This window comes from Coffea eugenioides, chromosome 6 (genome assembly GCF_003713205.1).
Source record: "Coffea eugenioides isolate CCC68of chromosome 6, Ceug_1.0, whole genome shotgun sequence".
NCBI classification, from domain to species: domain Eukaryota; kingdom Viridiplantae; phylum Streptophyta; class Magnoliopsida; order Gentianales; family Rubiaceae; genus Coffea; species Coffea eugenioides.
Window position 1 is genome coordinate 19507704 of NC_040040.1, and position 70864 is coordinate 19578567.

The 70864-nt window shown below is 34.4% G+C and overlaps 6 protein-coding genes across 14 annotated transcripts in view; 4 read left to right on the top strand and 2 right to left on the bottom strand.

Moving 5' to 3' along the window:
- Positions 1–1613: 1613 nt before the first annotated feature.
- LOC113775651 (serine/threonine-protein kinase Nek6-like) lies at positions 1614–8323 on the bottom strand. Of its 6 annotated transcripts, XM_027320610.1 has the most exons (16): positions 8239–8302; positions 8080–8158; positions 7724–7891; positions 7498–7629; positions 6363–6429; positions 5340–5405; positions 5165–5211; positions 4527–4572; positions 4360–4440; positions 4230–4272; positions 4096–4145; positions 3645–3726; positions 3513–3562; positions 3342–3415; positions 3180–3231; positions 1614–3100 (listed from the first exon to the last, which is right to left on the bottom strand). In XM_027320610.1, exons 4-16 carry the CDS (start codon positions 7614–7616, stop codon positions 1937–1939), a joined length of 1941 nt encoding a protein of 646 aa, XP_027176411.1. In that variant the 5' UTR covers positions 7617–7629; positions 7724–7891; positions 8080–8158; positions 8239–8302; the 3' UTR covers positions 1614–1936. The 6 variants fall into 6 exon arrangements, with proteins under 6 accessions (XP_027176411.1, XP_027176415.1, XP_027176413.1 ...); XM_027320614.1 differs by lacking the exon at positions 8080–8158 and having other exon boundaries at positions 7724–7811; positions 8239–8323; XM_027320612.1 differs by lacking the exon at positions 8239–8302 and having other exon boundaries at positions 7724–7811; positions 8080–8223.
- Positions 8324–12457: 4134 nt separating this feature from the next.
- LOC113775444 (chaperone protein dnaJ 6-like) lies at positions 12458–16204 on the bottom strand. 2 transcript variants are annotated; one of them, XM_027320326.1, is made up of 8 exons: positions 15901–16204; positions 14426–14524; positions 14183–14284; positions 13587–13646; positions 13400–13506; positions 13236–13318; positions 12935–13025; positions 12458–12849 (listed from the first exon to the last, which is right to left on the bottom strand). In XM_027320326.1, exons 1-8 carry the CDS (start codon positions 16012–16014, stop codon positions 12651–12653), a joined length of 855 nt encoding a protein of 284 aa, XP_027176127.1. In that variant the 5' UTR covers positions 16015–16204; the 3' UTR covers positions 12458–12650. The 2 variants fall into 2 exon arrangements, with proteins under 2 accessions (XP_027176127.1, XP_027176128.1); XM_027320327.1 differs by having other exon boundaries at positions 12458–12837; positions 15901–16202.
- Positions 16205–24398: 8194 nt separating this feature from the next.
- On the top strand, positions 24399–29155 carry LOC113774798 (zinc finger A20 and AN1 domain-containing stress-associated protein 8-like). The gene is made up of 4 exons (XM_027319421.1): positions 24399–24545; positions 24678–24754; positions 27973–28527; positions 28600–29155. Exon 3 carries the CDS (start codon positions 27985–27987, stop codon positions 28501–28503), a length of 519 nt encoding a protein of 172 aa, XP_027175222.1. The 5' UTR covers positions 24399–24545; positions 24678–24754; positions 27973–27984; the 3' UTR covers positions 28504–28527; positions 28600–29155.
- A 3302-nt stretch (positions 29156–32457) lies between these two features.
- Positions 32458–35543, top strand: LOC113775404 (zinc finger A20 and AN1 domain-containing stress-associated protein 8-like). Of its 3 annotated transcripts, XM_027320263.1 has the most exons (4): positions 32458–32627; positions 32767–32838; positions 34478–35032; positions 35105–35543. In XM_027320263.1, the coding sequence occupies exon 3, from the start codon at positions 34490–34492 to the stop codon at positions 35006–35008; it is 519 nt and encodes a 172-aa protein (XP_027176064.1). In that variant the 5' UTR covers positions 32458–32627; positions 32767–32838; positions 34478–34489; the 3' UTR covers positions 35009–35032; positions 35105–35543. The 3 variants fall into 3 exon arrangements, with proteins under 3 accessions (XP_027176064.1, XP_027176062.1, XP_027176063.1); XM_027320261.1 differs by having other exon boundaries at positions 32459–32627; positions 34478–35543; XM_027320262.1 differs by lacking the exons at positions 32458–32627; positions 32767–32838 and adding an exon at positions 33667–34234 and having other exon boundaries at positions 34478–35543.
- A 7425-nt stretch (positions 35544–42968) lies between these two features.
- LOC113776118 (probably inactive leucine-rich repeat receptor-like protein kinase At5g06940) lies at positions 42969–46683 on the top strand. Its single transcript, XM_027321198.1, has 2 exons — positions 42969–45341; positions 45988–46683. The coding sequence occupies exons 1-2, from the start codon at positions 43058–43060 to the stop codon at positions 46356–46358; spliced, it is 2655 nt and encodes an 884-aa protein (XP_027176999.1). The 5' UTR covers positions 42969–43057; the 3' UTR covers positions 46359–46683.
- A 21573-nt stretch (positions 46684–68256) lies between these two features.
- The window catches only part of LOC113773781 (AP2-like ethylene-responsive transcription factor PLT1), a 2988-nt gene continuing 380 nt past the window's right edge, over positions 68257–70864 (top strand). The window contains exons 1-6 of the mRNA XM_027318393.1: positions 68257–68429; positions 68535–68599; positions 68892–68980; positions 69344–69417; positions 70187–70239; positions 70856–70864. The exon at positions 70856–70864 is cut by the window's right edge and continues 380 nt beyond it. Of these exons, the coding sequence (XP_027174194.1) occupies positions 68257–68429; positions 68535–68599; positions 68892–68980; positions 69344–69417; positions 70187–70239; positions 70856–70864 (463 nt within the window). The remainder of the gene's footprint in view (positions 68430–68534; positions 68600–68891; positions 68981–69343; positions 69418–70186; positions 70240–70855) is intronic.

Below are 70864 nucleotides of genomic sequence, written 5' to 3' on the forward strand. Positions count from 1 at the left end.
ATATACACCAAATCATGCACAAAAAACACCTAGTGTGTATCTAGCCCTAGTCCGTTTACTCCAAGGGCCTAACAAAATGTTTACAGCGTGTCTCCCACCTCCTTGGGCCTTTTCTAGAGTCCTAATTGTTGTAAAGCTTACTAGCAATGTGATGTGATGGAAGACAAGATCTGAATCTTTGAACTCCGACCCCACGAAAACATGTAGTGACCAATTACTCCAATAGTAGTTGGTATGTAAAGCTTCTTCCACACTGTATAACTAAGTAAAATGGCTTTGCTGTGCAGGTTGCTTCTCCCCCACTTGGGCCAAGATCTTGTATCTATTTGCAGGCTCTTTGCAAGTTCCTTTTGGGCTTCTGCTGATTTTCTTTCCTGGTGGCATACCATTGATCTTATTGGGCTTCCTTAATGTATACAATTTTTATTTCTTTTTTTTTGTTTCACTTTTTATGCATTTTTTGGCCTTTTTTCAGTCAATCAACAATACCTAATATTATCAGAGGAAGGGAAATCCAATTGGGTTATGTAAAGAGTTAGAAGGAAGAAATGTTTATCCAGATCAAAGGAAAGCTAGGGAGAATCCAACTGGGTAGTCTAAGGGGTTAGAGCAAAGAAATGTTTATTTTTAGTCAATCAACAACAGCTATACTAGGAGGGAAGAGGGAATCCAACTGGGTTGTCTAAGGAATTAGAACGAAGAAATGTTTATCTAGAGCAAAGGAATGCTTTGGTACACTCTTTACATTTTGTTTTAACTTCATGGTGAAGTGGTTTGAACCCCTGACCTACAATCGAAATAGAGATTTTAGACTGTTTTTTATAGCCAACTTATCTAGGACAAGTTGGTTCATAAAGTTCAAAAGATTGTTGGAGTCAAATTAAGAATCGATCACCAAAATAGCTCAATCTTGAATATTTGTCAAATAATGTGTTATTGATTTTTCAAATAACACTCATGACCGACAACTCTTGACCTACAATCCAAATAGAGATTTTTAATTGTAAGGTGCGAGACTTGAGTCTTTGACCAACAATCCAAATATAGATTTTAGATCTCTTTTGATAGTCAACTTACCTAGGACAAATTGGTTAATAAAGTTGAAAAGATTGTTGGAGTCAAATTAAGAATTGATTACCAAAATAACTCAATCTTGAATGTTTGTCTGATTTTTCAAGTAACATCTTCTCAAAGAAAAAACAAGCGAACAGATAAATGGAACTTCATACAAGTGCTTGTCGCTTTCAACAATACCAGAAATGCCAAGACTATAGACTTGATGATTTTATGTTGAAAATGGACTAATCGAGCCGTGTTAGAACCGGAAATTAAAGTCCACAATTAATCAATAAGTGGTGAAGAAAATTTTGTCCATCAAAACCCCCTAATCACTTTTAGTCATAAATTTCGGGTCAAACTTCACATCTTATCTTATCTTATCTTTTGCCGTTCCCTTCTGTCGCAAGGACTTCCAAGATGCAACTGGAAACCGGTTCAATCACTACAATAGAAGTAGAGGTGCCGTGTGAATAACAAATCAATGAACCAGAGTTGCAACATTTTTAGCAATGATAAACAATACCATGAGAATTTAATTTGTCTAGAAGCCCAAAAAAACAACACAAACTGCATACCAATGAACTTTTTAAGTACAATAGTAGTTTTGAAAGTGAAGCTCATTGACAAAAATGCTGAAGGTCCTCAATCCAAAAAGTCATCCACAAGAAACAGAAAAAAAAAAAACCGCTAAACAAGTTGGTCTTCAAATGCAATCCTCAAGAACTTCATGGAAGTTGGAACAAGACTCTTCAAGAAACACAACAGTCTATGTTAGCAACTCAGCAAATGCACCACTCTTTTTACAGCAACTTACTAGAAGCTTAAAAAATCTAAAATCTCCAACTGTCATTAAAACAGAAAAAAAAAAAAAAAAGGATCAGGATCCTTTAGCTAATTTTTGTGCATTCATGAGGCTTTTTGTCAACCATATCGCTGTTTCGCGGGATGAGACTGCATCTTCACCAAATGGTTTCAGAACACCAGTAAGCTCATCGAGTTTGTCTTGCTTAAGCAGCCGGGCGCATAGCTCCAGCAGGGATTCTAAGGCATCAGCTCTTTGTCGGCTCGGATTCTCCCATTCATTCTTGCTCTCATCGCTACCATTTGCAGCTAGTGTCTTCAGCAATAAAATGTCATCTAATACCTTACTCTTTACATCATTGCTTTCTTTCTTGGGCTGCATTAAACGCTCAATTGTATCTGCTTTAATTTCTGTCTCAGGCTTAGCAGGATTTGTGTCATTACTCTCACTTGTTACATTGTCAAATGGAACTCCTGCACATGCACCGGCATTTTCGATTTTGTCTGTCTGAGAGCTTCTCTCTGCATCTCCTACACATCCTGGTGCAGTCTCTTCTGTGAAAATATCCTCTTTGTCGAGAGATGCAGCTTTATCACTATGGGTTGCACTGGATACTGACAATCTACCGCCCCTTTCGAAAATAGGGTCCTCTAACCGATTTACAGGTTCCTCGTTGACATGTTGACTGTCCAGTGTCTCCCAATCTTCAATTCTTACACAATCCGTCTCGCCCTCATCAAACTGTAAAATATGCTCAGAAGCAGCCTTTTCTTGCTCTTCTGGCTGAGAATTTGATAGTAACCAAGAAGAGTTTGCGGTGTTGATGCTTTCTTTATGTGATGAAGAGTCGGAATTCTCCTGATAATCGCCATTGCAAACAATGGTTTCGCAAGTTGTGTCCCCACTTTTTGAATCATCCATATCATTGGAGATCTTTGCAGAATAGCTAGTTGGATCAACTCGCTTAGTCTCAAGTTTTTCCTTAACTGGCTTTTTAGTATCCAGCACATTTCTGGGCTGCAGATCAGTATGCTCATCAAATGGCAGGACTCGGCCCCTCTCTTTTACTTTAACCACTCGGTCCCCGCTACTTTTACCACCACTAGATTTTCTGGGCGAGGATTTTGTAGCTTTCTCTTTGGTGTTAGTCGGAGACTTCACAGGAACAAAGACAGGTGGTGGGTTGTGACACCGCAGGAGGTAAGGTTGCAAATGGGGATGTCTTAATAATTCTGCAGCCTAGAATTCATGATATAGGGATATTGGAATGAATCACTACAATAATTTGATCATTTTGAGACAATGTGACTCAACTTACAGTGGGTCTATGTTCGGGACTCTTCCTGAGCATGGTTTTGATAATCTGTTTCCTGTAAAGTTACAGTCAATACGTGACCCGTGAGTTTACCGAACAGAATACTTGAGTGATAGAGTCAAAAATGAATAACTACTTGGTTGTTTTGGGGGAAGAAATACTTACAGCGTGGAGGAGTAAACTATAGGTAGCGGAGAAATGGCAGATCTGTTGATCTTGTTAATAAGTCCAGTCATGTCCTGTTAGATTCAGTTCTAGTGAGTACATCACTAGTGGCTTATTACTTTGCTCTCCATGACATGTCATTTTAATCTAAGAACATAAATTTAAACTTACAGGAGCTCTAAATGCAGCTTGATGAGCAGCAATCTCAAACATACAGCAACCTGAAATGGAAAAATGATGTCAATTATAGTGATACGCGATTGAATATATGAAAGTATGTATTCTTTCATCGTTGTTCCTCACCAAGTGACCATATATCAGATTTGTAGCCATAAGGTATATCAGTGAGGAGCTCAGGGCACATGTAGTTTGGAGTACCAACGACCTGTTTTCAAGCACCAGCTCAGTAAAAGGTTGAGGCAAACATTTGAATTGGCTATCTCATTTTAGAACAAGGATTCCACATAACCAAAAGTAATTACAGTAAACAAACAACACCCTAGCTAATTTGTTGCAATATGAAGAAAGTGATTAGATTGCAAACAGAGTCTGGAACATCTCTACCACTTCTTGGGTAGCAAGGCTGTGTGTGTGTGTGTGTGTGTGTGTGTGTTTCTGTGTTGGATGGGCCTGTCTGCGTGCATAAGGGAAACCTAATGGCAAGCTGAGTGTCGCTTGTTCAAGGTGGTATAGAGTAAGCTGGTACAGAAGAATAAAAAGAACTCATGTCCAGGTGGACAAAGTATATTCGTACCGAGGAAGCCAGGCCTTCTTCATCAAGCAGTTTTGCCAATCCAAAGTCACCTGCATAAGTCATTTATGACCAAATCTGATCAGATACAAATAGAAACTATTGGTTATAAAGCACCCTAGTTTTGGGCCCCTTACCAAGACGGATATTATTCTCCTTTGTCAGGAATATGTTTGATAACTGGAGTCAATTAACCTCAGGTCAGAATGGTTTAAACTTTCAAACTACTGATTATTCCTTCAATCTGATAATTGCTTTACACTGTACCTTAAGATCCCTATGCAGGACGCGATTGGAATGCAAATAGTCCAAAGCCAGTAAAAGCTGAGTCAGCCATTTGCAGAGTTTCTATGAATCAATAACAAGAAATACTGGGTAAGTGAACAAAAGTTGGGGTGAAGGAACTTCAATTACATGCAATTTTATCTGGTTACCTCCTCTGGAAAAAGTGCTCCTCGAGCTCTCCGGATAATCTCAGCCCTGCTCATCCAAAACCATAATCACCTCAAGAGTAATTCATTCCCAGAGACAGTAGATATGAATATAAATTCTTCAGCCCACTACCCAATTTGTAATCTCCTAGACCTAATACTTGGAACAGTTGAACACCTATGCAATCTTTCTAGAATAAGCTATTGGAAAAACATCTGGAACCATACAAAAAAGAACTCACATTAGAAAGACTTTTACTAGTTACAAAATTTGCAAGTTAAACATCCCCCATCTCCCCTTACGATTCCTCCAGAATTATTAAACAATTAGACCAAGGAGGCGTTGGCCTAGTGGCTAAGGTTGAGGCCCTAGGAATTAGAGGTCTTGGGTTCACACCTTCCCTCCCCCCTCTCCGCTTCTTAAACCCCACCCCTCGCCTGGTAAAAAACAAAAAGGAAAAAGGATTGAACAATTCGTTTAGCAAAACTGTTTTACAAGAAGATGATCATGAAATCAAAATTTCTAGAGCATAATTCGTGTAATGTTGGGATATGAGGTAGGAATCGGCAATGGCAGAGAGAGAGAGGAAGGATAGGGAGCATTACTCAACATGTCAGTCCTATTTAAGAATGATACTTACATGTCTCCACCTTCACAATAGTTGGTGACGATGCATATGAAGCAACCCTGTGCAATATTTTACAAGTTAAGGCTTCTCCAATACCCAACTTCAGCAAGAATTGTTCAATTGAAAAGGAATATTGATGGTGGACTTCAGTCCCATAAAAGTCTAATATGAGGAAACCAACTAATACCTTGTCTACCCAAGCATCTTTGTACTCCACAATGTAGGGATGATTCAGTTTAGCAATCAAATTCATCTGCAAAGGACACATTATAATTTTCACCATGCCAAGAAATATTCTATCAATAGATCTTCAGTGATTATTCACCTAATACAGATTTCTGTCAAATTTGAAGCTTATCTTGGCTATTGAAGCTCAAGTTTTCATTGGCTTGATGCAAATTTAACCAGAATAAAGCTCAAATAAGTTCAGTTTTAACTTTAGTGTTATTTTTTATTGCAGTTTCAAATCTAAACACAGAAATATGAGGCTCAATGTCTTTATGAGTTAGTTCAAGTATATATTTAAAAATTATCCTTTTAAATATATATCTTTACAAACACAGTAGGCATGTACTTCAACAGCTTCAACAGCAATATAATTGATTCCTCAGTGTCATATATATGTATTTCAAAGCAATGAGTTTTGAGCCCAAAATAAGTTTTGAGAAACATGTCTTGAGCTAATCAAAGGAAACCGGGGGGGAGGAAAGGGAGAGAGAGAGAGAGCTTCCAATTCAAATTCAAGCTTATCATAGTTGAACTTGAGCTCAAGAATTAAATCAAACAGGTTCCAAATTTGAACATGAACCTGACTTAAGTTAAATGTAAAAGGACAAACCTATAAATGCCATCGTTCAGCTCAGTTCCCAACGACATTAGACGTATACCCTCTCAGTCTTCTTCCAAGGAAATTTACTATTGAATCTGATTCTATATATTCCAATATCCAAACAAGGCAAGACTACAACTAACTGATAAATCTATTGAGCATTAAATGAGTTAGAAAAAGAAAAAAGAAAGGAAAAAAGAGTTGGATGATGACTGGTGAAACAGTTCAACTGTTTCAGGAGTATCAATGTTTAGAAAAACTTCAAAATAATGAAATGGGAGAATAATCAAGTTATAGCTTCTGACTACCTATGAACCACTGCATTGCACTACATGTATAACAAATCAGATAAGCCTACTTCCAAATATCTTGTGGAATTACCTCCTGATGTGCTGTATTCTTGAACTTCTCCGTCTGCTTTTCCAAACGAATTTTTTTCAGAACATACCTAACAGAGATGAATAAAGGAATACTTTAAGAGTTGTCCTAACACAATAACTCTTGATGTTCAACATTTTCCAGATTAACCTAGGATTCTGATTTAAGTTTATACTGCTGCAACAAATAAAAACAAACCAAAGGTCATATTACACAATTTGTCAGGGAAAAAAAAAAAGTCTGCTCCAAACTGCAAATGAAAGTAACCATGCTAAAGTTTTAGTTCCAAGGTCATGGTCATAAACTGTTTTTATTAAGTTGAATAGAAAGAATCAGATTCTCTGCAAAAAGTGAAATGGCACTTCATATTCTTGTGCACTATTTCATGAAAATAAATAACAATAACAACACCAAAAGAATTTCTTGTGCTATATTTTCAAGCCAACAGAAAACAGGCATCATATACTAGTTTCACTTCTCAATTTTCAACATTACTTCCAGATGCATATTAATTATTACTAAAATTATCAACAAAAAGGGCTCCTTTTGCTTTCTCAATTACAAAATTTCAAGAAAATATTAGTAAAGAAATAGCTAGAACCACTGTGAACTAAATGTCAAGTAATTTTCTGCCAGTATTCTTCCCAAGAGCCATTATTTTATTTAGGTGTTAATTCTGTGAATCCTTGCTTGTTCTTTATATCAATTTCTTGATTTCTGTTTCCTACTTGAGTTACTTGTAATGGGCTTTTTCTAGCATCTTCTTCTTGGTATTAACTGATTTTTCTATGTCTTGTTGAAATACTTCTGCTTAAATTCACATGGCTAGAGGAAAAAAGAAAGAGGAAGAAGCAGCCAAAGAAGAAAGAAGAAACAAGAAGGAAAGAAGGAAGAAGAATGGGAAGAAAAAGCCAATAATGCTTATTATTTTTTTTATTTTTGAAGAATTAACTGAAAACCAAAAAGATAAAGACTTATGAATTTTTATCCGATTTTCATTAAATATACCAATATGTGCAGAATAACCCAATAAACAGACCCCATAAATTAAAAAGAATATATAGACACACAAATTCACAAGAACACGCACACTTAGGCACAACCCACATGGCAAAACTGGGGTTTAAGAGATTCTTACTTCTTTTTCTCAATTTTATGCAAAACAAGAAATGCTGCTCCAAAAGCTCCTCTGCCAATCTGCTCCATTACTTCATATTCTTCCAACCGGGATTGGCCATCTCCATTTTCTGCCTCCATTAGGCCTCTTCCTCTGTTTAAAGAGGAAAAACAAAAAACAAAAAGGGTCAGTCCAAATCCAGCCAAAGATACAAACCTGAGCTGATTGAAGCAGTTTCTGCACTTACCCTGCTTTAACCGAGGAAAAAAAATTATGGGCTCACAGCTAAATCCTTAGAAGCAACGAACAAAGGAAGAATCTTGGGTTTTGCACAGCTGCAATCAAGCAAAAGATGCCCTTCAAAGTTCGGTTCTTGATAGACAATTTCAGCAATGACTAGGCATAGAAATAAAGTCTGCAGAAAGGCAGCATTCCACAATTATGACAAACTGTTCAAGTTTGTGAGAGAGAGAGGAGGATGCCAAGACACACTCAATGAAAGCAATAATAATAGGGGTATGGCCATAGTTATATATTTGCACTAATTAATGAAAAAGGTGATTACCACTACTAATAAGATTTGAACTGAAAAGGTTTATGCACCTATAAACTCGATCAGTATGCGTCCTTCGTGAATGCTATTCACCTTCAGTGTGGGTTAGGGAGAGGGGAAGACGGAGAGCTAGAGAGGCAGAGTCAAGTAAAGCAACATGAGACAAGTAAATTAATGCTAATAGCGAAGTGGGAAAGTAAGAAATTTACCAATACGGGAAAAATGAGTCTTTTTGCTGTTGAGGGGGGAAGGGTTGGAGTGAAAGGTGTGGAAGAGGAAAGAGGAGAATAGGGGCCACAGCCAAAGAAAAAACTTTGCTTGTATTTCCAGATTCAAAGGAGTAGTATTTAATCATTTCACACCAAAGAAGTGCAGAACATTTTCATTGACCGCTGGTATAGTGTCACCATCTCTACCAGAAATCTTCAAAATTTTCCTCTAGCTCATTTATTTTACGCTATGGTTTCTCCCCACTACCATGAATACCTTTTTTGACTCTATAAATTGTGGTAAGTTTTTTCTTTCTTAGGTGTCCCACCAGGATAAAGAATTCAAAACCACATTCTTAGACATGGTAAAGAATTTATGGGTAAAGCATTTATTATTTCACCTCGAAGAGAAGCATTTATTGTACTATTCATTACCACAAAGGGTATCCAATCTCTAAGAAGGTGAATCGTTTGAAACTCAAAATCGACAGGTATAGATTCAACTTTCAAGAATGAAACGGTAAATAGCATTTCCACACAAGGAGTCAAGTACACTACACAGAGACAGAGGTTAGGAAAGAAGTTAGTATTGTACTCATCACTACATTTGTTAAGTTATGAATGAAATGGAAAAAGAGAGAAGAGGTGTAGAAACAACAAATAGACAGTTAAAAAGGGCTCTCTTTTTCTCTAACTTTTGTGGTGTTGAAGACCAACGAAGCTCAAATATAACATATAGTACTTTCATCAAACTCTGTGTTCTCTAGAAGAAGTCTCTTAGTATATGACCATTCAATTTGTAACTTTGGATGGCATAGATCCCTAAAGTTCAAAGCGACAAATTGATAAAAGTCAGTCAATTCTTTTTTGGTTTATCCCAAGGATAATATGCCTATTCCTTTTTTTTCCCAAAGCCATATTGGCATTTTTGTTGTTTGTTATTAACATTCCACTTAACTATTTATGTATAAAATTTACAATGTGATTGGAGTGCTAGTAACAAAATAATAAGATTGAGTACAAAAAAAATAAGTAGCTACGTGAAATTGAATTCCAAAGTATGCATGTTACTCTCCATAGATCTACCTACCTATCTTCAATGGAAGAACTTTTTTTTTTTTCTTTTTAATAAAGGAACTTCTCTCTCAATTTTGTTTTATGTTTAAACTCTTTAGGACTCAATCAAGACCAAGATTCCTTTGGTTGTTAGGGAACTGGTCATTTATTTTTTCTCTGGGGACAAATTTTGCATGGTAGGGAAAAGCCAGGAATGACCTCAATGCTTATTGGCTTCTTGCAAAAGTGATTGGCATGTCGTTTTCCCTTAGTGTGTGCAGTGTGCACAGCAACAAGATGGTACAAAAAATGCACAGTCATGAATGGTTTTTGTAGGCAGAGAGATGGATAGATAGATAGATAGGTAGGAACTAGGAAGAGAAGATGATAAACAATTGTACTACAGCTTTCGTCGGTGGAATGGATAATTGGCAACAAAAAATTTGCAAAGTCTACCTCTAAAGCCGAAAGTGCACTGCAGGATAATACCAACCAAGGACTGGATATTGAAGATTAAGATGCTTCCTAATTCCTACCCATTTATTAGTCCAACAGCTAGAAAGATTCTGAGGAGCCCGATTGCTTGCTAATCAAATCTTTGACGTTTTCTTTTTCAGAAAATGACTAGTTCCACGAACTAAAATTATTAACTCATTTTTCATGATTTCTTCCTAACTGGTTCGGGCCCTTGAAAATTAAAAAGAGAAGAATATATATATATATATATATATATATATACATACATGCAGAGATATACACACACACACAACTTCAGTGCATGCAGTGGAGGTTTCTTTTTACTTCCAATTTTCTACCATGATTTATTGTACACTACATCAACTGGTTGCCAACATTCGTGTAGCATATTATTTACCATCTTTTTTTTTTTGGGGGGGGGGGGGGTGGGGTGTTCTTGTAATGGAAGAAGAAGTAAACTCTGTGTGCATATCATGGTTAATGCTACATTATTTAACTTTAGGTATTTCAAATTCTTTCGAATGTGGCATTTGATATTTAGTTTCCACAGGACAGTGTTAAAAATATTTGTAATGGGACTAGATGAGGAGACAAAGATTTCAAAAAAAATCTAGGTGCAGACAGGAGTTACATCAAAAAGATTTTGTAAAACTTTTTATGCTAAAATTTTATATATTATTAAATTAAGTCGGGATCGGTCCGCCATTCTTTTTTTTTGTCTGTGTGTGTGTAATTTTTTCCCTTCCCTTTACAGGGGGAAGATGTATACTTGGCACCTCTCTAGTAATGTGGAGAAGGACTTGAACAGTATAATTAAACAGACATGTCTAATGGGTGTCAATTGGACACGCGTTTTATTAACGTATATTTCAGATGTTAAATTTTTGGAAAGATAAGATCAATTAAAAAATACGTATAAATGCAAGGGGGCTAGCAATTATTAGTGTGTGTATATACATGATAAATTGGGTAAAATTTAGAACGAATATCTATTAAACACCCGTAAGGAAAACCCTAATTGTATTAGTGGTGCAATAATGACGTCTTGTCCAAGTACCAAATTGGACGGCCTAATGTGTACCTCCTTCCATCTTAGAGTGGTTTTTCAGGAAAGCTAAATCGTCCACCAACCCTCGATTCCTCATATTTTAAGGCATCTATCATTGACCTAAACTGCAAATTACATTGAATGAATATAAAGATGCATAGGCCTTTTAAAGCTAGTGATCCTCTGTTTGGCTTTCTGTTGTATAGATTCCATTTTCTTTTTCTTTTTTTTTACTTTGTGGTTAGTTGAGCAACCCCGGCCCCCTACCATGAAAAAGAGCACTTTAAGAATAGGAGGAGGCTAGGTGCATTAAAACTTTTTCTTTCTTTATTCATTTGGAAGCAAATCATTTCTTGCTAATGCGAGAAACTTCAATTCTTTTTATTTCTTTTTGCCTATAATTTACCTTACCTCAGCATCCATCAGTTGGACTACCTCAATTCACGAGGCATTCATCTTGGATTCCGAACAGTCATTCTTTATAAGATGCTACCACCTGAAGATGTTGACATTGTCCCTTGAACTCGCAAAAAGAAAGAAAGAAAGAAAGAAAGAACGTGATCATTTGACGGGTTGATGATCTCCAAGACAGCAATCCTTCAAAAGGATACAGACACAAGCAAAAGCTCCAAATTTCCCTGTCATTTCTATTTGTACGTGAGGACGTTGGTTCCATATTCCAAACCAAACTTTCACAGGAAAATAAAGAGTTAATCCCATGAATGATTGGTACTTTCCTCTTCAGTACAGCTTGAATACTGCTAAAAAGATCCTCAGTTGACCCCAGCGATATTTGCTTGTCAGAGATGAGGGTCGTGGCACCTATTTACTTCGCTCAGATTCCCGTTTAAACAGTCTACATTTGTTAACCAATTTTTTTCCAAGTTTTTGTTGGATGTGACTCTCAAACTTCATGAGTTGGACATCACAATGAGCATTAACAATTGGACAGACTAAAACTTAGAACTCTTGATCAAATAGACGAAACAACTCATTTCTGGACCCTTTACTGGCATGCTATTTTGTGGAAGATATTATAGTCAAGCAAGGATAAAGCTGTCGTCCCCCCACCCCACAAAAAAAAAAAAAAAAAAAATTTGTCCTCGTGTAACATTGGAATTTGGGCCCCCTCTTGAAATGAAGGAGTTTGGCTTTTTGTTTTCTTGAGAGTACCTCCCTACCAAATGGACCTACATTGTGTAAATAGAGTTGGTGGATGAAAGAGAAAAGTTGTTGAAAGAAAACCTATTTCTTTCTTGAGTTTTGTTCTTCTTGTGCATGCATCCATCCTTTAGAACTAAACCACCTTTCATGTGCAACTAACCCTAACCACACCTTGCCCAGATTTTGCCTTGCATGAGAAATTATATCCAGTGTTGACACTGATTCGACAACAGTCGATTGTTTCTGCATTAACCTTTTGAAAGTTGACATTGGTTCTAAGACTGCCTTAGCACTCACATTTCGTACAGCCCAGGTTCGACAATGCCCTACAAGTTGACACTGACTTTAAGGCTGCCTCAGTTCTCGCTATTCAACTAGCCACAGTAACAGTCCTGCAGAAATTGCCCTTGCAATGGAGAAAGATTTGGACATGATCATTCTTTTCCAAATAGCAAGCCCAGATGCACATTACCATGTAGAGCTAAAAAAGGCTCTTACTCCCAATTAAAAAGCAAAAGGCTAATATAATACAAGGGAAATGCTGAAGACCAGAAAACTGAAAAGAAAAGTACAAGCCAAGCCGCTGTTTAATTTTAAATGACTACATCAGGCAGGTTAAATTTACAGCAGAAGAGTTCTGTTGCATACATATTGCTCAAAATCACAGTTACTTCCGCTTGGATGCCTTCCTGCTTTCAAGTTTTCGTCGAGCAGCTTCAAATTCTTCTTCACTAGGCTCTGGTTCCCCACCATGTTTGCTAACCAGAGTTGAGAGCATAGAGTTGATCTTGCCAATCCTCTCATTTTGCCGCTGAGAGATGATAGCATGCAAATCTTCCGAGTTTTTCTTTTCTCTGGAAAGGACTCTGATGTTAATAACATGGCTTGCTTGAGTTTTAATTTAAAATTAGATTACTGAAGCACCAACATCAGATATAAAAAACTACTCACTTTTTCCTCCTCTTTAATGGACTAGTAGGCGGTTTTGTTTCAGAAACTTGCTTAGCCCATTTCTCATACAATTTAGTTGACTTCAGAGCTCCTAAATATTGTTGTTCAAAAAAGAAGAAGCCAGGTAAAGGGAAGGACAGTTAGATACGTGCCTCCAAAAAACACATCACAACAAATAAGCATAGAGTTATTGAATCTTGCACGTATCAAAGTCAGCCCTAAACAGTGATTCGATATTGACTCAGCAATGTTGTAACAAGTTATTTACTCCTGATGAATACAAATTAAGCCATAAACAAACCTCCAGCTATTGCCTCATCAAGATAATCCTTGAACCGATGTGAATCCAACTTTTGATCAGAGCAAAGCATGTAACAGAAAACCCTAAACAAACAAGAAAATTTCGATGATAATCTGCCCCATTAAAGTTCCAAGGGTGGGAGAAGAAAATAGATCCTATCATACCTATTCATGTTACCCTTGTGCATCTTGTGCAGATCAATCAAATCCTTTTTCTCCGTCTCAGAGCCTCTATAGCTTGCTTCAAACTCTTCAATATCAGCCTCAGTGACCTATGAACAGAGGAGATCATATTAAGAAAGGATATATCAGAAAGGGGGTGGAGAAGTTGACAATCTGAGAAAATAATAACCTTTTTATACAAGGTTTGGAAAAATTCCTTCAAATTCTGGCAGACATCTCCTGCAAGGTCCTGTAAGTGAGTAATAAAATGTGTCAAGACTACTCGAGGAGGACCGGATATACATAGAATAAGGAGCCCAGGGAAGCCCATTCTTTCCAATTTTAAATAGGAACCAAATAAAAACAGTTGTTGAAGAATAAACACAAGTTTGGAACAAAGCATAATCAAGATTTCACCAAACAAGTTACCTGAACTCCACTGAACCAAATAGAAAAGAAAATACAGAAAGCACATCTAAGAATATCCACATGCATAATCACAACAGTCACAAATGTAGAAAATAAAGATTACCAACAAAACTCACCAACTCTAAGCATGATCTCAAGTAAAAAGCTAAGCCTAACAGAAAACACTCCCAAGACTTCAAAGGGCAAAATTGTAACAATATTCTGAATGCATCTCCCAGGGTGAATTCTGAGCACAGCCTCCCGAAATAAAGGGACTTACAGTACTTTTAAAGCCAACAAGCATCTTTTCAGTATATCCCGATCTTACTGACTCTGTCTAAAACAGCAAAAACTGAAAATTTTTGTATGGCCACTTACAGCATCATCAACACAGCCAGTCTGGTCATATAGTGCCCGTTTCTCCTCATCACCAAGAATTGACATAACCTTTTGTAGTTGCTGAAATTTCTCCTTAGCATCCTACAGAAAAGATAAGCAAAAGTTTGACTCTTTTTAAGATCAAGCAAAACTAACACTGAGGTTCAAACATAACCTGAATGTAAATTCAATACAAAAACAACCAAAACGCTTACAGAAGAAAACAGTAGGATGGAAAGTTACCTCATCACCAGGATTCTTGTCAGGATGCAGATGTAGAGCCAATTTGTAATAAGCTTTTTTAATTTCTTGCTGGGATGCAGTTCTTTCTACCCCAAGAATCTACAACAGAAAGAACTTATCAGGGAACCTCTATTGCTTGAATTTGGATGGATTGTAAAGCAAATCCAACACTCAGCAAACATTAAACAACACACTTGAAATATACCAGAAGTAAGAGCATTTAAAAAAAAAAAATCACAGAAGCATGCTTGTTGAAAAGTGAGAATACTATAGGAGATGAACAAGAAAATGGTACAAAAAGGAACTCACAGAAACTGCTTATCTACCACGGACTACATGGGTCATTTTGATGACAATTCTCATTTTCAGAAAGTAAATAGAAGGCTTTCTTGGTTAACCATGAAGGAAATAACTAAAGGAGAACATCACAGCAATTGCCTGATCATCTTAAGGGAGTGAATGAGATGCCCAAGGTGATTATTACTTGTCACCAGCATTGCTTGGAATAGAACAGGAGCTGTGAATAAGGCTTAAGGTTGCCTTTAATTAGTCTATCTCAAAAGAGTTACAGGCCAGCTACAAGAGCTCCGTTGGTATATTCTTTTGTAAGCTTATTCAGCTTATTTAGTGAGCTGAAGATGTAGGCTAAACTAAACCATCACAGGGATAGCAACAAACAAATAAACTTTGATTGTACCATTAGGAAAGCAACATCAATGAAAAATACATAATTCCTCTATAAGCAGGAAATACATAATCCTTTTACTTGAGACCTTATTAACCATAGGACAGCTCTTCTAAAACCCAGAGTAGCAGGCTGACTTATTCAAACCAAATCTCTTGTACATATGATGCTTGAGAATAATGGCACAACATCTCAAACCTAAAAGATGAACGTACAATAGTGTAACCATTCCCTCAGGTGTAATTTCCTATTAGACCAGGAAAAAAAAAAGAATTATAAAAACCCTCAATTACTTCTCTGCTAAAACGGCAGTATCTTGATTCCACAATTTCTCATTAATTATTACCCATCAGCTCATTTTTTGCTCGGTCAAGTTTTGTAGCTTATGCCAAATCAACAGTCGCAAGAATCACACTTTCCAATCTAAACTACCAAATTGGTACAATCCAAGTCGAGTATATTGCAAACATATCTTCTTCTCACACAATAAAAGAAGAATTCAAAAATTAGAGGCACTTCAGATTACACAGGCACTGAAGTGGTACTAGACTAACTTCCCTGCAACCCAACTTCTCAGAATTATGAAAAGGAAACATAGAAGACCTACTATTCTCAATTAAACAATAACAAACAAACAAATAAAAAAGCAAGAAAGAAAATGCGACTCTTCGCCCTATTTTCGAACATTTCCAACCATATGCAAAAATAATAATAATAAATAAATGAATAAAAAGAAGCCCAGCAATTATTAGAGAAAAAAAGAATCAGATGACGGAGAAAAGAATGGTACCTCGTAAAGGGTCTTTTCTGTGGGAGAAGAAGCTTCCAATTTGCTCTGGTTTTCCGGAATTTCTTCTTCTAGGTTTTCTTCGGAAACCCTAGCCGTCTTCTTTCTCTTCCCCATTTCAGAATTCCTTGAAGCAGTTTTGCCAAAAGGCGGTTGAAGCAGAATGCTTTGCCTTGACGTAATTGATTTAAGCTGAGCTCGGCGGAGAAAATGGGCAATCACTGGTTTGCGTGGGGGATTTCAATTCTGTTTATCTCTATAGAGATTTATGATTTTCCCGCCTTAGCTCTTTCTTGATTTTCACTTCTTCCCGCGTTAAAATATACCGTATGAGGTATGACCTTAATTGGATTCTTTTTTTTTTCTTTCTTGTTTAGTTTTTTTGGGATTTAAAAAGAACGCGCGACCAAATAGGTTTGTTAGGAAAAAAAAAATAGGTTTGTTTAGCAGGTTCCTTCACCCTCTGTGTGCTAGGGCTTCGAATTCTCTGTTCCCAAAATAGTTTCTGTCCATCTGTTTTTTATTTGTACAGCTGTCATGTGTCTCTAACTTTTTGTTAATCCAAACTTAAATAAATCGATAATAATCGATTTACAAGTTTACTCAAAATCAATTAAAACAGATAATTCAAAACTTTTTTTTATTTTCTTTTTAACAAAAAAGAGTCTTGTTGATTTGGGGTAAAAAATAAAGAAGAGTTTTAGTTGATTTCTATGTTTATGATCAACAAGACTCTTTTTTTGTTAAAACGAAAATTAAAAAAAAGTTTTGAGTTATCTGTTTTAATTGATTTTGAGTAAATTTGTAAACCGATTATTATCGGTTTATTTGAATTTGGGTTAACAAAAGACTAGAGACGCGTGACAGCCGTACAAATAAGGAAGGGAGACTACTTTGGGAACAAAGGATTCGAAGCCCTATGCTAGGCTAGTAATAACGTTGAAAGACAAAATAAACTAGTTGATATCAAAATCAAGCTTAACTTGTTAATAATTCGTTCGATTTTGGTTCGTTAACTAGTCAATGTCAATATAAGGTTGAAAGGCGTTTAATGTTTGATAACTTTTAAGCAAATAAATAAGTCAAATTTAAATAAAATTTTAAACTCGTTAAAATAATCAAATGAATTTAAACACTAGAATGTTCAGTTTAATTCGCTCATTTACACTCTAGTAGGCTCTAATTTACCACTGAAATAGCTCAAATAACGAATACACCCCCGGTTTCAAATGTTTACACCCCTTAGTAGGCTCTAAATTACCACTAAAATAGCTGAAATGATAAATACGCACTGATTCCAGATGTTTATTTCCATGAATATCATCCTACAGCCATTTATAGTATTTATTTTCCTCCTCCTTCCATTCTGTCGTTTTTCATTTTTATTTTTTCTAGTTCCCTCCCTTAACCCTCCAAAATCCCAAACCCCCAACTGCCTGCCAAGAAACCTCATCTCCAACACCCTTATCTCATTAACATTCCCTACCCATGTTTCCCCTCTCTCAACTTAGTTTAACCCTTCAAATTGTATGGCCATGTGTACAAGCATTAATATTATTGTTGCCAAATCATGGAATTAGCACTGGGAAGCACGCTTTTCCAAAATTCAGTGAACAGTCAATGAATTAATCGTAGTATTTGATGCCAAAAAACCTTAGATTCATTTATTAAAGTGGATAACAAATGTCAGGTTGCCAAATTTTGCATCATATGCCGTCAACAAGTGTATCAAATGATGGGCTTTCAACACACATGAAGGTGTTGGGATAGTCTTTAATTTGGTTCCTTGCTTGAATGGGCAAAGCGAATTGTCTATTTGAATATGTGCTGGATTCATTGGTCCATGTTCTTGCCTGGAGGATTATTCTAATTAAAATTTCAAGTCACCTGATGAAGGTGCTAGGATAGTCTTTTGAAAATTGACCTGGTTGCTGAATTTGTGCCAAAATTATTTTTTTATTTTATGTGAATCACATCCAACATCTAGTAACTTGCATATAGAAGTGTTCCTACTACCTCACATCGAGCTAATATGTCAGCTGTTATGAAATCCTAGGGCTACCTGTCTTCGTCAGTGAAACCTTCATCCATATGTGAAATATCCTATGTTTTCTATGTACGTCTCAACTCGAGTGAAGATTTTGAAAGTTTGTTTCAAACATTATTGTTTCTTTCCTTCTTTTGACAGTGTATCTTAATTTTATGATATTTTGTCAGTGTAACATTATGAAAGTTGTTTGGTCATCTGCTTCTCGATCGAAGTCAACAACCCTAAGGTAGTTAGGTAATCTCCACTGAGACATTTACAGGTGTAAACCTGTCCCCTATTTGATTAAGGCTTCACCCCATTGATTCGTTTTCAAAATTGCTTGTCGAATATGCTTACATGTAGGGGTGGCAATCCGATTGATGACGAAGTTGGCGGATTGGGTTGAGACTCAGGTACGATAGGAAATTTATTGATCATAACCTGATCCGCCAACCTGTGATGGGTCAGTATATCTGACCTGAACTTGAAATTTTTGGGTCGGCAGATCACCAAAATGACCTGGTATGACCCGAAACATAACTCCAATTTACGAATTTATCACTATAGTTTCTAACAGAACCAATTCCGCACAAAACTAAGTACATAATCAAGTAATAAAAATTTCGATAAAATAATCTCAAGCCAAATCTGAAATAAATTAAAATACGGTAAAAGTATTTTATCCCAAACCAGATCCGGAATATATTAAGACACTATAAAAGTAGAAAATAATGTAATACATCATTTGTCCAAATATAACAATTCCAACTTTATACAAGTTAAACAAATTCATTTAGGATTAAGTGGTTAATGCCTTTGGGAGAAAAGAATAACTTAGTTTAATTAGATAAAATATTTTTTATATTTATTAAATTATTTTTAATTCATAAACGGGTGATCGGGTCAACCTGTGGGTGACCTAAATTCGACTCTTTTTTTCGAGTTCATCGAGTTTGATCCGATTCTAATCCAAACCCGTGGAGTCTTAATCCAACCCATTAATTTTGTATTAGTTTCGTATTGTGTTTTTAGATCGTGTCAGAAATTACCACCCCTACTTACATGGTCCACTTGTGATAACTTTTTTTTTTTTTTTTTTGCAGTTTTTGTATTTCCAATTCACATCATCTGTAATATTAGATAAATGGTGTTGGGATGCTACAATCTAAATTTCTAATTAACATTAGTTTGAAGATCTTTCTTATCTGAGCTACTTGGAATTGCGCAACTGCTGGTGGTTTGTGATTGGGAACTTGCTGAAGTAAGGAAAAACGATGCTTTGGATCAAGCCAAAGGGGCGTGGAAAGCAACTGCCTTCTGAACTACTTGCTGAAGAAAGAGGAATGCATTCAAACATTGAGGCACATGTCAATTCAAGAGACTTTTACAAGGGAATTCCTACGGCGAACTAGAAGCTTTACAGTCTCAGATTGAGGCACAGATGCTGTCTGGTATGGCTAAGGTGGTCGAATATTGGGAAGCCCTTCTTAAACGTCAAATATTGGGGTGATGCCTCTGTGCTGCTTTAGAGTTTGTGATCAAAACCGAGAGTTGCCCTGATTAATTCATATTCTCAATTTCAGGCTTTCTGAAGGAAATACCTGCCAAAATTTTACGCAAGCATTAACAGTGCTTTGAAAAACCGCTGGGAGTTGGAGATAGTGAAAGAGTATTGAATCCAAAGCCTGACGAGGAAGATGCTGGTCATGACAAAAAAGGTGATGAAATCTTATCATGCCTGGGACTTTTCCTTCTGGATTTTGCACCTTGATCTTTGGTTGACATCTTGTGCAGATACTGAATTATCTCTTCAGAACCTACAATGCATGAAGAGACTCCAGAGGGTAGATAAAGGGGCTATATAATTTTAACCACAGTTAAATTCATGGTAATGAAAACGAAGAACCGTATTCATCAAATAAAACTTTTGTTCACCAACTCTTGCTGACGCTAAAGCCAAATTACTTTGGATTAACCTTTTTTTTTTTTTTGCACTGACAGTGATAGTGAAGTGATTTTTTTATACTAATAGTTGTAAATGTATACTATATGTACATGATTTGATTTCATATTTTATGGCTTATCTAAATCTGCTAGTGTAAAAAAAAAAAAAGTTATAAAGTGATAATGTATAACAAACTTACTCAACTACTTTACTTGGAAAAGGAAAATCTATTTCTTAACAGATTTTGAAGAATATATTTTCGTCGTGCTATTGTTTGCAAGAACAAAAAGGAAGAAGAAAATGAATTACGTACAACAAAATTTTGTTGGAAAAAAAACCGAAATGCTCCACTAGATTTTTGTTGCTTTATAAGTCTTCCAATAAGTCCAATAGTTTACTCCAGTCAAACAAAGAATTCGAATAAAGTTCTTGCATTCATAAATTTTCATCTTCGAAATAGATCATGTCAAAGGAAATGGATAAAAAAAAAAAGAAAAAGATTGGAGATTTCATTTTGCGACAAAAAGGGGAAAGACTATCCATACCCAAAATGAAGTTTGACAAACAACAAAAGAATTGGTGGCTCAAACGCGGAATAGAACAGGGAAAGAAAGCTAGGCATCTTTTACAATCTTCACATTTTCACACTGAGCATAATGGTGAGGAGTTAAGGCTGGCTACTGCTGATATAGAATGCTATCCAAACACATAAATCCTAATTTCTAAAGTCGTCAGCTGAACTTCCACAAATCACTTTCTTTGCATGTATTAAATTCGATTAAGAATTGTAGCAAGTCTTATTTGTTTTGCAAGCTTCGTGTTTTTGAGGCTGATTTGACGTTACTGATGGGGGAATGCATCTTTGGAGCAGCCGCGGTTTTTGTCGTTCATTCCATTTTTTCCTTTTTTTGTTGTATTTTTCTTTTTGATGACATGGACTTTTGCATGGAGAATTTACTCTATAGATTTATTTATTTGGGATGCATTATAATGTGCACATTTGAACGTGGGATACTAAGCGCCCTTTTGGCAAATGAGTTTTTTGGATATTTGTCTAAAATTTTACTATAGAAGTTGTAGAAAAAAATTTTGAAGTGTGTAAATTTTTGAATATTTTAAAGTGTATAATTTAAAATTTTTGAGAAGTTTTTTTAGTTTAGTGTAGTTAAAGTTGCTAAAAAATTTGAAGCAAACAAATTTGCTCAAAAACTTGCTTGCCAAACAAGTTTGTGCTTCAACTTCAATCGATAACAATACTGGAGGTGATCCTTGGATGCCTATTTGGAACAACGAATGCCTCATTATAACTTTCTTTTCTTGAAAATTTGTAATACCATTTTCGATTTATATGTTTTTCTCCAAAGAGAAAATATTGATATGTTTGAAAGTGTAGAGCGAAATGTTCTTAATTCTATGAAAGTAAAACCGAAACCTAAGGCTACAAACGAGCCGAGTTGAATCGAGTTTTAGATTTATCGAACTGAGCTCGACTTAATAACAGGTGGGTTCGAGTTCGAGCTCGAACTCGACGAGCCAAGAAAATCGAGCTTGAGCTCAACTCGACCAAGGAAAAGCCAGGCTCGAGCTCGACTCGACAAGGCTCGTGAGCATTGTAGATCGATTTCTGACTCGCAAGCAGCTCGAATTATCAGCCCGTAACGTAGCTCGAATTTCTGACTCGTGAGCAGCTCGTTAGCTCGAGTCTCTGGAAATTAATCTAATAAAAATAGCAAATAATTATTTTTCTTAATAAATAATAAAATATTAGGAATATATATGTAATTTTACTATTAAAATAAAAAAAATATATATATATAAATATATATTCGAGCTCGCGAGCCGAGCTCAATATTTTGTACTCGAACTCGAGCTCAAGTTCGATTTCGCCAGCACGAGCTTGACTCGAGTTCAATATTGATCGAACTCGAGTCGAGTTTTGACTCGAGCCGCTCGCGAACTCGGTTCGTTTGCAGCTCTACCGAAGCCAAAACCAAATCGTGGTTTTGAACGACTGCTAATGGACAGTGAAGACTTCATCATATACAATTATAAATTAACAACCTCAATTTTCTAGTGTTCGAAATTACTCTTTCTTCATCATATACAATCATATGTTAGCATGCCTCCATTGAAGCTTCATCTATATGTTCTTTTCTTGTCCTTCTTTTCCATTCTAGTAGTTTGAGTTAGTTGTTTGGTTGGGCTACTTCAGCCTCTTCTAGCCGCTACTGAATCTGGAATTTAATCTATTGGAGAAAAACAAATGATAAGATTAGGTTAAATGTTGAACGTGATGTATGTACCTATCTTGCATTTAGACATAAATTTCAAATTTGGTCCCTATAGTTAGCCCTAATCTTAGAAATACCACAATTGTTTTTTATATATACTCAATCTATTAAAATAGAAATAAACCCTTAAGAGTTATTTTTTCGGGTATTGCAGTAATAATAGATAATCAGTGTGTAAGTTAATAAATTACTTTCACTTATCTTTACTTTTAGAGAAAATGGCCAAAAAGTTACTAAATTATTTAAAATTCCCCATTTTGGTCGCTAAGCTTTTTCTTGAGTCAAATTATTCATTCAACTAATAAAGATATATGCTTTTAGTCACTCAATTAATGAAAAGGTTCATTTTTAGTCTATCAACTAATGAAAATTTATACTTTTCAATCACAAAATGCATGTTTTTAAATTAGTCACCTAAATAGTTTAGTATTTGATTAATCAATGATATTTGATAATCAAGTGAGTTTTGATCATTTCAAAATCAAATCATTGTTCGGTTACACTATAGTTTTGTACAAAAAAAGTTGAGATGCAAGCTTCGAATGGCATATGTGTTGAACAAATATATTTTTTTTCATATTTATCGAAGTGAATTTGTTAAATTGTTAATCCGATCCAACCTTGTAATTTAACTTCATCGTGGATTTAATCAAAGAAAAGAACTTTCGTGATTGAAACCGATCAAATCAGTACGTGGAAAACTTCTTGTTGATGCTAATCCTAGTAGATAATTGTTTTATGTTGGCAATGAATTGTTTTCCTTTACATAAAATGTTTGCGAACATTTTGACATGGAATGCAGAGGACCACAAATAAAAGATATTGTAGACTTGCAGTCGTCTAAGATAGTAAAAATGTATACATATGATTTAGACGCCATTTGGATTGAAGCAGACGAATGCAAAGAAAAGAAAAAGCACTCCCGTGGAAAAGAAATAAAAGAGAAAGTAGAGAAAGATTTTCATCCATTTTATTTGAATTGCATGTGGAACGGGAAAAAAAATCACTGTGTATATTGTCTAGAATGCTGAAGGAAAGGAAAAGATTATTGTGCGTTACAAAAATTTTTAGCCATAACTTAACAAAATTTACTGTCTAAGATATTTTAACTTCCTATAGTTTTAAAACATATATTCTGATATCTCACAGTTTGGACTAATTTAAAAAAGCGACAAAAATCAATTAACGAGTTTGAAATACACACGCTTTTTTTGTGAGTATTTGTACTGAAAACAAACACATTTTCAATTGATATACCTATTATACCCTTAGAATTATAATACAAAAAAGCCCCCTCGTGGTTAAGTAAACCTACAGATAAAGTCTCTTATAGTTTCAAATCATACAATCGAGTACTTCGTAGTTTGAACTAATGTGAAAAATCGACAAAAATCATTTAAAATAACAAGTTTGAGGTTCCTTAACATGGAAAATAATTTTTTAATTCAATTTTTTAGCTAATATACCTATTAAACGCCTTAGAACTCATAAAATTTTCAAAAACAACCCAAAACTCTCAAATACAACTCACCTTATTTCTATACATAAAATAAATAAATAAAAATTTCCAAATAAAACTTACCTTATCTCTATACATAAAATAAATAAATAAAACCTTTCAAATACAAGTTTCCTTATTCCTATACACAAAATAAATAAATAAAAGCAACATATAACAATAGGAGGTTTTTTTGTAGGTTGGTTTAACCATAGGGGATTTTTTCATAAGTTTGCTTAATAAGATGGTTGTTAAAAGGTTTTTTATTGCTTATATATATTAGGGTAATTGTGCCATTTCATCCACCTCCATTAGTTTTGATGATTTCTGTTGATATTTCAAATTAGTTCAAACCATAAACGTCTAAAATGTATGATTTGAAACAACCATAAGAGACTTGTCCGTAGGTTAACGTAATCACATGGGGTTTTTTTGTATTTTATCCATATGTAATATATTACGTTTAAAAGCAAGATATTTTATATGATAGTAAATAAATATATAATTAGGGTCAAAATTTAATGGGACTTAATTTTCAATTTAGTGTAGTCTACAATCAGTTTACAATTAACTCTCGGGTCATATATTTAGGTTCAAACTGTACCGTGTCGAGCTTTTCATGAGGCTCGGACCCTTTTCTGGGCTGAGTGGGCCAAGATCGGGCCTATCATTTTTTACCCCCTAATTTTTTTGTCTTCAGTATCAGGCTTCTTATATACGTACAGGCATCGAGTACCGAATTTGCAATTATTAAACCAAACCCACACAACTCTTTTTCTCTGTCTTTGCTTTCGATTTTCTCTCTCCACACGCTCTCTTTCTTCGCCTTCACCTCTCGATTTCTGCGATTATTATCTCTTATTTTCTAATTTTAATTAATTTAAGGTACTATTGAATGATATTCATCCCTTGTTTATCATCTCTATTGTTTTTTCAATCCTCCATGATTTTGATATGAAGGTTTTTGAATTTTAATTCATTTTTTCCTGTTCATTGTTTTCCTTTTTGTGGGTGAAGGGTTTCGGGAATTAACATCTGGTTCGATTTTGCGCGTCAAGATCGGCCAAAGTTCCTTCAAATTTGTTGAATCATAGGTGAGGTTTGTTTGCGCTGTTCTTATACTAGTATTAGGTCAATAATTGCTGTTGTAGCAGAAGTGGATTGTTTTCCCTTTTCCGGGTGAATGATCATGTATCAATATGCAAAAGAATGAAATTCTTTGGTGGGTTTGTTGTACTTTGTTCTTTTCTTGTCCAAAATTAGTTGGAAATATGTTGTGCTATTGTTAAAGGGTGAAAAGTTTTGATCTTTCGTTTTTTTTTTTTTTTTGTTGTGAATTTGGTTAGTTAGGAAAGATTTTCTACTATGTTTAGGGTGGGGGCTATGTGGTTAAGTATCTTTGTGGATTATTGCTAGTTTGATGTAATTTGACTGTCTGTATCCTGTTGAACTTCTGCCAAGCTGTGTTCTTAGCGTAATTTAAATTTGTATAGTTGGATATTTTAAATGATGCTCAGTGTATCTTTAGTGTACCTTCAGCTTAACTTTATTTAGCTGTTTTCAACTGTTGGTAGACTGTGGACAATATTCAGTCTAAATTCTGTTGAGTGTTCAATCATCAAAGTATTCAATTAAGTAACTTTTAGGCTTCTATGGTGGCCTTCTTGATTTATGATCTCTCACTCGATCTTGACTTGAGGATAATTGGTGTTAGTGTTGAAGTATCTTATGTGGCATTACACATAATAGGGAGATTCATAGCTAGGGAGTCCTCATAGATTCATACGACATGAAATGCAGGGGCAGGGGGTCATGTATGGGGTATACCTCACTAATCTAAGGGGCCTCCTCATCAAGAACACTTTAGATTTGGATTTTTCTTGCAATTAGATGCGTGAGGTGGTAGTTTACAACTCAACCACCCCTGGGAGGAGGGGTGAAAAGAAGGCAAATTTTATCGAGGACGCGGATGGGTTCCCTGCTGTTTATAGCAGGTATTGCATCCATCTGTGGTGAAGCAAATCCTCTCTGAAAGCTAAGAATGATTTGACGGATAATTCTTGTTTGTTCAACATAACTTGTTAGAAAGGATATTGTTTGGATGACTTTTCTCCTCTGACTTTACCTGAAAGGCGCTTTTGTTCACTATCCATACATTGTAGAATGGTCTGTCTCCTGGGCAGCAGATTCTTTGCCCTTTATATTGAACAACCTCCAGCTTTAGAAAGCATTCCTAAACAGTCTCTGACACACACCAGGTCAAACTCTAGCTGCCTAAAGCAAGTTTTGTTGTAGGATCTCACAAAATCCTCTCCAACTTTTCATTGATATTATATCTTCTACGAGGCACTTGTCTCGTACCAAGAGCCATCTGCATTTGCTTGTGCTTGTCTTCATGATGGTCAAGATAGATTTAGAAAAATCTTACACTTCACTGATGATAGGACACTCAAATGAGGAGCCTTGTCTTCTTGACATTGTTTTTCAAGCTTTGCTGCTATTGTGATGTTTTATCCATATGGGTTTGTGGCAATTGGGTCAAACATCTTATCCTTTATCGCAAGCCCTTGAAGGAGCTATTCATGAAATTGCCCTCTTTTTTGGCCTTGTGGGGAAAAGATGGTGGGGGGTATCTGGCGGATGATGTGGTTTTGTGGACACATGATCTTTGCTGTCTGTTTTGATCATTAGTTAGTTGATGGGTAACTTTTCTGTTCTTGTAGCCTTGACTTGTATCTAACAAAATATATTGTCATAATCAGTTTCATAATTGAGCTGATTATGAATGGAATTCTGTCAAGTGGGCACACAATGTGCAGGAAAGCATCGTAATGGTCTACTCACATTCTCCAAGTTCGGTATCTGTCGGAAAAAATTCTATAAACTACTCTTGGAATTTTGAGCTTTGTAGATTGCTTTTCTTTTAACTTTCAAATATCAGTATTTGTTAGTTTGTTGTATATCATCCTTGTGTAAGATGGTTGGTTTGTGACATGTTGTGCAGTAGAAGGATAGTCTGGAAAGATTTGTTCTTGGAAAAGAATTATGACAAATTGTCAGTGAAAATTAACCTTTTTTTTGGGGGGGGGGGGGGGTGGGGATGGGGTTGAGGTTGGGTGCAATAGCTGTTGATAGATTTAAAATGTTGACGAAACTTTCCGAAATCCTCTGAAAATGTTCAACTAAAACTAAACTGAAATAGAACTGAATCAAGTTTTAACAGACTCCTTTCCTGTTTCAAAGTCCTAATTTAACTTAAGCCCTAATCCTTAGGCTGGAAGATATAATTAAAAATAGAACAGCAATTACAAAATTGGGAAACCCAAATATTTTTGCAGAATATATAGCTAGACAACTAGGAAGGCCTAGCTATCTGATAGAAGACTGAGCTAAAGCAAGTCTAAGACAATTAAAACTTTTAAATGAGTCTGGAATAATTGAAGAAAAATATGCTTCCAGTCCGGCACCATTTTGGAACTCAATTGTCTGACTTGTGAAAAAGGCATAATGTGCAATTTGACAAAAGCCCAAAAAAAAAAAAGGATTAGTAAAGGTGATGGGAAAGTTGAAGGGGGAGCTGACTCGAATTGGTAGATAATGGGTTATTAATGGCATGTTATGCATAAGTAGCAACATGGGGGTAAGGGCATTAGTGGAAAAGTAATAAAAGGGTTTATGCTTTATTGAAGTAGTAAAATGAGAAACATAGTTGAAACTTAAAACAGCATAAAAAACCTTGTTATGTGACTATGTAATTTGAGCATGCTGTCATATTTTGCTGTCTTCCCTGAATTTTGTACTAATTAGATTGAACTGCAACATAGTTGGGAACTGCTGTAGTACAAATTCTTAAGTTAAGAGATGAATTTGGTCACTTCTCTGATACTTAATACAGATATGCTTTCTTTATGTTTTCCTTGTGCATAATGTTAAGATGACTGTGTATGTTCTTGGGAGATCTTCAGATTTTTCTCTTGGTCTATTAGATGTAGAACACGTTTCAGTTGTCTTGAAGCCCTACATATCCGGAGGTCTTTGCCGATTTAGTATATTAAGCAATTTTACTGTGTTATGTATCCTTTGTCTTTGGTGAGTTAGTTAGTATGTCAAGTATACTTCTGCATTTTGGTGAATTCAGTAGGCTTCATTTGCAATGCAGTCTTTGAAAATTGCCTAGAGATGCAACTAGTTAGAGCACTGCAACATTCAATAATCAGTATAGAGCTATGGCTATGTGTTTTCTAGAAATGTATGCCTTAAGTTCTCATTTACTCAAATCATTTGGTTTACTTCCTATTTTGTTCTTCCTCAGGATATTTACCTAATGGAATCCTCAAAAGAGACAGGCTGCCAAGCTCCAGAAGGGCCAATTCTTTGCATTAACAATTGTGGATTTTTTGGTAGTGCAGCGACCATGAATATGTGTTCTAAGTGCCACAAAGAGATGATCTTGAAGCAGGAGCAAGCCAAGCTTGCAGCTTCATCAATTGAGAATATTGTCAATGGCAGCTCAACTAACAATGGGAAGGAGCCTGTGGCTACTGGTGCTTTGCCTATACAGGTTATGCCAGTGGACTTGGAAGCAGTTTCTACTCAAGCATCGATTAATGTTTTAGCTGGGCTGGGCTCAGAGGTGAAGGTGAAAGAGGGGCCAAACAGGTGCACCACTTGCCACAAACGTGTGGGTTTAACTGGTTTTAACTGCAGATGTGGAAATCTTTTCTGTGCTGTGCATCGCTATTCTGATAAGCATGAGTGCCCATTTGACTATCGCAATGCTGCTCGGGATGCAATAGCCAGAGCAAATCCTGTTGTCAAAGCAGAAAAGCTGGATAAGATCTAAAGTTACCAACTGAAGCATTGTGAGGTACGCATCTTTTGTCCTATGTCTTTGCATTTTGTTATAGATTGACCACTGGTCTTATTATGTTTGCTGCAGCATTGCTGAAGGTGTAAGGCATAAGGATTTGGGCATCTTTGCATTCTGGTGAACTTTGGAAGTCCATCCTTTTGTACTGGCTACTATTGCTTGGGTTGCTCCAGTATCTTAGTTCTTTGTGCAGGCTTGGTGGATGTCTTTGTGCAATGTTTAATTTGTCCTTCTGGTTCTTTTTCATTTCTGTCATCTTAATGCAAATGTAGCATGCTTTAAGAGCTCTTCAAGAAGTGGGGAATGCTAAGAAAGATAAAGAGGGAAATTGAAAAGGAAAAATATTCATCTGCTGTATGTCCCTGCGTATTGGGAAACCCAGACATAATGCTAGATGTGTATAGATGTTTGTCTCTGCTATACAAGGAAGAACCATCACGTTTCTTTTTTTTTTTTTTTTTTTTTTTTTTTGAGCCTAAGAACCATCACGTTTGAGTTATCATTTTTAGTGGCTCTCTACAACCTGTTATTTACTTTCTTCAATGTGTTTTTTTTTTTAATTTTTTTTGGGGGTTTCCCAAAGTGTTTCTTCTGAGATTGATACAGGAGAAGATGTTCCCAAGAATGCTCCATTATTGTTTAGAAAATCCTACTAGTCTTTCTTTATTGTAACGTTCAAGGCTGCAAGCTCCTCCTCCAATGAGGAAATGTGCGTGTGTACATGACTCTGGTAAGCACGGGTTTAGGAGGACTGGAGTTTTCCTTCTCTTAGAAGTAATTTTATACGCGGTCAATGTTCACAAATTTCCCGAAGATCTTCGCGAGTATTTATGATTACTAGTGATTGTGACCCCAGACGCTTTGGTCTCTTGGATTTGAAGTTTCTACTAAAAATTTTACAACAAAAAATTGCAATTCAAACGGTTAGCCAATTTGGCAAGGAGATTGACCTGATATTGAGGTGTTATGTTCGAATTCTCTGCCCTCAATTTTATCAAAAATAAAAACTTAAAAAGTTTAAAGAATTTTGGGAAAGGGTTATACTATTAAAAAGTTTGGCTATTTGGAATCCTGCTGCAAGAATTGGACAGGCTGTCACAATCTCTTTTTTTGGGTCCTTTCTATGAGGTATGACTCTGGACAGGGAAAAAGGTAAGATAGGATGTCATGGTTAAGGGTTGACTAAATAAGTATTCATTGGATACTCGTTAAAATGTGCTTTAGGTATTAGATTTTGGGAAAAGTAAGATTAATTAGAGAAGTGTATAAATACAAGAAAGATTTGTTGGTATGTGTATACATATAATAAGTCTAATAAATTTTAGGTGTACTAACGAGAATGGACGCTCCTTTAAAAAACTTCATGATCAAATGCAGTTAGAAATGGTTTTAGGTTGTTAATAGATTTTAGGTGTTTAACGAGTGCTCGTTAGAAAAACCCTATAATCAAATGCAATTTCAAATGTGGTTGTTAAGTGAACTGATTACCACAGAAGGGATGGTTTTACCTAATTGAACTATTACAGGTTCTACTGCAATTTTTATTTTTCCCAGTCAAGTGGACATGACTTCAGGCCTAAATTAACCATGCCTAGGATTACAAATTTGTACTTTCCAAATTAAGCAGGTATGTCAAAACAAATTCATTGTCATGGATCGATTTTTTCACAATCATGCTTACACACTACAACAGTTAGGGTGGAAGGATGAATCAAGTTGGATGCATTAGTTAGTCCTATCTAGCTTGCTTTTAAGTGAAAAAAAAGGAGATAAGAAAAATGTGGCTAAAGGGCAAAGGAACGATACAATCTTTTTTTTTTTTTTTAAAAAAAAAATTTAGTATGGAAGGGTGAGATTGAAGAAGTAGAAAGAGAGAGAGAGGATTTAAACCCAGAACTTCTATATCTTGAAGTCTCAACTTCAACTATAAGACAAAAACCTCCTCAGTGGAAAAATATATAATTATGCACCACTATTGCATAAGGTGGGAATAGGGAATGATGGAGTTTAGCAAATTTTTATGTCGTTTTAGGTATCATTTCCTCAAAATTGTATCTTAATGAGGATAATTATTCAAAATTTAATTCTTTGAAATTGTTATAATCTAATGTTCAACAATAGAGGTGTAAATTAATCAAGTTAAGGGTGCCTATGGTTCAGGTTTAAATCGAAAAACGGATTGGAATCGGTCTGGCAGATTGTTGAATTGAAATCGGAATCAGATTTTGGAAATTGGAACTGGAACCATAATCATGATTAAAGGTTCAGGTTCAAGTTCAAGTTCATCGAAATTCTGAACCATAATCGAAACTGACGGTTTACGACCTATTCAAACCGTTTAAAAAAAATTTGCTACCTAAACATATTTGACTTGTTTAAAGTTCAATATCAATAGTCAGCATTTAATACCAATAACTCCAATCCTAACTCAACAACCCATTGTTTTATTCCATTAGTAAGTTTATACCTTGTGACTAATCTAAATCCAAGATGAATCTAATCTAATCAATAATGAGATTTTTTTTCATAAAATTTGCTTCATTCTTTTTTTTTTTTCCTTGCACACGATAATATAATAAAGTTCTTTCTTTCTTTCTTTTTTAACATTCATTTTCATATTTTCTTAGAATCAAATTTATAACAAGTGTTTGAACACGACTTAAAGAGCCGGAATTGTAACAGGAACCAGAGATATAGCCAATTATTTGGCCAAATATATTTGCTGACATCACCATTACAATTTCCAATACACCTTTTTATCTTCCCAATTACTTTTTTATCTCACATATATCACATCACAAAAGTGCTACAGTAAAAATATTTCAAATAACTTACAATCCAAACACACTATTTGTGACCATAATTGTCCCTATAATGGCCAATTTTGGTTTCAACTTTCAAAAGAACCGGGATTGTCGGTTTTAAATCAGAACCGACAGTTTTGGAACTGTGATCATGTCTAAATCAAGCCACTCGACTCAGGCTTGCAAGTAACTCGATCAAAAATTCGACTCGAACTCAACATTGACTGAGTTCGAGCTACTTGATAAGGTTATCGAATCAAGTTCAAATAGAAAAAAATCAAAACTCGAATACTTGTCAAGATATGCTAAGATAATTTTTAAATATTTATTATAAAATTATGAAATTTACTAAACAATCGAGCTTGAAATCTTGATTAACTCGATTAAGTTTGATTTGGTCGCATTCATGTAAGATAAGATAAGTTGGACCTCTAGTTCGAGTTCAACTTTGAAGAACTCAATAAGCTCAAATTCTAACCATTTTTACTCAATTAGTGCAGTGCTCTACAATTTATTTCACCATCTAATGCTGGATTTAACTTGAAGATATAATATTTGAAAAAGATGAGTAAAATCCCTAGAGTTTAATCTTCATTAAAATGCAAAAAATTACCACAGAATCCTTAATGAGGCACTAATACAACACAACAAATGATGCGCTAATGTTCAAACACGTTGCGAGGCCGAAAAAGCTCTATTTTTATTCGTGTGTTTGATTGTGGGATAATTTTCCTCAATCTGCAGATGATTTGAAAGGAATGCTACATAATTATTTTTTCAAAAGAAACAAAAAAAGAAAGGGCATTTTAACATATTTATTACTTATTCACGAATTGTAACAATTAAAAAAATTAAAATTAATCTTTTCTAAACAGAACGGATACGCATCATATCAGCATAAATTTAAAAATTTAAATTGAGATTAAATTAATATTTAAGTGACATACGTCTACATTCCATCCGTAGTGTAATAATTCATATCTTTTTTTTTTTTTTTTTACCAGAATCCATAGTGTAATAATATCAAGGTAGAAAGATGAATCTAAAAAATTAACTTAAAAAAAAAAAAACCTAAAAAAATTAACATCCGCCCTTCTCCCAAAATTTCCCAAAAAGCAAGATAGTGAAAAAACAAAAATGGTTCAAAATATCTAAAGTCCTAGCCCAATTTTTGCAATTATCAATCCAATTCACACCAGCCGTTTCCTCCCTAGCTCTCCACATTCTCTCTTTCCGCGGCTTCACCTTGCTGATTATTATAGCTTCAGTTTAATTGAAACTGTACATATTAAGGTATTTAATACTATTATTAATATATTTGCAGTCTTCGTATTCTCCTTCTTGTTTCTCATCTATTTATTTACTCTTCTCTTCGGAATTCCTTTTTGAATTTTAGTATATTTATTCCTTTTTATATATTTTTACCCTGAAGGGTTCCAGAATTAGCATCTGGTTCGATTTTGCACGTCAAGATCGGCCAAACCTCCTTCAATTTCATCAATACGTAAGGATTTTTTTCTCTCTCTTTTTCTTTCATCGGTTTCTGATTAGTTATAAATTTAATTTATCCCTTAATCGATGCAGGAATTGTAGAATTTTTGTTTTTTTAAAAAGAAAGGTTTCACCCCCATTTTTGCTCAGGGGTTTTTGTGATTGTCTGAGCAATGAATACTTTTGGTGGGTTTTGTTGTATTTTTGTTTTTTCTTTTTTTGAGAATTAGTGGGAAGGGGTTCCACTATTTCTAGATGGTGAAAAGTTTTGGTCTTTTGGAATTTTTGTTGTGAATCCCATCTGATTTACGCTAATATGGGCAGTAAGAAGGAGTTTTTGTTTATTTATTTTTTTAAAAAAATTCTTTTCTTTAAGGATACGGACTTGTTTGGTTAGTACATATTTTGTATTATTGCTAGTGCAATTTAATTTGATTGTCTGTTATCTTCTAGAAGTTCTGCCTAGTTGAGTGTTTTACATGATAATTTTTGGAAAAATTTGTATGTTTGGAGATTTTAAATGATGCTACCGATAATAATATGTTAACTCTGCCTTCCGTATGTGTTTGGCTAGCTGTTTCCAGCTGTTGGTATGCTTGTACGATATTTACCAACAAATTTTGGTGGAATTTATTCATCTAGATAAGTTATTATCTCAGTTTTTGGGTTTTGACTTGTGGATGACTGTGTTAGTGTCGATATCTTAATGGTTCTCTTGCATCATACCAAGTCTACTCTGATGATCTTTTTCATAATTCAGATGAGCTCATGAATGGATTTCTATCAGGAGGAAACAAAAGAGTGCAAGTAGATAGAATAGCAGTTTTGCATTTTGCTCTTCCATTTCATTCTAATTGAATTTCAGTAAACTTGCAATTTCTGTTAGAAAGAATTCTGTAAATTACTATTGCACTTTTTAGCTTGTAGCTTTCTAACTTCATTCTTTTTCCCTTTTTTTGAAGATCACTATATGTTTTTGTTGTTTACCATCCTTTAGTGTAATGTTGGCAGTTCATGAAACGCTGGAATACAATATTGCTATAAAAGGCAACTTAGTTGAAATTTAAACAGCCACTTAACAAACCTTGTTTTGGGGGTCACGTAACGTGAGAAAGTGCCAATGCTTTGATATTTTTCCACATTCCCTGGATTTTGCTATTAGATTGAACTACAAGAATGCATGGAAAATTGGGTACTGCTGTAGGAGATGAATGGCAGCTTCTCTGTTACCATGCTATTCTCATGTCTGACCTCTAGTGGTATGCTATGTCTAACTTTTTCTTCCCCCTGACTATAAATTATGTTATGATGATTCTGTGCCACGTTCCTGCACGATACTAGGATTTTTCTCTTGTTCAGTTGAACTTGAAGCCAACAACTTGGTATGCTTTTGCTTACATACTATAGAGGTATGTTGAGTTTTGCTGAGTTAAATAGGCTTCATTCATGATAAGTTGTCAACAATTTGTTAAAGATTCTTAACATCATATGTGGTTACATATTAAAAAAAGTAACTAGTTACTGCATTGCCGAATTTAGTTTTCAGATATGAAGGTATTTGTTTATCAGCAAAATGGCTCTGAAGTTTTCTAGGTTATCTTGTACTTCAGTTAGTTGGTTAACTTAGTTTTCTGTTCATCCTTAATTGGCAGGATATTTGTCTAATGGAGTCTTCAGAAGAGACAGGCTGCCAAGCTCCGGAAGGTCCAATTCTTTGCATTAACAATTGTGGGTTTTTTGGTAGTGCAGCAACCATGAACATGTGTTCAAAGTGCCACAAGGAGATGATCTTGAAGCAGGATCAAGCCAAACTTGCTGCTTCATCGATTGAGAACATCGTCAATGGCAGTTCAAGTAGTAAAGAGAAAGAGCCTGTTGTTACTGGCGCTTTGGCTGTACAAGCTGTGTCAGCGGACTTTGAAGTTGTTTCGACTCAGGCATCCCCTGAGATTTTAGTGGGGCAGGGCTCAGAAGCGAAGGTAAAAGAGGGCCCAAACAGGTGCAGCACTTGCCGCAAACGTGTGGGTTTAACTGGTTTTAACTGCAGATGTGGAAATCTTTTCTGTGCCGTGCATCGTTATTCTGATAAGCATGAGTGTCCATTTGACTATCGCGCTGCTGCTCAGGATGCAATAGCTAAAGCTAATCCTGTTGTCAAAGCAGAAAAGCTCGATAAGATCTAGAAGCCAGGGCTGAAGTATTATAAAGTATGCAGCTTTTTCTCAATGAATTTGCTATTTGTTATAAGTTGACCACTTGTCTGATTGTGTCTGCTGTAGCAATGCTCAACGTGTAAGGCATAAGGATTTGGACATCTTTGCTGTCTGGTGAACTTTGGAAGTCCTCTACAACTGGCTACGATTGCTTGGGTTGCTTCAGTATCTTAGTTCTTTGTGCTGGCTTGGTGATGTCTTTGTGCAATGTGCATTTGTCCTCCTGGTTATTTTCCATTTGTGTCATCGTAAAGCAACTGCGTCATGGCTCGAGAAAACTTTTTTTTTTTTTTTTTTTGGTGGGGGGCAGGGGTGGGTATTTCTAAGAGAAAAGGAGGGAAAATTGAAAAAAGAAACTATTCATCTGCTGTATGTTTCTATGTATTGGGATGAGTTAATCCCAGACATAATACTAGATGTGTATAGATGTTTGTCCTTGCTATAAAAGGAAGAATGATCGAGCTTTTTGGATAACCATTTTCTATGTCTCAGCAACCTTTACTTACCTCGTTTTCATTTTTTTGTTTCTTCTGAGATGGATACAGGAGATGATGTTTGGAATGGATTCTCTATTGCATCTAACTTGGATTACGTTTTGTCAGAAGCTAGTCTTTCTTTATCGCTTCTTGTGAGATGGATAGAAGAAATATGTGCAATGGATTATCTGTTCCATCTAACTTGGATTACATTTTTTCAGAAGCTAGTATTTCTTTGTCATAACTTCTAAAGCTGCTAGTTCCTGCCTTGGTAATTGGCTGAAAGTCTGAATTTATATCGCATTGTGGCTGCTTGCTATATTTGAAATTCTTGGACTTTTTCGCAGCACCGTTCTTAGGCTTGCCCAACTGGATGTTTCTATGTGACATTTACTGTATTTTTGTGAGAGTTTCTATCGGGTGAGTTGTGGAGTATTTTGTGTATGTAAGTAGATTGCAGATTTATCACTTTTAGATCTGAAACTTGTGCACTTTTTATTGTGATCACTGAAACTTGGGATGTTATCACTTTTTGTTGTGTGTGTGATTACTGAAACTTGTAGCATTTTTTACTACTTGGTAAAGAGGAGAGCTCTTTGATTTTCTGGGGAGATACCAAATGTTTCCAGGCAATTTGTTGCAGCTTGGTGGAACAGAGTGGAACTGGTATAGTGTTTGGTTCTTTTATGCCTGCTTATTTTTCTCCTCGAGATAAAGAAACGCGTTCGTTTTCTAATGTAAATGTACATGAATAATTCTGATATCGGGCTGCCCAGAAAAGCGGAGGTTTTTTGAGGTTTGAACACGAAGTTTGATGGGTTGGACTCCTTGATTTATCTGCTTTATAGCATCATCGTACTACTGAAAGATGCTCAAATCTATCCAACAAGGAGGTTAAACTAATGGCAAAGCATTCCCATCGCATTCCATTTCACGACTCCAATGTACAAAATTGTCCTGTTCATTGTCAGGTCAGAGGATTCACCAATTGCTGCTGACTAATATGACCATAGCTACGAGATAATGCCGAAACACCTTCGTAAACGAGAAATCATTTGGTCTTAATAGGGGTTCTGGACGGCAGAAAAGCTAAAGAATTGGACGGCAGAAACTTTAAGGCCTTGTTTGGACGGTTTGACTGCAAAGCTCTTGTTTGTTTTGTTGTCTCAATTATATTGCTAACTCTTTTATCTGAAGTGTAATACAGCTATATATGTGTCATACATGTCTCTATTAGATCAAGTGTTATACAGCTATTGTTGCTTAGTCAATTGAGGTGAACATTAGAGATGGCAACGGGGAGATGGGTGCCCACCCGTGGAAGGAGTAAGGGGGAGACATCACTTGACAAATATAAATAAATATTATATAGGTTAAAATAATAATTATAAATTAGTCTTAATTAAAAATAAACTCTTCAGTAAATCTCCACAGCTGCAATCATAATCGATTTTGTGTAAAGGAAACTTTCTGATAGGCCCCTAAATTATTTGCTTTGAAGGATTTTGGCCCCTCAGCTGTAAATTGTTGCAAATAAGCCCTTAAACAAAAAAATGCTTAATTTAAGGACTTCTGTCAATTTTGGACACTAAATATAACGGAATTAGGGGTAAAACCATTCAAACAAAAAAACTAACCCACGATTTAATTAAAAATAAACTATGTTAAGTCAACTAATAATATGAAGTTCAATATTTCTTTCTCTTCTTTCATTTTCTACCTTCTCTAACTTAATTTGATCAAATAATTAGTCAACGAGACCTTTTGAACTGTTTTTGTGGGTTAGTTTTTTTTTGTTTGGTCGGTTTTGGCCCTAATTCTATCACCTTTAACGGTCAAAATTAACGAAAGTCTTTAAACTGAGCATTTTTTTAATTTAAGGGCTTATTTGTGACAATTTATAGTTGAGAGGCAAAAATCGTACAAAACACAATAGTTTAGGAGCTATCTGGAAAGTTTCCTCTTTTGTATATAATTATATATGCTTATAGTTTTAGGTAAGCGGTGCGCTTTGCTTGTTTATTGACGTTTAACAGTAAATTGTGGTATGTGAAAAGACAGGTTTGAAAGTTGTGCTATGATCTGCTGCTGTCAAATTCGAGATAAAGCTTTATAGCTAGTTTGGGAGGAAGAAAATGAAAAGTAAAGAAAGATTTGGAAAGGATAATAAAGTTTTTTCATTGTTTGGAAGCAAATATGTAAAGGAAAAGAAAAGATTTGGAAAGATTTCATCTCACTCCATGTAAAGGAAAACTTGCCGGCCAAAATTGGTTAGAAAGGGAAGGGAAATGTGGCAGTCTTAAGTGAATTTTCAAATATGATAAAACTATCCTTAGAATCCTGATACAAAAATTTTAATTCTCGATAAGTCCCCCCATTACAAAACCCTCACTAAAATACTTCCTTTCACTTTATAGAAAAGGCATATTTGTAAAGTAACTTGTTTGAATATTTTTTCATTTCATTTGTATTCAACTCCCAAACCAAAATAAAAAAAAAACTATTTACCTTCTTTTCTTTCTTAAAACTCCCAAACAATTTAGATAGAAACTTGGATCTTTCCCATCCTTTCTTTTCTTTTTTAATTTACCCTTTCTCTTCTTTTCTTTTCTAAACTCCCAAATTAGCTATTAATGTAGTAGTGTCACAACTAATTTTGTAGTTTAGAGGAGTTTCTAATTAATATTTTAATATTGATTTGTTAGGTTTAAACACATCACTAAACATGCTATTTTTGGGCTCAATTACATCACCATTTGAAAAATATAAAATAAAATGGATATTCATGGCGAGAACAGAGCAAGACGAGGGTAGAAGGAATAGGGGTGGTGTCGGGGAGTTGTGTGAAGTTGGGGAGGGGGATTCTTTTGTTGCCATCTTTATTTACTAAATTGTTCAAAACGTACATCACATTTCACCAAATGAATTTTTTCGTTCTTCGCTTATAAAATAGTAAATTTACGTTTTTTACAAAATCAAATCAATAAAATTTAGTCCAAACCTAGTTTTTGACCATTTTTTACCTCGAATCTAGCACGTGATATATAGATGATCATTATTTTTAGGGAGGAAGAAGTTAGATCCTATCTGTTATTAAACAAATGATTTGATCTATATTCATTTTTGTTCTTAAAAAAAATAAGAGTTGATGTGAATCATATTCATTTTTTTTCTAAAAACGTGGGATTGGGCCAAATTTATATTTAATTTTATCACTAAAATATGTAGAATCTGATCTTTTTATACATAAAAAATAGCTGCATATGGGTCATGTAATAATTTCAGACTAAAAAGTGGTTGAAAATATTGTGATCAAATTTTACTAACTTAAATTTGCGAGGGAAGTAAAATTAAAAATTTAAAAGTGAAGGTCGAAAAAATTTATTTGATGAAATATGAAAAAAATGATTTTGCCTTTAATAAAAATCCTTTTTCTTTAGCAGTAAAATTATGTATTTTCAAGTACCTGCAGAAAATGACGAAATAAAGCATTTATCAACGCAGGAGCTCACGTGATCATCTTTTCTGTAATCTGAGAACGAAGAATCTCTCGTAGAAAGGAACATTTACTGATGTGACGTGACATGAAATGTTGTCTTAGATCTTTGCAGCAGAGGTTAAAAGTTGATATTCCAGAATAAAAAGTCAACTTGTTTTTTAACCCACGTAGACATTATTTTGTCTTTCTTGTTGTGTAGATTCCTTTCCAATATCCGTCGAGCCATCCTCCAGGACCAGGTAAGATTGCTGCTTTTGCAGTGAAAAAGGCATGAGAACTTTTTCATGGCTGCCAGTTCATCTATCTAGAGAAAGTGTGAAATTTGGTGGAATTTTTCTGCTTTCCAGAGATAAATTCTTTTGACAGACCCGGAGAAGTTTAAGCCAGACCTGACTCTTCTTGAAGCAATGCAGGCCCGTTTGGGGTAAATGAATTTTTTGATGTTTATCTAAAATTTTATTATAACTTATTGTAGAAATTGTAGAAATTTTTTTTTAAGTGTATAGTTTAAACACTTCAAAAATTTTGAAATTTTTTTTAAGATTATTGTAGTTAAAGTTGTTAAAAAACTTGTAGCAGACAAATTTAGCAAAAAACTTGTTTGCCAAATAAACCCTGCGGTCTTTGCAGAAAAACTAGATACCAATACTGAGGATCACACATGCTAGTGAATAGGACTTAAGGGTGTTTGTTTCTTGTTTTAGAATGAGAGTTCCTCTCAACATCTTCATTATGCTTTCTTTCTCCCTTTTTTGACGTCCCACCCTTCGTGAGCAAAAGGAGGGGAAAAGCATAAAAATGCTTATCCTGTAAGTAAGTGTAGTTGGAATTAGAAGAGGCATACTGCTTGTTTCTAGTAACTTGTTTGGATTCTAAATTTTCAAAGAAATTTTTTTACATTTTTCATGATCATATTTTTTAATTATATCTTTATTATTTCACATATTTTGAATTGATACAGAATATTTATTTTTCTACTGAAACTCTAAAAAATTACAATTCAAACGCCACCGAGAGGCTATGAAATACAAACTTCAGACTCAAAAGAAGCTTTATATCTAAGATTGGAGCAAGATTTTCATTAGTGAAAAGCAAAAAGAAAAGCAGCAAGTAATTTAGGGTTGGGGAGGATTTTGGTGTGGAAATTCAAATGAGTAGAATGATTAATAATCATAGAAGTTAGTACTAACCCCTTTGAACAAGCACGTGCATGGTAATCAAGACACCACGGATTAATTGAATAGGCTTTCTCTCTTCCCTACGACATGCGGATCTAACGCCATCATGGCATGCCAGCAAGAGAACCTGAAATTCACTGCATTTTTCTTCGATCTCATGAATTTGATGTCCCATCTTTCTTCAATTCTAACCTTTGATGCCAGCAAGCAAGTTGCAATTTACCCATGCATGGTGATGGCCCCATCTCAACCAATTTGCAAAAGTCATGAATAGGAACATGTCTTCATAAAACTAAATGGAACGCTTTTTTTTTTTTTTCCAATTTGGGAGGAAGAACATCACTCTTTCAAGAATTGCAATGTAACCTACTTCTCTAATTTGTTGTTTACTGAGTATAGTTAATGCCTTCAATTACCGTATCCAAAGGATACTAGCACAAGATTTAGACATGGTAACATTAGTTAAAGTCTAATATTCTTTGAGATTTATTATTTTATGATAATGATGCCTCATCGATTCATGCAATTAATTACAATACCATTTTTTCAATTCAAGTGAAAAGTTACGAATCCAAAATCTCTCGCTTACATTCTGTTCTTCCGTACTATCCAACTCATACCTCCTTCTAAGTACAATAGCTTAAACTTATTCATAGATTCTTGAAATTGCTTTTAACTATTTTGTTCTAATTTTAAATCTCTATAGTATCCAATTCTATGACATTTACATGTAGGGTGTAACTTATAATTACTAATGCATTTTTCCATGAGAGTTTTTATGTAGAAACGAGTAAAATAATGAGGGTGTTCATAATTATGAGAAACTTCATGCTCGATGTGTGTAATGAGTGAAACATGCAGTAGTAGGATACAATTATACAAGGGTCCTTGATTAAAAAAAAAAAAGAGAAGGTAGAAAGCATACAAAGGTCCTTTAATGGAAGCATTCATGGGGGTGGTTTAATTCTGTCGTCTTCTCGGTCTGCTCTGATCAGAACTCGGAACCCAACCATAATAACCGAGTCACGGGTATCAAAGCACAGCCCCATGCCACCGCCAATCAACTTGGGTCCTTTTACCCTTCTGGTAAATTTGTGTTTTTTTTTTTTTTTTTGCAGTACTCGTACGGTTATACCAATTTGCCAGCCACTTTTTATCCCATAGGCATTTTCAGTTTTAAGTGAGAAATCAGATAATCAAATTTATTATTAGAGCCCGTTTGGATTATTGTTTTCTGAAATTTATATAAAAAAATATTGTAGCCATTTGATGTGTGTAAGATAAAAAGTGGCATGTGTGAGGTTAAAAAATGATTGAGAAATATTTTCATAGAAAGCGTAAATTTTTTTTTTTTAGAAAAATGGCAATCCAATATGATCCATTGATTATTTCACCTTAACGTGTTTGTGAAACGTTCTTTGTTTTCTAGCAATTCCAATTTTTAGAGTTTCCAAATTTACTGAATTTACATAAAAGAAAGAATAAATATTAATTTAAACATTTCTTTTGTAATAGTTAAGTGTACTAGACAATTACTTCTTTTCAACATTATATTATTCAAAAGCATGGACAATTGATATTATTTTTGAGTACCAAATTTGTGAGGCATTTGGTATTTAGTTTCAGAGAGGACAGTTTAAAACACATACAGAGATTGAATTTTTATTTGTTGTAAGCTAAACAACAAATCCAAAAAAAAGAAAAAGAAAAACTTTTGAAGGAGGTAAATTAGAAAGCTTGAAATTGGTTTGAAGACTTAGTAGACCAATATTTTACTTGTTTGGCATTAGTAGTAGTATAGTAGTATTGACTATTGATTCAATAGGTAATAGCCAGATTAATCCATTTGGATTGTGAGTTTTCGTGAACAATTTTTTTTTAAAAATGTTCCCTGGACACATTTTTGAATTATTATTTTACTTTATATACATCACATTATTACAGTATATTTTTTTATATAAAAAAATATTAAAAAAATTGCAATCCAAAGGGGTATTTACTTTTTCTTAAATAATTGAATAATTAAATACACAAACTAACTACTGAACTGATCCGGTTGAGTTTTCTTGGATTCCCATCGAAGTGAAGGCTCCTGCCGAAGCCAAGAAAAAACCACAGAGAGGCCCCTCAGAACTCAACTCAGAAGTGATGTTTTAACCAAAGAGTTGAATCTGGAAGATGGTATCGTGTAAATGAGTAACTTCAGGTGATAGACACATCAAAATTTTTTAAAAAAATTACTTTATCTAATAAGTTTAGAAAATAATAAAGATAAAATGGAATTGATTTCAAATTCATATTGTCGTAAACCACAGATTATGAGGTAAGTTAAGTAAGTAAACACGATTTTAATACACTGTAAGAAATTAACAAACGAGATGAATACGCAATACCTAATTATCTTTTTTTTTTTTTAAAATAAAAAAGAATACAGTACCTGATTATCATTATTATATTGATCCATTGTATATAACTTCCCAAACTTTGAAAAAACGGTACAATCATTACGCAATGCATTATGTTAGAGTTAGACTAGAAAAAGAAAATGCCAAAGCAAACATTAAAAGAAAAAAAATATTTTTTTTTGTGGCCTAAAAATCAAAAGTTTAACCATCATTTGACTTCTTGGCTTTACTTTCCAAAGATGCCATCTACAAGAGTCAAAATTCATGAGGTTTTCGTTTGACAAGGAAAGACAAAGCCAAGGTTACCTTTCACTGTCATTTTGACAAATGAGTACAGATTGCACTTCCCTCAGTCACAGACTCTCATCCTCCCTTCACTACTTACACTTCGGTACTTCACTGATTGTAGAGAGAAACTTTCTGATAGCATACACTTTAGCCAATCTTTCATTCTGTTTCCAATGGCTATCTTCAGCAGGTGTTTTGTTCTCCTCTCTTTTTCATTCTCATTCTTCCTCTTGGCCTCTGCTTCATCTGAAGCAGATATTCTTCTTTCATTCAAGGACTCAATTGAAGATGTTTCGAACACTCTTTCTAGTTGGTCCAACACCACAGCCATTCATCATTGTAACTGGACTGGAGTCACTTGCACAAATACATTTCCTCAGAATGTCTACTTCATTGACCTCCAGAGCATGAATCTCTCAGGTGAAATCTCACCATCTATATGTCAGCTTCCTAATCTCACCAACCTCAACCTTGCTGACAATCTCTTCAACCAAGCTATCCCCTTGCATCTCTCACTATGTGCTTCTTTGGAAACCTTGAATATCAGTAACAATCTCATCTGGGGCACAATCCCAGAACAGATTTCTCAGTTCCAGTTCCTGAAAGTGCTTGATTTCAGCAGAAACCACATTGAAGGAAAAATCCCAGAAGGCATTGGCTTACTTAATAACCTTCAAGTTCTCAACTTGGGTGGAAACTTACTTACAGGTAGTGTTCCAATGGTTATTGGAAATTGCAGTGAGCTTGTGGTTCTTGATATATCTCAAAATCCTTTCTTGCTGAGTGAGATACCAGCCGATATCGGTAAGCTTAATAAGCTTGAGATGCTTTTGCTACAAAGCTCTGGCTTTTATGGTCAAATCCCAAATATTTTCGAGGGTTTAAAAAGTTTATCCATTTTAGACCTGTCTGTTAATAATCTGACTGGCAGCTTGCCTCCAATTGGTATGTTTCTACCAAATTTGGTTTCTTTTGATGTTTCACAAAATAAGCTTTTTGGGCCATTTCCAAATGGGATATGTGAGGCTAAAGATCTTGCAAATCTAGGTCTATATTCCAATTCATTTAATGGTTCAGTACCCAATGACTTGATTAAAGAATGCAGCAGCCTTGAGAGATTTCAGGTTCAGAACAACATGTTTACTGGGAATTTTCCTTCTTGGTTATGGTCTTTGCCCAAATTGAAGCTCATTAGAGCTGAGAACAATAGATTTTCTGGAGAGATACCTGATTCAATATCAAAAGCTACTCTGCTGGAGCAAGTTCAAATTGATAATAATAGCTTTGTAAGTAAAGTTCCTCAAGGTCTTGGGCTGGTAAGCAGCTTGTATAGATTTTCTGCATCCCAGAATAAGTTATATGGCGAGCTTCCTCCAAACTTTTGTGATTCACCTGTGATGAGTATCATGAATTTCTCCCATAATTACCTTTCAGGGGGATTTCCTGAAGTTAAGAAGTGTAGGAAGTTAGTCTCACTATCTCTGGCTGATAACAATCTTATTGGTGAAATACCACAATCACTAGCAGACTTGCCTGTGTTGACTTACCTGGATCTTTCCCACAATAACCTTTCTGGTCCAATTCCGGGAGGCCTTCAGAACTTGAAGCTTGCTCTCTTCAATGTGTCCTTTAATAGGCTGTCTGGTAGAGTTCCATTGTCACTGATTTCTGGCCTTCCTGCTTCCTTTTTGCAAGGAAATCCTGATCTATGTGGTCCAGGATTGCCAAATACTTGTTCGGATGACCAGTCTAGGCACAGAACAGCTAATCTTTCAAAATTAACTGGTGCACTGAGCTCAATAGCTTTGGTTTTTGTGGTAGCCATTGTTGCTTTTGGAGTCTACGTATTGAGACAATCCCACAAGCAAAAATCTCAAATGGATGCTTGGAAGTCGGTTTTCTTTTATCCTATGAGAATTAATGAGCATGATTTGATAATGGCTATGGATGAAAAGGCTGCTAGAGGAGATGGTGGAGCTTTTGGACAAGTCTATATCGTAAACTTACCGAATGGAGAGAGCGTTGCTGTAAAGAGATTGGAGAATTTCAGAAGTCAATCTTTCAAAGCTTTGAAGACAGAGGTTAAAACCTTGGCCAAGATTAGGCACCGAAATATTGTTAAAATTCTAGGCTTCTGCCACAATGATGATTCCCTCTTGTTGATTTATGAGAATATATCAAGAGGGAGTCTTGGTGATGTAATCAGAAAACCCGACTCTCAGCTACCTTGGACCATTAGGTTGAGGATAGCTATTGGAGTTGCTCAAGGATTGGCTTATCTTCACCAGGATTATCTTCCACGTTTGCTTCATAGGAACATTAAGTCAAGAAATATTCTTCTTGATGCTGATTTTGAACCAAAGCTTACAGATTTTGCTCTGGATAGAATTGTTGGTGAAACTGCATATCAGCTATCCCTGGCATCGGGATCTGAGAAGTCTTGTTACATTCCACCAGGTACTGAAATGGTCTAGAACTCTTTACTATGATCCATTTGTTCTGATTGTGCTACTTGCGTTAATTGTCTTGTAAATGCTGTTTGAGGAACTTGAGTTTGCAGCTGATGTGATTCATCTCTATACGGTGCAAGTTGTGTCTGGCATGCTATCAAGCATGTGACTTGAACAAAAGTTCCTGGAAAAATCTTGTCTTGATGATTTACTAGTGTTTGTCCCTCGGGTACATCTAACATAGAGGTGATTTCTAAATTCCAGTTGTTAGATGAATGCCATGTAGTCTGTTCTATGAACTGAAATACTACCTTACCAGTGAAGAATTATATAGGACGACAAGTATCTGATCAGTTCTTGATTAAGTAGCTTCAGCAAATTTTCAGCTTTCTGCAACCTTAATCATTCGAGTTCTTCGATATAGTGCACCACTGACAAGCTAGTCAGTGCACATCTCTAGTTAATATTTGGAATCATAGTAACTTCACTCTCTAGTCGCATAAATGTAGTTTCTTCTCAATTAACTTCGAAAATTTCTGCTAGTTTTAATAACAATTGTTGTTGTTCTTTATCTATTGTTAGTTGGTACTTCAAAACATAAATAGACAAGTTAACCATTCAATTTTCTCGTTTGTATCTATTTTTATTTGCAGAATATGGTCATACGAAAAAAGCTACAGAACAGTCGGATGCATACAGCTTTGGTGTCGTCCTCTTAGAGCTTGTTACTGGCCGTCAAGCAGAGCAACCAGCGGCCATGGACTCCCTCAATGTTGTGAAATGGGTAAGAAGAAAGATCAACTTAAAAAATGGGGCAGTTCAACTTCTTGACCCAAAGATTTCACAAAACTGCCAACAAGCAATGCTGGCAGTCCTGGAGATTGCTGTGCAATGCACCAATGTGGTGCCAGAGAAACGGCCACGTATGTCTGAAGTCCTGAAAGCACTTCAGTCCATCAACTCAAGGAATAGCTTAGCAAGCAAAGAATTATCATCTTCTGGTGAAAGTTCAGTTCATTTCTGAACTTGGATTGAAATGAAAAATAGTTCTTTTTCCCCCTTTTGTACATATTGCTTGAATTTACTCTCATTTTGAATGCCTTTCCTCAGAAATATGCATCTTTTGTCTGGAAATAGGTGCCCTCCAGAAAAGCTAGAGAACAGAAAGAAATATGCATGTAAATGCTTAGAAAACAGCAAGGAGTATGTGTTGTATGTTCATTTGTTTCCTACCAAATTTCATAGAGGCTTTGCTATGCTTATTCTTGTTGAAAAGTACCTCCAATTCAGTTTCTTGATACCTTTTTCTTTTCTGAAGGCAGCATAAATCCCTTTACTTTGTACTCTAATTTAAACAATTCTGTGCCGTATTGTAATATAATTTACACTGCATTTAGTGTTGGAGAAACAAAATGTTGCATCTGACATGAAGCCTTGTGAATAGATCCATCAATTGGCTGCATCATTTGGTTCAAACAGTCACTAGTTGCCTAGGAGTTGGGATTTGTAATCGCTGACTGTTGTCTATTCTGGAACATTTTCATCTGTGGGATTACTTCCAGACCTTTTGGTCTTTACTATTATATACATTTGACTTGACGTTTCATCTAAACTCTGACTTTACATGTCTGCAATATGGTGGGTTATGCAACCTCCAATATTGTGTATGTTATGTATTTTTGCTAGTAACCGAGTAAAAATTCATTCAGCAAAAAGGAAAAAGAAAAGTTCTTTAAAATTCAAGAGATGCAAGTTTGATATTGAGTATTGTTTTGTTCTGTTCCTTTTTTTTTTTTTTTTTAAATTTTTGCTCTCCCAAAAAACCATTTGTACCTGAGATTGAGATCGACTACTGCCTTCTCCAGTGTGTAAATATTCTAGCAAATGGGCTATTGACTTGTTGAAGGCGAAAAGGAGCTATGAAATGAGTAACTCAATCAACAAACTTAAGATATGGTTGCTCAAAAAAAAAAAAAAAAAAAAAAAAAAGCTTAATTTATGGCCGTCAAAATTGGCAACCCAGATAATATTCATTGTTCTTTCTTATTGTAGTCGAAATTGGCAACCTAGATAATATTGACTTTTGAAATGACTTATTGTTGTTCTTTCTTTCTTTCATTTTCTTTTTTTTTTGGGCCAAAATTTTGTTGTTCTTAATTGGGCTTTTCCTCAATCAAAGTTTAATAAATGCTATGTGCATTTTATGACTTTCTCTTCAACTTGACGTTGGCTCAAATCATAGAGAGAGTTGGCTCGGGTGATAAAGTTCGACGATAGGTAATAGGAGATCCTACGTTCAAAAAATTTTCATTTACAAGAAAAAAATCATTCTACTCGGATCAAAATAAAGTATAGCAAAAATCAAGAACTTAAGTGAAGTATATTTAAAGCGATAACTATTGAAAGAAAGGATGGTTAATTAATCAAAAGATTACTCCAGCATCTTAATTATTGTAATGCTTTAAATCATAAAAAGGATGCCATTTAATTAGTTAACTTTTCCCACCACAAAGTTTTCATTAATTCTTTTCTGTTTTCATTGCTTAGGTACTTTAACGGAAACACGAGCCTTAAAAGAATCTTGAAGTTGAATGCTTGAAACTAAATACTACTTTTTTTTTTTCAATTCTGGTTTTATATTCTCTACTACTCTTTAAATATTAATTATGGCGAGAGTTAGTAGCTTTTGGGTGGAAGTACAATGTAGTCTTAGATTTTTGTTATACTGTATAATTCATTCTAATGTAATTTGAGATGGTAAAAATCAAAACAAAACAAGCCTCCTTCATTGTACTGATATCATGGTGCAATTAATGGAACACCCAAAATGTCCCAAAGCAAAACTATTTATCCACCTATGGCTGGTCTCCATTATGTATTTGAGTATCAGCATACTGTGATCTTACATTTTCATTATTTTCATAATAACATCTTTTCCTATTCTATATAATATATCATTTGTGCAGTAGTTGTTAAAATGAAACAGTACAATGAAAGTGATGCACAACTATATCAATTCAAGACTAATTGTAGAATAACTTTTTAATAGTTGGAACAAGGAAAAAAACATATATAAGCTCTCTAATCTATAAGCTCAAATTTAAGAAAGTAACAGATTTCAAAATTATAAATTGTTAAAAGTAGGTTGAATGTGCAAATATACCAGTCTATGTTATGACCTTAGATCTTGCATTAGAAAGAGCTTTTTACAACTTTTATAAGCTAATTATGGGTCTATACAGAAGAATGAGTACAACTGTGCGCAAAACGTCAAATGAACAAATTAACTCCAATGAAAGTGATGCAAGAAAGAAAAAAAAAGATACGTTTGATATTTCTTATAAAACTAAGCTAGTAAACCTACTTAAAGGATTCAAGAATAATTGTTGATTTGATTAACCAAATTCAAAAGCAAACAGATAAAGAGTAATAACATGAAAGAACATGGATGCTGATACTTTTGTGCACATGATTGAGCTAAAAAATGGAAGTATGATATAGATAACAGCAATTCTAGATTAAATGCATTTTAGATTTGACCAAAATAAATACATATAAATTGATATGTGCATAAGCGACTAAATGCCAATGTTTTAAAAACCGGACCGTTAATTGAACCGGCAAAGTGAAAGGGTCGAGGTTCAACCGGTCGGACCGATTCAACCCCGGTTCAATGAATTTTTTTAAAAATAATTTATATAAATATATATATATGCACAAAATAAGACATGTAATGGACTAATTTAATACTTTATATGATGAAAAGTTTACTATTTTTGAATAACTTGAATTTTTAAAAATAAATTTTTTAAACTATAAGTTAAAACAAATAAATTTTATCTCAATTTCAATTATATCTAAATCCAACCCAAAAATATCACAATATTTTGAAATTATACAAAATTCACGTCTATGAGAATTTAGACATTGTGAATTTAAATTTTAATTTACGTTTTGAGATTTAGAGATTGCAATTTAAAAAAGGAAGTTTGGAGTTCGAAGGAAATCAAGAAAATAAAACATAGACATGCAAACTTGACAAGAAACAAAAAATGAGATAAAAGTGAGTGGTTGTGGCATTAAATAATTTGGGTTAAAGAAAAATAATTCTTTTTTAACTTTTTTCAATTTAATGGACAAAAACAAAATTAAAAGATTGAAGAAAACATCAATAAATTAAAAATAAAGAAATTTGATTAAAAAAGGAATGACAAAAGAAAAGAGGAGAGAGAGAGAGAGAGAGAGAGAGAGAGAGAGAGAGAGAGAGAGAGAGAGAGAGAGAGTTGAAGATTAAAAAGAAAGAGTCATGAGAGAATGAGATTTTGTAAAAAAATGAAAAAAAGAAATATGAGCATAGTTATTAAACTCGGCTCGGAGAGGAGACCGGCGAAGGAGGTGGGTCAACGGGTCATTGGTTCAACCGGTGGGTGAGTGGTTGAACCAGTGGGTCACTACATATATTTAAATATTATATTTTATAAATTTGATATAGGATATATGAGATAAATTGTAATAAATAATGTCATAACAAATATTCATTTAATTTAATTTGCTATAGAATATTTAATTCATATAAGAATCAGCAAAACATAAATTTAATTAGTAATCCACCAAACTTCAAGTGTAGATGTTTACTGTAATTATCTAGATTATTTACAAATTTTAAATGCAAAAAAATATTTAAAAAACAATATTTGTCTTTAAAATAAATTATGTAATATGTTATTTTTGAAAACTATTTTATAATTTATAGAATATAAGGGTCATAAGTTTTATTAAAAGATTCCAAATACATTTGTTTTGGAGAGAGTTTAAAAAAAATAAAGATGAAATTAACAAAACATTCATATATCATAAGAATGGCCATTAATGAACAAATGACAAAGTGGTCTGGTGGTGAGCTACGCACAAACAAAGTTGAAGGTCGGAAGTTCGAATCCAAGCAAAGGCTTGGACAAACATTTTTTCCTCAAACTCGGTCTGCCCACAAAACCGGCCGGGTTTCCGGTTTAATCCGGTTGAACCGCCGGTCCGTTGAAAAGTCAACGGTTCATATGCAGAAACGATCAAATTGAAGAACCGGCCCGGTTTAGTGGCCGGTTCGCCGGGTTGGCCGGTCGAACCGCCGGGCCGGACCGGGTTTAATAACTATGAATATGAGTGTTTGTTTTATATAAATAAGTTATAAAAAAAAACTAATAAGATATGATGGTGCAACGGTTACTACATTGGTTTTCTATTACAAAGGTCTTGAGTTCAAATCTTGATAGTTGCATTTTGCAAAACTAAAAAAAAAAAAAAAGGGAAAGTTGAAAACCGGTTCAACTATACCGGTTCGACGGTTTTCGCGGTTCGACCGATTTTTGACCGATTTTCTGACAAAGTCAACTATACCATTGAACCGGACCGGTGCCATGGCCGGTTCGCGGTTCAACCGGTCGAACCGGCCGGTCCGGTCCGGTCTTCAAAACACTGCCAAATGCTAGAGAAGGTTGGGGTTAGGTTATATGGTAAGGAGGAGAGGGATTACAAGTAGGAGATTTTGGATTTAAAACCTCTCATTTAAAAAAAAATGACCGAATGTCTAAGAACAGTTAGAGAATTGAGGAAAATATTATGTTTTTGGACAAAATCTTCACATGTATTATTACTGTACTAATAGGAAAAGCAACATCTGTCTGAAGTTCTTTAATTTTTGCTTTAATTTGTAAAATGGGGTTGTAAGTTTATTTAATCTAGCTACTTAAACTACTTTCCTAGTATTGAAGTATCATCACGTTAAAAGCTACCACTCATAAAGATCCATGTAAAAGTTCTCATTTGTAGATATTCTGTCAAATTTGCAAAAGCAAAAGGAAAACCTAACTTTGTGCCTAAAAAAGAATATATGTGTGTATGCGTGTGTAAACATATATATGTATATATGTACATATATACACACACACATATATATGTACATATACATATACACACATATATATATACAGACATATATGTATATGCATACATTATATACATATACATATATGTATGTACACATATATGTACATACATATATGTATATGTATATAATGTATGCATATACATATATGTCTGTATATATATATGTGTGTATATGTATATGTACATATATATATGTGTGTGTATATATATATATATATATATATATATGGACGAGGGGTTAACCCCTTAAACTAGGAAAATAAATAAAATAAATTAAATAGAAAGTATAAGAGTTAGGAAGTGGGTCGCAGTCGGACTATCACTAGTTAGTTTAGGTGGTATAACCGGCCATGGATTGTTAGTATAAACAAAATAAGAATAAACAAATGAATATGAATATCAGGCGACTTAGCCGACCATTTGACAAAATAAGATAGAATATAAAGTTTGTAAGAGAACTTATAAAGTTTGAAACCTGTTCAAGACTTGCTTCCTTGTTTGAATTCTAAAAACTAAAAACTAAGAACTAGTTTGTATTGTAGAGAGAAGGAGGAGAGATTTCTTCAAACTAGAGAGAGAAGTAGTTTTGAAGAAATGGTGTGTGAATTGTGTTGCTATAATACCCGCTGCATGATTTTTACTGTTTGCAACAGTGTACAATACCGCTACAGTGCGTGCTACAGTGCATAGTTTGTCTTTTTACTGCCGTGTTTGTACAGTAATTTGCCGAACTGCTATAGTGACTTTAGGTACTATAGTGAGAATAATTTTATGTATTTTTCTTGTTTTGAGTATCAGTTTGTGATTTTATGGAATTTGTGAGAAAATTCATAATAATCGTCTTCGTTTTGTTGCCCTTCGTATTCTCCGAAATTTTCTTCAGAGTTTGGGGTATCTTCTGTTTTTGAAGTTTCTACATTTGATTGATCCAGTTGTAAAAGCATTTCTTTGAGTTGTTTAACATACTCTTGTTTGTTTGTGATTGATGTTAACTTGGCTGTTGATATGGATTTTTGTTGCAAGAATTGACTTGTTTGACTGTCTCCAGGCTTTATTTCTTGAGAATTCTTTTGGAACCAGATTTGGATATTTGCAGGTTGAATAAAATCTTTGTTAAATGTTGCCCACCATTTTGAATATGCTTGTCGAACTCATAATGGCGAAAGCTGAGTTTGCTGTATATATTCATATTTTTACTGGTAGACCCATACTATCGAGAATATAGAAAAGAAATGCAAATTATTTGGTATATAATTGTTTGGAGGTTCAACCTTTTTTTTGAATACTTTGTAGCTTTGTTTCACATCTGGAGCAAAGGTTTTCAAATTGGGTCCAAGTGCCTTCCACCATGCTATAAATCATGCTGAAAAAAATCATATTTGTTTGCTTTAAAAAAATAGAAGAGATAAGAATGCTGGTTTAGATCGTTTTGAAAAGAGAGAGCATAGAACCATACTGTCTTATAGTCCCAACAGGTATAACCTGGAGATTAAAGATAGTGGTAAAAGGTTTGGATTTACTCAAGTTTGTTTCCCATTCTGATGATTTGATAACTTTTAGTATTTGGGCATTGAAATGGGTATTGATGTATTTTTCGGTTGAATTTTCATTTTTTCTTTTATCTCTGTCTGGTGAGACTTGAGAATCAAAGATTTTGAATCTATAAGAATGAGTTTGTAATACTCTAGTGTCTTGGTAAGGGTTTGAGGTATGAAATTATAAGTGTTTGGGAGAATAGTTCGAGGTAGTATGTTTGGATCATCATGCCAATAATCAAGTTTTGTTTGGGCCATAGGGACATGGGTGCTCAATTTGACATATTGGCTAGAGGCCTTGTTTTTTGGTTCAAAGTTAGCCAGAGTTTTGGGTTCCTGAATAGTAAGTGGTTTGGGCTTAATATTTTGGGGTAAGGCTGTTTTGAGATGGTTCGGTGTATCCCAAACAGGGTATCTTATTGATTCAGACTGATATCTTAATGATTCAGTCTATTGTTTGAAACGGTTAAAGTATACTTGTTTTTCATTTTCTTCTTCAGCTATATCAGCCCATGTTTTAGGGGTAACAATGGATATAGGTTGAGGTGAAGAGAGGATTTGAAGCCTGTTTGATGGTAAGTTTGAAGAAAATTTCTTTTCTGTTTGGGATGAATTGGAAGAATTCGAAGAGTCTTGTTTGGTTATTTGAGAAGAAGGCCTTGGTTTATCTGAGGATTTTTCTTGCTGTTTTTTTTTCTGGATATCTTATCTTCCCTACAAGAATTCACGAGTTAGATAATCAGGAATAGAGTTTGAAGATCCTTTGATATATTCAATGTCAAAATCAAATATTGATAAAATTGCTTACCATCTTGTAAAAAATTGTTTAGAGATAAGATTTTTAACATCTTTTTGTAAAACATTATTGGCTGATTTACAGTCAGCCCGAAGTAAAAACTTTTGATTTAGTAATTCAGCCTGAAATGTTGTAATACATAAAACTATTGCTAAATTTTTTTTTAATAGTAGAATAATTTTGTTGATGATTGTTCCAATGTTTAGAAGTAAAAGCAATTATTTGTTCTTTATTATTTTTTATTTGTTTAAAGATACCACCATATCCTAAGTCAGAAGTATCCATTTCCACAATCTTTTAAGTTGTTGGATCTGGAAGAACTAGACAGTGAATGGCTTTGATTTGGGTTTTAATTTTTTCAACTGTTTCTGTATGAACATCTGTCTACACGGGTGGAATAATTTTTAGTTTGTCATATAAGGGTTTTGCTATGTTACTAAGGTTTGGAATGAAAGCTAAGACATAATTTAGACATCGCAAAAATCTCTGGAGTTGTTGTTTGTCAAGAATTTGCTCAGAAAATTTATCAGCAAACTGAATTGACCTATTTATGGGGGTAATAGTTTCTTGGTGAATATGATGTCCAAGGAACCAGACTTTTGTTTAAAAAAGGCTGATATTCTTTTGGAACACAACCAAACCATTTTTCTGGATAATATGAAGAAAAGTGTTTAGGTGTTTGAAGTGCTGTTCAATATTTTCTAAAAATACTAGAACATCATCAATATAGACAATGATGAATGAGAACTAAAGACTGAATATCTTATTCATAATTCTTTGAAATTCTGAGGGTGCATTCTTGAGATCAAATGGCATTACGTCCTATTCATAATGCCCAAATGGTACTGCGAATGCTGTCTTGTATCTGTCTGCAATATGAATTTGTATTTGCCAAAATTCAGATTTCATATTGAATTTTGAGAATATTTTGGCAGAATAAAACTTTTGAAGTAAATCCTTTTTGTTCGGTATGGGATATCTGATCCATCGAAGAGATTTATTCAGAGTTTTGTAATTGATTACAAGTTTCGAAACTCCTCTTTCGATTTCTGATTGTTTGTTGACATAGAATGCTGGACAGCTCCATAGAGATTTGATAGTGTTGGAATAATTCTTGATTCATCTGTATAGGTTTTACCTTTATTGGAATATTATTTTCCTCAAAATCAGGTTCATAAGGAAGGTGGATAGTTTGTTGTTTTCTTGCCCAAAATACATTTGGAGCCTCTGCACAGACCATCCCTTGGATCCTTATTTGTAGATTCTGAATTTTTTGCTAGATTTCTGACTTTTTGAGCTGTTCATCTATACTTTGTAAGCAATTTTTTCTTTCAAGAAATTGATTTGGCTGCGTTTGATTAATAAATAATTTAGTATTTTTTTGACTGTTTGTGTGGAGAAGGGTAAGAGAGCATCTTGGCTATATTTTTGTGGTATAATACCCTCATCAGTGGTTAAATATGGAATAAGTTTGATAAAAAGAGTTGTACCAAGTATGACATTGTTGGTTAGATCTTTTGTTAGAAGAAAAGTTTCTTTAATGGATACAGATGAAAATTGGACTAGGACATTTGAAAATTTGAATTGAATGTTTAGTTGGGAACCATTGGCTTCTCTAAGGTTTTCTTTTGTTTTTTCAAAGAATCTTGTTGGAATAAGTCCTTCTTGAATACAGCTGAGATCAGCTCCTGTATCAAATAATTCTTCTGTTTCTGCAATATAATTATTACCAATGACTAGTTTTATAAGAACAAAATATTTTTTGTAAGATATTATATTTTACTGAGAAGGATCCTTAATGGTATCTTCTTCTGTAGTTGATTAGGCTGTATTCTCAATTGTTTTAGCTTCCTGTTTGAGAGAAGTAATTTTTGCTTAAAGATCTTTGATTGTTATAGGTTTGATACTAGGTTGAGTTTTGGTCAAGATATTTATTATGGGATCTCTTATGTCTATGGGATCTTTTGTGTCTTTTCCTACATCAAGACTATCAGAAAGTTTAAAAATTCCGATAAACTCTCGGTTTGGTGATTCTATTAGGTTTGATAGATCTATGGGAGAATTTGGTGGATCTATAAGTTTGTTTTTCAAGAATTTTTATGAATCTTGTAGGTTTATAAATCCTGGTATGGATATATGGATTGATTTTGATGAATCTATGGACTCTGCTGAGAGTTTATGAGAGGAATCTAATATATTGGTTGTTTGAGATAGATCTATGGATAGATGTATGGGTTTCGGCTTTGTTTGGACTGGATTTATGAGGTCTGGTGTGAAAATATGAGTTTTTATTGTTTTTGACATAGAGGATACATGTTTTGATATAGTTTGGTCTAAATCTATGGATTTTGAGGTAGATCTTTGGATTATTCAGGATTTATACTAGTCAAAGAATTGGATATGTTGTTTTATTTTTCTCAAGAAATCATAGAAGTTTTTTTGTATGTTTTTTTGGGTTTCTCCCTGATATTTTTCAAAAAATTATTTTCTTTTAAACTGATTGTGGTTTGCAAAGAATTTAGATCTAAGTTTTTGTTTGTCAATCTGGAATTCAAGAGACTTGTTTTTTAGTTTCTTTTGAATAAGAATTGATTGTTCAATTCGAGCATTTCGGATTTGAAGATCATTTACTCATTTGCTGTTTGATGAAAAAATGGGAGATCTGGAGTTTGTTCTAACAACGAAAGCCATAAGAAAGTAAGCAATGAAAAACTGCAAAAAGATTGGTCAAAAGATGTTCTTATGATCCTCTTACCTTTGGCACACAATCTTTCGGGATCCATGAATGATAACTATATTTTTATACTGATTATAACAAAGATAGTGAGGACGCTATTAGAATAGATCTGATCTTTTGAAAAAGATTAACTATGCATGATAACTATATTTATATTATAACAAAGATAGTGAGGATGTTACAAGAATAGATCTAATCTTTTGAGAAAGATCAACTATGCATGACGATTATATTTTCAAACAAAGTTATAATATTTGTAGTATAAATCTATGAAACCAAATCTGATCCTCTGAACACTTCACTGTCCTAGATCTCAGATCACAAGAACTTCAATATCCCTACAGGACTCATTGCCAAATCCCATGGCCTTACTGCCTGGACCGGAGGTTGGCAATTACAAGCTCCATGTCCATAAGACAAATCTAAATTCATAGATCAATACTATAATAAGTTTGAATACATTAGATAGTAATCACGAAATTAACCAATTTCATCAGACAGATCTAAACTTGTAAATCTACACTAACAACATCATAAATAGAGAAAGATAGTAATCACGAAATTTAAAAAATCTCATCAGACATATCTAAACTTGTAGATCTACAATTGCAACATCATAATAAGTAAAGAAAGGTAGCCATCACCCTACCTTCCCCTCTGACTCTGATACCAGACGTCTACGGATTCCTAAGAAAACTTCTATGACTTCTTGAGAAAAACAAAGCAACATATCCAATTCTTTGACTGGTATGAATTCCAAATAATCCAAAGATCTATCTCAAAATTTGTAAATCTAGACCAAATTATATCAAAACCTGTATCCTCTATATCAAAAATTATAAAAACTCAGGTTTTCACACTAGATCTTGTAGATCCAGTCTAAACTAAGTCAAAACCCATAGATCTATCTCAAACAACTCATATACTAGAATCCTTTTATAAACTCTCAATAGAATCCGTAGATCCAACAAAATCAACCCATATATCCATAAACCCATCGGATTCACCAAAATCTTTTGATTACAAAAATATACCAGAACCCATAGAATCAATCCATGTATCGACACCAGGATCCATAAGCCTACTAGATCCACAAGAATCCTGAAAAATCAAACTTATAAATCTATCAAATTTAGTAGAACTACCAATCCAAGAGTCTATTAAAACTTCAAAACTTTTGTTATCTAGCCAACCAACAAAAGATTTTGCCAATACCACTAGTCTTGAAACAGAGAGAGACATAGAAAATCCCATAGACAAAGGATATCCTACAGTAAATGTCCTAACCAAAACTCAACCCATTACCAAACTTGTGGTTATTAACCCACAAACAAAGATTATCTCTTCTAAACCAGAAACCTAGTCAATTAAGACTATAATTCAAAATAACACTGATTTTTCAAAAATATTTATTTCAACCTTGTCCCATGAATCCAATCTCCCTTCCAGAAATGCAATCAACAAACTTACTTCTTTGAAAATTTCAAAAGAAATTTCTACAAACAATAAGGAAGAAATTTTCAAATTATCTATATATTCTTTCACAACATACAAACAGTTGCAGTTTAACAAATTGAAGGTATTTAGTATCGAGTATCAAAATCTCAAGGTGGAATCTTATACAGAAGAAACATGATTCTCTAGCAAATACAAAGGACAAACAGAAGAGACATGGATCTTCAACAAATCAGAGAGACAGTCTCAAATACAAGAAATATCTTCTCAAACAAATCTGACCAGATCTTGAATCAGTATCCCAAATAGGGTGATATTCGAGATGTTCGGGCAAAAATAACACATTCAGCCTTTATATTCCCTGAAGAATAGGATTGACTATTCCTTCGCTCAAACAAAAGGTGAAGGATGGTAGACTACCAAACGAGAGATTCAGGCAGGACTTTCATCAACAAAATTGGTCATTCATGAAATTGAGATCAAAATTGATCAAGAAGCAGCCTATACCTATGCCAAGGATATTCTTACAATCTATCCACAAACATCTGAAAAGTGTCTCTTTAATCTCTTTACCCAATTCATCTCTAAAATTCCTCTTACAAATATCTATTTTTCAAATTTACTTTTCAAACCTTTAAACCAATCAGAAAACCAAAAATTTAGGATTGAACAATTCCTTCCTATTTCATTACCCAAACAAGAATTAAAAATCCAAAAAATCACATTGATTAATACCATACAAAACTTTCAGGAATACCATTCAATATTATATCTATTGAAGATATCTTGAACATATTCAAATCTGATTCAGGAATAGCTAGAGGGGATTTATCAAAGCTATTCCCAAACTCCAGTAGATGTCAACACATATTCTTGAAAAGGCCAGACAAAAACAAGATTCATAGGAGAGACTTTCTTAAAGACTTTCTTAAACCTCACTATAAGAATATTAAATCTTGGAAAGAAATAACTTATGGACAAATTACTAGACAAGTCCAACAAGCAGGAGGCTTCCCAGACGACATGTAGAAAACCTGGCCCAAGAAAGAAACCTTGAACCTATTTACAAATAGTTTGGACCATCTAGTTGCTATAAAAAGCCCAAAAACAGCCTAAACCCATAAAAAGCCTTGAAAACCCTTTCTCTCCTACAAAACAATTAGTCTTATCCATTTTCAAAACCCATAAACCTAGACATATAGACCAAATCAAAGTTCATATATCAAATCAAATCAGATACTGATGAATCTGAACAAGAAGAAGATTATACCGATGGTATTTCAACATCTTCTTCCCCAACCACCAGTGATGAAGATGAAAAAGAAGATCCTACAGTCAATGGGTTTACCAAAGAGCAAAACCTTCTTCTAGACATCATTGAAGATATTCCTGAATCCCTAAATCAAGCTTCAATCATTTCAAATCCTTTAACCAGAGATCAAAGTCTCCTTTTTGATATTTTAGAAAAAGATAGCTTCAAAATCCCCAAACCAAATCCTTGTAAACCAAAACTCCATGATTTCTTAAAAATCCCTAACAAATTCCCTATTTAGCCAATAATCTTCCAAAATCTTCAAAAAGGAACAGCCTTCCAAATCTGCATGACAATTCTTAGTCACTTCAGGAGTATTCGGTCCAAATACGATTACTAATTGCTAACAATTATGTAATCAAAACTAAAGCCTTATTTGATATAGGGACAGACCAGAGCTATATTTCTGAAAATCTCATTCCAATCCAATTTTTAGAAAACCTTAAAGAAACCAACAATCCCAAACTTGATATCAGATTTTAATTTCCAAATATCCAAAACCAATTCTTAGATACCTTCTTTTTTACCAAGTATCTGACCGACAATATCATAATAGGGACATCCTTTCTCAATCAATTAATCCCTTTCCAAATCATTTATAAAAGGATAATAGCCCAACTTCTTAATCCTAAATCCTTTAAACTAACGAATTCTTTTTGCAAAAACATGGCAGATGAAGGAAGCTCATCGCCATACAATCCAGGAAAGAAACAGACAAACAACTATCTCTTTGATGGATACTCTAGTTGGGTACAAACCTCCGTCGGAGAAATATCCAACAATCAAACTAATGAAAGCCAAACATCATCAAATTGGAATCAAGACAATGAAGGCCAAACATCAAATTGGGATTGGATTCCTGCTCAATCAACTTCAAATTGGATACCTGATGAAACAATTTCAAACCAATTTCAACCAATTGATGAAAATTCAATGATAAACTGGATTCAGGTAACTGAAGAGGATGAAAATCCATTTCTAATTCTTGAATATCCGACTACTCAATCATTCTAGATCAAACTCAGAGACGATGCTTTTTCACGCCTCTGGATGGAATATCACTATATTGAAAACAAGCGTAAAGAATCCAGAATCAGAAACTTTGATACCATATATTTCAACCGAAAAATTGGAGAAAGAATTTCATGCTACAATATACACAGATATAACCATATCGGGGTAACAGACTCAAACTACTCTATACAAACCCTGAAAGAACAATACTTCATGCAAAGAATAAATATTAAAAGAATGGCTCTCAATAAGTATCTACTTGAGAAACAAGGAGTCAATACATGGCACTACAAGAGATGGATCAAAGAAGCATTAGAAGAATTATCAGCAACAATTTGCTAAAAATACTTCTAAGAACAGTCAAGCTGGCTCAATCGGAACAAGAAAATCAGAAAAAATTATTCTCATTGTAGCACCGGAAGTCGCTGTAGTAGTCCAACAAGTTACTGTGCAAATATGGCAGCAAAAAGACAAACTGTGCACTATAACGCGCATTGTAGTGGGTACTGTAGCAACACGAAAAATTACTATAAATACCCCTCAATCCCAACACCATTCTACACACACCATTTCTCTAACTTGAAGAATTCTCTCCTCATTCTCTCTACAAACTAATTTTTAATTTTTAGTTTTTAGAATTCAAACAAGGAAGCAAGCCTCGTTCAAGTTTCAAACTATGTAAGTTTTCTTATATTCTCTTATTCAATCTTATTCTGTTGAATGGTCGGCTAAGCTGCCTATATTTATATTCATTTACTTATTCTTGTTTTATTTATTCTATTTATACTAACCATCCATAGCCGGTTATACTGCCTAAATTAACAATCTAACTGGTGGCAGTCCGACTGCGACCCACTTCTTAACTCTTATGCTTTCTATTTAATTTAATTTATTTATTTTCCTAGTTTAAGGGGTTAACCCCTCATATATATGTATATATTGTATGTATGTATGTATCTATATATATGTATATACATACATACATCAAATTTACCATTATATATATATGCATATATATAGATACATGTATATATGTACATACATATATACTTGTATCTATATAGATATATGTATATATGTATGCATGTATATATATATATGTATGTATGTCTGTGTACGTATATATATGCATGTGTACATATGTATGGTGTATGTATATGTATATATATGTATGTATGTATGTGTACATGTATACATATGTGTATATATTATGTATGTATGTATGTGTACATGTGTCTGTGTATATATATGTATATATATATGTATGTATGTTTGTGTATGTATATTTATATATGTATATATGTGTGCATGTATACATATGTGTGTGTATATATATATGTATGCGTGTGTCTGTATTGTATCTATGTATGTATTGCACGATACTTTATTTCTTGCATAGTTGCTTGATTTGTAAGTTTGGTAAATTGATAACTTGGCCATAGAATGGTTATCTGCACGGTTCTCAACCACTTTAAGAGAAAATCATGAATTATCCCTATCTTTTGGAGGAAAATAAGCAGAAAGGCTTTTCTTTAAAAGCAATACATAATGGTAAATGGTAAATTTGATTTCTATTTAGTCTTAAGAAATGGCTCCATATAAATTAGGTATTTATGGGGATGAAGTGATATATGTGAAATTTTTTTTATTATAGATAGTTAAATGTTTTTTAGAGTATTTTTGGAGGTATTTTTTAGAATGTATTTTGGGCATTTTTAGAATTTAAAATTTTTAGGGTATTTTTTGAAAATAAAAAATAACACCCATCACCATAGCCTCCCTTCTCCTCTCTCTCTTTCTCCCCTTTCTTCCTCCGTCCTCTCTCTTTCTTCCTTCCCCATTTTTCTCTTCCTCCCTTTTCTTCCTTCCCTCTACTAGAACCCCCTCACCCTCTCCTTCCTTTTCCAATCGCAACCAAAGGGTCCAACTACAACTCTCTAGTCGCGATTGGAAAGGGGAGGGGATGGGGAGGAAGGTTTTTGCACCCGGTGGGAGGGAAGGAAGAGGGAGGAGGAGAAAGAAGGATGAAAGAGGAGAAATAAGAAGAGGGAAGAGAGAGAAGGAGGGAGGGAATGATGGTGGTGGTGGGTAGTAGTGGATGAAATAAGAAAGCGGGTATAATTTATTTATTTATTTATTTTTTTAGATGTATTTGAGATTTGTGTGTATGTGTTATTTTTAGAGGGTCGCTATAGACTCCAAAACAAAAACAGTTTTTGAAATATATATACACACACAGTGCGGGTTGTATTATTATTAGTAGCCAACATTATCCATCTCACTTTCCAGTTTAAAAAAGAATCATGGTGACTATTTCCTTCATTGTGTCGTGTAATCCAGAGCAGGCGACGAACAATAGCTATCAATTAATTTGTCAGTTCCTACTCAGAAATGCAACTACTTTCCATAAAGTCAATATTTTCTCATTTAAAAATCTTGCAATAAATGGTAACATGAGCCTTTGCTCAAGTTTGTATAACTTGTTTTTTATATCAATAATATTTTTAACGTTTCCGTAAAAAAAAAATGATGGTAACAGCATAATTATTGGTTTCTGAATATAACCTCTAAACTTGAATAAATTAGTCAAGCCAGGATTTTGGCATAAAACTTTCAAACACATGGTGAGTGAGTAAGCATCTATCCATCATCTAATGGTTCTTGGCCATTTATAGACGCTTCCAAATTGAGTTATCAATGCCTTGTGACAACTTCAATCCCGAGCATGGAATCTAATTCAGAGAGAAAAAAATATAGCCTTTTCTTTGGTCAATTTATAGCCTCAGATAGATCCAGCTTGAATCATGGTTTTCTCCAAATTTCAAACTTCAATAGAAACCACAGCCAAAACCAAAGCCTGTCTCCTATAATTCCCTTGCAAACCTCAAAAGAAAATCCCGGTGCTTCAAAACTTTTGAACAGTTTTCGACCACAACAATCTTTCCTGGGGAATTCTGCAACAGAGATGTATGCAAGTTCATCAAAATCAGTAAACCTGTTGCAATCGCCAATGGAAAATGTTACAGGTTCAAAAGATCTGGGCAATTCTCTCCCTGGACAGTACTCTTTACTACAGAATCCAGCAAAACAGCTGTATGCGGGTTCTAACGTAGTAAACCAAATGCAAACGCCGGCAGAAAATCTTGGGTGTTCGCAACTTTTGAACAATTTTGCTCCTAAACAGGGGTACAATGGTTCAGACAGTGCAAACCATTTTTCTTCCCCTAGCCAACTTTTGTCAAACAAGGTAACTGAAAATCTTTCGGCTCCCAACGTTCCAAAAGAGTTACAATCTGAACAACTTCTAAAAAGGCCAATTGAGAACCCCAAAGAAGATGACCCTCCAAGTCAAACAACATCACAAGCTATCGATGAAATTTTCCCAGCAAAAGATGACTATTCACTGGCATTTGTGTTCCAAGAAGGGATGAAGCACTGTACCAGGGATGTCAACGAAAGGGAACAAACCACCAGGAACCTCTCCAAGGAAGAAAATTTCACTGGTGGTCTACTGATGGTAGAACCACCCTCAGAAGCAACCAATCAAAGGGACAAGGGTTCCCTGAAGATCATAGACTTGTTGAAACAGAATCTGCCCAACTGTCCAAGTCAAAGGAGAAAAGAAGTTGACGGCCAACCCACAAGAAAACTTCAAGTTGCAAGTCCAGGCACCCCTGGATACAAAGAAAATAATAAGGCAACACCTAGTCTTCTTGCCACCGCATTAGTCAGCAGGACTGATGAAAATTGCTCGGAGAGATCGAATACTCCCCCACCAAGTTTGGTTTCTCCACCAAGTGTAACTAGGTTAGTCCTAAAGAAATTAATATAATCAGAATCTTTGCTATATATAGGAATTATCTAGTGAACTAATGTTAATCAAATGATAATTGTAGGGGAACTGGAGGTCCTATAAGGTCGCGAGCGAGAACATTCCCGGTGAAGCTTTATGGGGAGACTTCTCATGGGAGCTCAAGCAACAGGCGCTTCAATTGGAACATGTTTGCATCTCTTCTTTTAAATCCGTTTTACATTGAGAATCTGCAGTCTTGTTTTCCTAGAGAGTATTCTATTTATCAATCAATTCATTTTTTCTTCATTTTTTGGTGACGGTTCAAAAATTGTAACCTTTCAGGAGGTATGGAGGCATATCTAGTGCCACCCCTCTTTATCATAGGGCTTCTAGGTTATCTTCCTTTTTCTCCCCTCACATACGATTACATACAGACACACACTAAACAAACAGTTTCTCTCCCTTAATACATGTCTAAATGCCTAATTGCATTTAATTTTCATTGAATCTCATACAACAACTGATTTTCAGGCTCTCAAGAAGCAGTTCTGCACTTGGCTCCAGTAGTAACTGGCAAACCATTCCATCAGGATACAATCCGGAGTCTGAAAGCCAAAAATGGCAAAATCTATCGGGGAGCAGTAATGTGGAAGGTACAACTTATTAATTCCTCATAGTTAACTAATTCTGCTAGTCCTTTTCTTTTTACTTGTATTAGGCAACGTAGGTTAAATCTCAGTGGAAATTCTTTTGAAGGGAACACGGTAAACTCTAAGCTGATCGATGCACCTGCGACTTTTGATGGTGGGGAATGCCAGAAGACTAAGCAAGTTGATCATCACGCAATGGAAAACCAGGGAACCAAAATAGATACAAGTAATGCTGCAAGTCTGGAGTTAGGAGAGAAGGAATTCAAAACTATGGTCAACTGGCCGGAGCATCATTTGATGGGAACAGATCGATTTGGATTTGACGTCTGATATGCTTGGCAAAAATGGTCTTTGTTCCTTGTTTTTGTAACATGGTTCATGTTTTTATCGCCTACAATCCCCTTCTTCCCTTTCCTGCTTTTCGTTCCCCGCCCCCAGCTAAAGTACTCAGGTCATAAAGAAAAAGAATGTCATGATGTTAGTCTTTGATTGTCGACTATATAAGAAAGATATCAGATGATCTTTATAATATGATTACATGTAAAATTGTTGTTGGCGAGAATGTGGTGGTGTTGGCTGCTCATTTCAATTTGTGCTTCCCTTCCTACGTCCATGATCATGTCAGCTCCCTCCTCAAAGCACCAAGTTAATTTCAAAAGCATAGCATTTTGCTCCAAACTGATGAAAAGTAAATGTTGAAGAAAATTAATTAACACATAAATTTACTTGCGGCATGAGTTCTAGGGAACTGAATATATTCATTGACCATACTAAGTAATGCATTAATAATCTCAAAAAAGTGGTGTGATGTTATGTATAATTTTTTTTTTGTTTGACTGAGCATTTAGCGTAGTTATGAGTTATTAGCAATTTAAGATTTATCATAAATATTTAGAGAAACAATCTCTGCTTTGCACCATAAGAAGATAATCAAAGTTTTCTGATATTCGAAGTGGAAAATGTTTTGTAGACCTATGAAAATTTACATCCAATCATTAAATAATTACATACCGTGTTTATGATGACGGAAATATATATTTGATTTAAACTTGGGAAAGAGTTACATTCGTATAACTAGTCAAACAAGTTCTTTACTCCTGATGGCTGATTAGGCATCATTAAGTACGAAATCTGAAATTCTTTAAAATCTATTCAGCAAATAATCAAACATTTTCTATCACTTGATCCTGCACCAGAAGGGGAGATTAAATGCTAAATCACTGGTCTGTTCAGATTTTGCCAGATTTGTATCAAAAGCTATTAGTTAGGGGAACTTTAGAGATCAACATTATTGGAGAAGAATACTTATTTGTTTACTTTCTCCCAGCCTTCATAAGCATATCTTCGTTTTCTGAGTCCAGAAGTGGTTTAATATGTATTTCCTAGTTTTTATGAAAGTTATGGATGTTATATAATGGAGTTTAAGGGCCAAGCCGGGGTGAGTTTTCAAGTCAAGCTCAGAAACGCTGCATGAGAATCCTGGGTGGCAAGAAAATCAGGGAAGTTTGATTAATTTGAGATATATTGATTGCAAAAATGTTCAAGCCAAATATTGGTGCCAAGAAGCTTTATAAACTGAAGAAAATACACGTCTACTTTTTAGCTTTCTCAATCTTATGATTTGTCGAAGCTAAGGAATTTTAATTAGAGTAACACTCTGATTTGGATTCATGAATTACAGTGTCAAAAAAGCATACATATTATGGGACGTAATACACACCAAGTACCTCTAAATTGATATATTTTTAACATAAACTCCTGTATATAGATATTCTTTTTGGGGCTACCCTAAATTGTTTTTTTTTTGGGACTATGGTGACGTAGTGGGTACTGTTGACCTAAAATGAGATATTTACAGTACCAAATGCAAATAGGTACAAAGAAATTTATGTATAGATTTAGATAGATGTAGAATTTTAGCACTCCTACAAAAAAATCTATGAAGCTACGTTCTCTTTGAAAGCAAAACAAAAAAAAAAAAAAGGTGGGGGAGGGGATGGAGTTTTATGAGAGTCCGATAATAAAAAGAGAAAATTGGAAACGAGAAAATAGGCAAGTGTAAATGTTTACTAAAAACAAACAAAAAACCGGTAAAAAGAAAAAGATTGGGAATAAAGGTTGTAAAGAGTTGAGAAACAGTAAATCACACAAGTACATGTCACTTTTGGGAAAACAAACTAAAAACCAGTAACAGTTCACAAGAAACTGAAGCATTAGAACAAGCTAGTCTTGCAAATTGACAACAATTTTTTGGTTAAATCTAAAAAATGAAATTTCAGGAGGAACATATATTTGTCTATATCAAAGAGATGAAATCAAAAATTGTTTCAACTAATTCTTTAAGATTTCAATTTTTTTTTTTGACAAAATCCGTTTCAAATGGTTTATGATGGGTACTTAGATAACAAGTGGCTTATTTAGTTTTAATAGTTTGTAAATACTTTGGGCACTTTGATTAAATCGTGGTTAAATCAGTTTCTCAATTCTCAGCACATTTTGGGCACTTTGATTATAAAGGTGTCTCTTATTTTATTTGATTCATTCCAATGTTTACCGTTTGTTACAGGTCCAAACTTTCTGCACATTTGCCTACACCAGGTTTAGTGCTTTCCAACATCCTTGAGGTATATTGATAAGAATTTTTCGTACTTAGAGTTAAAATGATCTCATTTCTAATTGATTGCTTTGAAAAAATTTTACAATGAAAACGTTATGGATAAATTCTAATCTGCTAATGCAAAATGTGTGACGACATTCAAGTTTTACCATTTTGATTCCTTTGAAGAGATTTTCTTGATTTACAAATATTATTGACATCTCTCTTTTAAAGATTTTTTTCCCTTTTTTTTCTAACGGGGAAACTAATCGAGTGCATAGGGGCTAAATTACTGGATTTTACTACATGCTCAAGTCATTTGCATAATATTTTTCAAATTTTTATAATTTATAAAATAGAAAGTTTATCGCTATTACTGAATTGTGAAAACTTTACTATCTTTTTTTTTTTTTTTCAAGAAAATTATCACAAGGCAGGCAGTTCACAGAATGATCCAGAATTAGCCAACCTCTTAGGTTAACCTACTTTCCTCCACCTGAGGGAAGGCATGCCTAACCTGTCTATGCGAATTTCCCCTTGTGTCTGTCTTGGAATTGCGTTGAAGTCATCATAAATGGTGATATTCCGGTTATGGCTGGACGTCATAAAACTTTACTATCATACATAATTATTTATTTCTTATTTAAGTCCATGAAACCTAGAAAACTAATGCAGTTCTTAATAATTTATTTTCACATTGATATATATCTAATTTATGTCACGTGAATACAGTTGAGCTTAATTAATTTCTTTGTAGACTATTTTGACATGTCTTTACTGGTTATAATCTTTCAAAATCATTACCTGTCATTGTAATTCATATTGTTCACCAAGAATCAGTGCTTCTTATCAATGGCTTTATCACAAAAAATAAATTAATTACTTTTTATTCAGTAACACGACTTTGTAATTTTCCTACAAACATACCATAAATTAGTCTACAGACTAGTAACTAGTAAAGCCTAGATTCTGTATCAATACTATGAATAGTTCCAGCATCTTAAATCCAAAAAATCCTACATTCATTAATGGTAACGACTTATGCTATTATTTTGATATTTTGAACCATGCTGCCCAAATGAATTAGAGTCATGGCTTCAAGTTCAACTGCTATTGGGAGCCCTTCGGCTAATCAATCTGTTGATCAATCTGCTGCTGAGAATTCAGGGAAGAATATTGCCCCAGAATTTGCATCAACTCAGGGAGAAAGTTCAGAACCATCATTGGTCAGGGGATCTGCTTCAGCTTATAGTGGAGTGAATAAGTTAGTGCTATTTAATCTTTCGTTCTAGCTGCTAATTCATAACAGTAGTTATGGATATAGCATGAATTTGAAGACAATATCAACACTTCTAAGTCCAAAATGCAGGGTCAAAGACAGTGATCATCTGTATACCTCATTTGGCGCCTATGTCAAAACGAGAGGTCGCTCAGGTAACGTTTGAGAGCTTGTGACTAATCAGCAATTACACGAAGATTATATTAGAGGGTTTTTAAATATGTTAGTTGTCATTGTCAAGAAATCCTATATACTAACTTTTTCACCCCATCTTCTTGTCTATCTTTTTGCAGTATATTTGGGTGAGTGAAAGCAACTTATAGTCTCCAATTGCTAAGGGAGTAATTAAATTTTATTCTTCCTTTTTCCTTAGGCGCGCACACACATTTTATTGGCCTGTTTTAACATTACTAGTTGCTCATACTGGCTAGAATTTATCTTGAGCAGGTAGATATGCTGATGAAGAGGAGGCTGCAAGGGTTCATGACATTGTCACTCTAAAGTGCTCCGGAGCAAGAGCAAAATTGAATTTCCCGGTATATTTATTTTCTCAATTGTTTCTGCATGAGTTTAATGTTTGGCTGCAAAATCTTGGAATTAGGTCTTTCCTTCAAATATTGAGGTATATACGAAGATTATCTGACCATTAGCTATATATTGAAGTATATTAGTCCTCCCTAGCTCCTTTAGGTAGATTGGAGAAACGTAAAGATGCATGATAGACTGATCTGTTGCATGAGAAGACTGAAAATTTCCTCGTTTAGAGCATCAATAAGTGCATATTCCGGAGTCTCATCCTTTCTTTTTCAATTCGTTGATGCATCTATTATAAAGCATGATGAAGTGATAGTAGTGAGAGCTAGCTTTAATTTCTGAAATGTGAACGGATGAAATTGTAGGCAAGTCATTACCGGGATATAATGAGAGTGACGAGGGACATGGATGATGAGGAGTTGCTGGCTCATGTTAGAAAGTGAGTATACCTTCCATAAGGCATAGCTTGATTTTATTAGTTTATATTTTCGTTTTGTTTTCTCGATTGCTCGCGGTTGGAACTAGTGTGAATACTCTTGGACTGAAGTTTATACATAAAACTCTGCTTGTTATCCTACAGAATAACTCAATTATGTGCCAATTTTTCTAGTACTCCGATTTTACTTTCTTCCAAAAAGACCCTAAAAAACAAAAAAAAAACAAATACAAATAAATGGAGATTCATTTCCAGGAACCCTCTAAAAGTTATCCATAAAAAATAGTGTTTTGAGTTTTTTGGCTTTAGGTTACACCTTGCATATTAGATAGACAGCCTAAGATCGATGTCATAATAATATTCATTCTTTTTGATGATATTTAACTGTCAAGTTCATCCAAAACAAGCCTAGCCTACAGAACCAAAAAGTTCGTGCTGCTGCCCTTTTCTACTCAATTGTGTGCTGGCTTGGAAAAATCTTCACAATACAATTTGTGATTCGTGACATTGTAATTTTTTTTTTTCATTTACTTCCAGGTCTGGCAGCCGATTTGCAAGTGCAGGCTCCAAATATCGCGGAGTCACTAGGTCCTTTTTCATTCTGAAAATCTCCTCTCTTTTTTTATTCTCCCCTGTAATAGACACGATGTTTTTGTTAGTATAATTTTTAGTATATACATCAACAAATTACTGTATATGTCTTGCTCTCGTTTTCGCTGGAATTCATATATAATCAATAGCTATTCAATGACAGGCACTTTCAAACCGGCAGGTGGTTCGCTCACAAGGCAAGCAAGAAACGTGGACAATATGTCAGGACTTTTGGTAAAGTTCAATTAATTTCCAAGTATTCTGAAAAATTAAACCCCCCTAATTTAGTTATTTACAATTAGCTTAAATGTCAATGCCATATATTTAGTTGGTCAAATTATAGATGATTGTAAAGGTGTTTGGAGATTGGTGTTGCGTGGCATCATACTCCACGCTAAGTTGATTATAGAAGTCTTTCTTAATCTGGTTCCGTGTCGGTTGTCCGAGTCTCAATCAAAGTTGAAATTTGATTTCGTAGCTTAGGCAGTTTAGTTGCTTTATTCAAGTTTCTTGACCGAATACTAGTTGGTTTTGTCTCTTTAGTCAATCGAGACTTCGAGAGTCTGTAGATTTTACTATTGTTGCTGCCTTGTTTCTTTAAAGAGGAATAGCTCGTAAAAAACTTGGTTCAAGAGTTTAGTGAGGAAATAGTGGCGCGAATCAGAACAAGACAAGAGTGAGTTTTCAGTTGATAAAATTATTAAATATTTTGTTAGTGAGTTTATTCTTCTCCTTCTTCCTTTTACATATTTTTTTCGCTGTACGTGTAGTTTTCTTCTTTGTGCATGCTTAAAATTTGAAGCCATAAAAATTGCAGCCATGTATCATATTCGTTATCTGCCACTGACAGGCTCTGAGG

Coding starts and splice junctions, on each gene's coding strand:
- LOC113775651 (XM_027320614.1), bottom strand. CDS start 7,616: ATGGAGGCAGAAAATGGAGATGGCCAATCCCGGTTGGAAGAATATGAA. Junction 4,573..5,164: donor TATTGTGAAGGTGGAGACAT/GTAAGTATCATT, acceptor TTGGATGAGCAG/GGCTGAGATTATCCGGAGAG. Junction 4,441..4,526: donor GAGCACTTTTTCCAGAGGAG/GTAACCAGATAA, acceptor ATTGATTCATAG/AAACTCTGCAAATGGCTGAC.
- LOC113775444 (XM_027320326.1), bottom strand. CDS start 16,014: ATGGGGAAGAGAAAGAAGACGGCTAGGGTTTCCGAAGAAAACCTAGAA. Junction 13,647..14,182: donor CTGGCTGTGTTGATGATGCT/GTAAGTGGCCAT, acceptor ACTCACTTACAG/GACCTTGCAGGAGATGTCTG. Junction 12,850..12,934: donor CCATTAAAGAGGAGGAAAAA/GTGAGTAGTTTT, acceptor TATTAACATCAG/AGTCCTTTCCAGAGAAAAGA.
- LOC113774798 (XM_027319421.1), top strand. CDS start 27,985: ATGGAATCCTCAAAAGAGACAGGCTGCCAAGCTCCAGAAGGGCCAATT.
- LOC113775404 (XM_027320263.1), top strand. CDS start 34,490: ATGGAGTCTTCAGAAGAGACAGGCTGCCAAGCTCCGGAAGGTCCAATT.
- LOC113776118 (XM_027321198.1), top strand. CDS start 43,058: ATGGCTATCTTCAGCAGGTGTTTTGTTCTCCTCTCTTTTTCATTCTCA. Junction 45,342..45,987: donor GTCTTGTTACATTCCACCAG/GTACTGAAATGG, acceptor TTTTATTTGCAG/AATATGGTCATACGAAAAAA.